Source organism: Salvia splendens, chromosome 13, assembly GCF_004379255.2.
Source record: "Salvia splendens isolate huo1 chromosome 13, SspV2, whole genome shotgun sequence".
NCBI classification, from domain to species: domain Eukaryota; kingdom Viridiplantae; phylum Streptophyta; class Magnoliopsida; order Lamiales; family Lamiaceae; genus Salvia; species Salvia splendens.
Window position 1 is genome coordinate 15,436,280 of NC_056044.1, and position 72,089 is coordinate 15,508,368.

Below are 72,089 nucleotides of genomic sequence, written 5' to 3' on the forward strand. Positions count from 1 at the left end.
AAAGCACCAATTAAATCAAATGAAAAAAATTCTTTCTCCTATAGGATATTTTCGAAAACTCCCAAGGAAAATAAAATGGAGTTCGAATTTCATGTAGTACCATCTAGGGGTCATTTGGTTTGGATTTAATTTGGATAAGTATCCCAAAACAATTAATTAAACCCACGAAATGAAATATTATCTCAATAATTAGGGAGGGCCGAAACTTTCAATGAATAGACTCGAAAAAGGATAAATGCATGATCCTATTAATTATTTCCCCGCATTGGAAACAAATATAAAATCTCAAGCTCATCATTCCAGATTAACCACGACAATTTATTTCACGCAAAACACTTAATCACATAGAAACAAAAGTTTCATAGTTCCAAAATTCAAAAATTCACAAGGCCAATAAAAGGGGTCACAAAAGTTTGGGATGTTACATCTTTCCCCTCTAAACAGAAATTCCGTCCCAAAATTTTAGTCGTCTTCCATAAACTATTCGGGGTACTTCTCTTCCATCCCATCAGTCCTTGTCGGTTTGTTGTTCCTGCCCTTCATTTCCTTTCAGCGCGTACGCTCTCGCTTGCTGTGGGGCCACCTGTCGAATGGGTTGTGGTTGTTGCTGTTGTTCCCCATGTCCCTGCCTATTCCACATTTCTCCTTTGTTGTTATTCGGGCACTCTCGAGACATATGTCCATTTCCACCACAAGTGAAGCATCGGATGCCTCCAGCTCTACACTCGCCAAAGTGGTACTTGGAGCACCGGTTGCAGTGGGGTGCCTTCTGTTGATTCCCTCTCGGCTGTGGCATGGCTTGCCGGTCATAGTCTTGTGTCTGGCGGAAAGTAGAACGGTGTCGCTTGTTGTCATAAGGAGCTCGGTTGTCTTCCCACTTCCTCTTGTCTCGATAGTTCGGTTGAGGTGTTGGTGGTGTAGGATTCGTCGTCGTCTCGTCCTTTGGTAGTGCTTCTTCCACATCTAAAGCGCAACTCAAAATTTCGGAGTACGAGATTCCTCTGCGGCTTGCCACGGCTACCTTTATCTCGTGTCTAAGGCCAGAACGGAATTTTGCAGCCATCTTCTCATTTCACAAAGAGCATGGTCGTACTCCGTCACCGTCATGTTTCCCTGTTTCAGGGTGTGGAACTCCACTATCTTCGCCCGTCTATAGCTCATGGGAATGTACTTGTCGTACACCTCTTCCTTGAATTCTTCCCATGTGAACGCCTCGTGGCGGGCAGGGTTCATAGTTCGTCGTTTAGTTTCCCACGAAAAATCGGCAGGTCCAGTCAGTTGATACATCACGCAAGCTAGACGTTCCCTATCGGTGCATCCCATGAAGTCCAATATACGCTCGAGGTCGCGTATCCAAGCCTCTGCCTTCGGGGGCTCTCCCAGTCCGTCAAACTTTGGAGGGTTTTCCTTTCGGAAGGCCTTAATGTATTCTCTCTCTTGAGGTTGAGGTGGGGGTGGTGGTGGAGGAGGGGGTTGATTCCCGACACTTCCCTCTGATTGTTCCTCCATGTCGTTCTCCACTTGTGGGCCACGTCTGCGTCTTGGTGGCATTCTGGTCCAAAAGACAAGTTAGTATCGTTGTTAGTATTCGTTGTTATCAAAATCGTAACTTCCTTGCATTCGTCGCACTCTGACGTTATATTGGGCGCCCTTATATGTGGGTTGTTTTATCCGTGCCATTTACGCGAAGACGAAGGTTTTCCAACATATATTTTATCTCGTTATTTGTGATAAATCTAGGGTTCGTCACGCATCACCAAATTTGAGGCCGCCCTAAGGCTTCCTATGTTCACATGCTTACGTCGTAGTACTTTCACACATAACACATACTTAAGTCATCATACCAATCTTGGTCATGTCTCACATAATCATACCATAACAATATTATATTCGCACACACAACACGTGCTTAGATCATCTTGCCAATCATGTTCATATTCCACATAATCACACTATCACAATATCATTTTCACACATATAACACGGGTTTAGATTATCATGCCAATCATGCTCATATATTCATTCCATTACAACTCATCCTTATGCATATCATTCATTCACATGCATAAACTTGTCAAACGTCATATCATATCGTCATCCATTTCATGCATCTATCTCACATGCCTTCAACAAATAAAACATACCTCACTTTCATTGGTTGAGCGTGATGCTGTGGATGTTGAGCCCTCATGACACTTCTAGTCAAAAAAGGGTTCACTAACTTAGACTCAAAGTAAAAGAAGACTATCGGACCAGAGCGAAAGAACAAAGCTCTGATACCACTCTGTCACGACCGCCCATACCAGGGGTATCACAAACGCGGCGATCGTGACCGACATGCATGGATAACAGTTTAAAAGAACAACTTAAGACTTAAAGAAAGAAAACAACTTAGTTTAAAGAAGGTTAAGGTCATTTTTTTTTAAAGTATGTTTCTTTACGTCTTTTCAAAAAAAAATGACCTTAACCTTCTTTAAACTAAGTTGTTTTCTTTCTTTAAGTCTTAAGTTGTTCTTTTAAACTGTTGTCCATGCATGTCGGTCACGATCGCCGCGTTTGTGATACCCCTGGTATGGGCGGTCGTGACACCAGAACTCACAAAACCATAACCCGAACCCTGTTTATATACCACCCCACCAGAGAAACTTTCAAAATTACCAGAATCAGCCTAATCAGGGTCCACAACATCAGCAGAACCAAAACCAGTTCCAAAACCAAAACCAGAACCAGAACCAATATCACCAAGACCAGTACAACCCTCCTGACCAGTATAACCAGTACCCGCCTAACCAGAACCAGCAAAACTTCCAAAATTTTCAGCCCAACCAAAATTCCCAGTATAACCAGCACCAAGGGCCAAATCAGTCCCAATATCCTAACAGGTCAAGACGATCTATGGAGGATTTGATGGGAGAATTCTTTGCTTCGCAGCAGGGCATCAAGGATGAGTTGCAGTCCAATAATGAAGTAGTACAGGGGATGCAGAATGCCCAGAAGGAACATAAAGCGAACATTGATATGATGAATAGACAGTTGGCCAAGCTGGCAAGTTCGATGGGTGAGTTAAAAGGAAATTCAGGGAAACTCCCGTCTACAGTCCATGTGCCTGAGAAAGCAAACTTGAGCAAGGTCACATTGCGGTCCGGTACCTCCTATGAGGGGCCCTGTCACGACCGCCCAAACTAGGGGTACTACAAACGAGGCGATCGTGACCACCGGATAATATTAAAGACAACATTTAAGGATAACATTTTATATGAAAACTTAATTAGCTTAAAGGAATAATATTTTTGTTCATTAAAAGTTTAGACAACAAATTTTTAGTTTAAAGAAACTTAATGTTATAAATTTATTATTAATTAGCAACGACTTATGGCAAAGGATTTTTCAAAAGAAGCAGCGGAGAAAATAAATATTAAAATCCAATTAACTTCCAAAAGAAAACATTTGGTTTAGTTCACGAAAAACCATTTCAGAGTAACAGGGTAAACATCAGATTAACGCCTAACACAATCAAACATGCTCAAACACAGTACGAAACAGAATAAAGTCTTGAGGCATAGTTCAAAAATATAGCAGCGGAAATAAGGTTTAAAGAGAGTCAAGGATGACGTCTATGTATGAAGACACAACGCATCCAAAGTTCCTAGGCAAACTCAACATCCACCGCAACATCTCGCTCAACCTGCACATAGGGAAAAACATATGCAGGGCTGAGTACTTGTTGTACTCAATGGGCTCATGCCGAAAACATTTATACAGTTATGTCATCCATACCAGTGATCTCGAGTTTTATACGTAGTAAAGAAATATCATCGAGAACACAAAAACGTTTCATAGACTGGCCAGTCAAATAATCTCCCCATTTTCTCAACAATCCATCAATCACAATCATCAACCCACAGTGCGGCGAAAGTGTGGCTACACTATTTGCCCACGAGACCGGCCGACTAGCAAGGACGGTTCCCGATCTCACCAGTGTACACAGCCTGATAGGGTTTGCGGCCCTACTCAGACCCGAATTCGTTTCACAACACAGCCATATAGCCTAACGAAGTAAACTCAGACGAACTAGGCATCAGGCACACAATCTCAATCAAAACAATCCATGGCATGACATAACAAGTTAAACCACCCTTATAACACCACATCATATTTTCGGAAAATAAAAAGATTTGTAAGGAAAGCCCACCTCGTTGGTTTAATCAATTCAATATCCATTTAAGGCAATCCTCATTCCTTGTGCTCACGTACACACAATAACCCTTGCCAATCATCACAACACAAATCAGCCTTCCATAAATTCACATTACCATGCATGTCCTATCGTTCCTTTTATCATTCCCTTAATTTACCCATCCCAACATTCATCAACCTAAGGAACAACATGCCATAATATTTCTCAACGTGTCACACATAATCACGTCACAGGATACATTACCAAATCATACATGCATCATATAATTCATTAGACCTCATATGAAGCTAAACTTTCCACATAACAACAAATCCGGCAGAACTGCGCGGTTTGTTTGTAAAAATCACCAAAAATCCATCCTACCTCATATGAAGCTAAAATTTGGTCACAACACAGTACACACATTCAAGTTCATCCAGTTAAAATTTCTCACTTAAATCATGTCGATTGGTCAGTCAAAACATTAATGCAACTCTCTGGTCGGAACATAAAAATTCTGGCAGCACTGCGCAGTTCATTTGAAAAATTCACCAAAACTTCATCCGATGCCCAATGAGGATGAAATTTTCACAAAACACAGAAGACACTTCGAATTTCATTCAGTTCAAAATTCACATCGAAATGAACTTTCTGGACGAGAATACAAGTTTCTGGCAGAATTGCGCAGTCGACTTCAAAAATTTATTAAATATTCATCTTTCGTCAAAAGGGGCTGAAATTTACACACCACACAGAAAACACCTTGAAGTTTACTCATTCAAAAATTCGAACCAAAATAAGATCCTTTGGTGAGTCAAACACACGTCGGAATCCACTGTCCGAACACCACAGTTTTCAGGTCTCAAAATTTCGAAATTAGGGTTTCTTCCTCATTCAACCAAACACAATTTTTCATGCTTCCCATACACAAACATGCTTCAAAAGGTTCTCACAATCATGTTCTCATATAACCACACATCATTCACCAATGAATCATTCAAACTTTACACATATTCATTCACAATCGCATATTCACAGTTTTTCTCATACAAACACAAATTCCCACCGATTAGTTTTGCGATCTATGATTCCTACACTCACTATATGCATGAAGGAATCAAGAACAAGGTTTCAATGGAGAAGATGAGGAAAATATTTAGTTATACCTTCTTGAATCAAAAACCAAACGGTAGAAGCAAAGATTGATGCGATTCGTCGGGAACTCTTGAAAATCAAATTTCAATGGATGCAAGAACAATGATGGAAGAAAATTTGGAGAGGATGAAGAGAGAGGAGAGGTGAGGCACGAAAATTATGAGGGAGAAAGGGGGCTAGGGTTTAGTTTAGGTGATTATATAATCCTAGGTTTAATCCCATAAATTAATTAATTAATTAATTGTGGAGGAATAAAATAGAGGCCAATAAATATAATCCCACAATTAAAAACAAGGCAAAATTTTGAAAATTAGGTTAATAAATTCAATAAGGAATTTATTTGGTATTTACTTGGAGAGCAATAGATTTACAATTTAGGAAATAAGTCAATGAATATTCCATAAACAAGGGAACAAAATAAATTAAATCTCCAAGTAGGAAATAATGAGGGAAGGGGCGAAAATCTTGATGGTGTGCACAAGGAAATTATTTAAATCCTCAATTAAATAGAATAGGATTTAAATTTGGTAATTTCTTTATAGGAAAAGACTCCCATAAAATAGGCAGCAATAAAATAGATTTCCCCCAAGGAAATTAAGCTAAAAAAAGTGTGGGATGGAGACACAATAGAAGGAAAATATTCACATCCCCAGTTAATTTGGCTTAGGTATTAATTTGGTATTGAATAAAGGGAATTCCACAAAATAGAAAACAAATATATTCTCCTCTACAAATAGGGGGGCCGAAAATTGGCTTAATTAGCCACAAGGAAATAATGCAACTCTTAATTTAATTGGGGTGAGGGAATAAAATGTGGCAAGATTTAATTGGATTTAAAATAAATGAAGGAATCAACAAGGTACCAATTTTATCAAAGAAACTAATTCATCCTCTTAATTCAAGTAGAGGATATCCGAAACTCACAAAAATAATAGGTTAGAGTTCGAGTTTCATGTAGCACAATTTAGGGATAATTTGATTTGGATTTAATTTTGATGAATATCCCAAAATAATTAATTAAATCCAAGAAAATTTCCAATAATTGGAGGGGCCGACAATAGCCACTTTATTTGGCTAGAACAAGATGCATGATCTTTATTTAAATTGATTTCCCACATTAAATATAACTAGCACTTCATTCCAATTTCCCCATGACGATTTATTCCACATAATCAAACTCAATCACGTAGCAACAATTTAAATTTCATAAATGAAATTTCCAATCGACATATCTTAAATAAATGTCACAAAATTTGGGATGTTACCGGCCCAAACCAAAGAAGTCCAGTGGGGAATCAAGTGGAGCAACATTACTGAGAGATGTTGTCTCGGAAGAGGAGCTACACAAACCTCTACCCTAAATGCAAGTTCTATTTTTCTTGAGTGAGGAACCGTCGAGGAACAGTGAAACCGGAAGCAGGCAGCCCAAGGTGGACTCATCTAAGGAAAATTAACTGACGAAGGAAACTCCAGCCCAGAATGTGCCCGAGAAAGACTCCGGGAAGGCTGTCGAGGAGCTGGTCGAAGAAGAGAAAGGGAAAAAGCCATTCCCTTATCGTTTCGTGACCAAGAGGAAGAAGGAAAACCCAGTGGATTACTTGTCAATTTTTGGGCAGCTGGATGTCACCATACCATTCCTCCAAGCCGTGAAGCTACCCCCGCTTGGAAAATTTATCAAAGAATTCATAGCCGGGAAAGCCCAGAAGGATGGGAAGATCATGGTGGAAGGGATAGCGTCAGCAATTGTGCAAGAAAAGATACCACCCAAGAGAGCAGACCCAGGTATGTTCACTTTTCCTATAACTATAGGAGATGTAAAAATCGAGCATGCAATGTGTGATCTGGGAGCTTCTATAAATGTTATGCCATTGTCAGTTTATAATCGACTGAAGGGAGTAACATTATCTAGCACTAGGGTATTAATCCAACTGGCTGATAGGTCGTGTACAAGTCCTGAGGGAGTGTTAGAGAATGTGTTGGTGAGAGTACATGATTTTACTTATCCTTCTGACTTTTACGTGATCAAGATGGATGAGTCTGGGGCTAGGGAGTCTAGCGGTATTTTGTTAGGAAGGCCATTTCTTAGGACAGCCAAGACGATTGTAGATATGGTTGAGGGAACAATTTGTATTGATTTTCATGGAGAAAAGTTTACCTTTGATATCAATGAGGCCATGAAAAAGCCTATCAATTCTGAAAATCTATGCTATGTGGATGTAATTGACCATCTAATCCAAGATTTTCTTGAGACTGAATTATTGCAGGAAAAGCTACAAGCATTTGATGTATATGGGCAAGCTGATGTAGAGGCAGCTGCATGGTGTGACCTGATCAGTAGCCAAGGGTTAACTGATGAAGAGATAGAAGGAGCTATTAAGGACTTCTGCCAGAAATCAGGATTTATTGGAGCCGCAGGGGCTAAGCTACCAGTCAGTACAGATGAACTCTCAGCGGGAAAATTAGAAAAGGAAGGGGGTGTTGCAAGAAACCCTCTCCCAGCAGACACACTTCCCCCACAAGTTGAATTGAAGAAGTTGCCAGCAACCCTGAAGTATGCCTTTCTCGGGGAGGAAAACTTATACAGTAGCCTGACAAAGGAGCAAGAAGCAAGGCTACCGACCGTTCTAGGCAGGAACATGAAAGCAATTGGATGGAGCCTTACAGATTTGGTGGGAATAAGCCCTGACGTCTACATGCATCATATTAGGCTAGAAGAAGGGGCGAAGGCACATCGAGATTCATAGATAAAGGTGAATCCCAACATGCGGAAGGAAATATTGAAGGAAATCTTGAAGTTGTTGTCAATAGGGATTATCTATTCGGTGCCCGATAGCGAGTGGGTCAGCCCTGTACACATGGTCCCCAAGAAGTCAGGGATTCAAGTGGTTCAAAATGAGAGGAATGAGCTGATACCGACAAGGCTAGTCACTGGTTGGCGGATGTGCATAGACTACCGCAAGCTGAACGCCGCGACCAGGAAAGACCACTTCCCCCTACCGTTCATCGATCAGATGTTGGAGCGACTGGCAGGGAAGAAGTACTTTTGTTTTTTGGATGGGTACAACGGGTATTTTCAGATTTACGTGAATCCTAAAGACCAGGATAAAACTACCTTCACCTGCCCGTTTGGAACCTATGCGTACAGACGCATGTCGTTCGGACTTTGCAACGCTCCGGGAACATTTCAGCGATGCATGATGAGCATATTTTCTGATCTAATTGAGGAGTGTATAGAAATATTCATGGATGACTTCACAGTCTACGGAGACTCTTTCGACTCATGCCTTCGTCATTTGGATGTAGTCTTGGAGAGGTGTCGAGCGAAGAGCCTAGTCTTGAATTTTGAGAAATGTCATTTCATGGTCACAGAGGGCATCGTCTTAGGGCATGTGGTGTCAGAGAGGGGTATCTAGGTGGATCAAGCCAAAGTGGACACCATTTCCAAACTACCTTTTCCTACTGACCAGAAGGAAATAAGGGGTTTTCTGGGGCACGTGGGATTTTATCACCGATTCATTAAAGACTTCGCCAAAATTGCCCAACCCCTCACCAGACTTCTCCAAAACGAAGTAGAATTCAATTTTGATGATCAATGCAAGGCTGCTTTCAACTTGCTCAAGGAAAAGCTGATATCCGCACCTATTATCCGGGCTCCTGACTGGGATCATCCGTTCGAAGTGATGTGTGATGCCAGCGATTATGCAGTAGGAGCGGTTCTGGGTCAGAAGATCGAGGGAAAAAGGTATGTGATCTTTTATGCATCTAAGACATTGAATCAAGCTCAAAGGAATAATGATACCACGGAGAAGGAGATGCTAGCCGTGGTTTATTCATTCGAGAAGTTTCGGCAGTACTTGTTGGGGTCAAGGGTCATCGTTTATACTGACCATGCAACCATTAAGTACCTGGTTACCAAGAAAGAATTCAAACCCCGCTTAATCCGATGGGTACTCTTGTTACAAGAGTTCGATTGGGAGGTGGAAGACAAGAAAGGGGTTGAGAATAAGGTTGCGGATCATTTGAGCAGGATAGTGCAGGATGGAAATAGCGAGGAGGTGAGAGATCGATTCCCGAAAGAACACTTGTGTGAAGTTATTTTCGCCGCCAAGAAAATTGACTGGGAAGAAGTGGTGAAGCTTACTAGCCAGGATGTGACAGAAAGAGGAAAAGAAAAAGTAGGGGAGGAGCCATGGTATGCGGACCTAGCCAACTACCTCGTTTCAGGGAAGCTTCCAGAAGTGCCGAACGTCACCAAAGCTCAAAGAATAAAGATCAAGAGTGAGTCGAAATACTACTTTTGGGATGACCCGTATCTTTGGAGGTTAGGATCCGATCAAGTGATAAGAGGATGCGTTCCTGACTGGGAGCAGAGGGACGTATTGACGCATTGCCACTCTCTGGCATGTGGAGGACATTTCGGTCCCAAGAAGACGTCGAGAAAGATTATGGATAGCGGATTTTATTGGCCAACCCTCAAAAAAGATACCTACGAGTTTTGTCGAAGTTTGAGCATTGTCAACTGACCGGTGGAATATCTGCGCGAGACGAAATGCCACAAGTCCCGATCATTGTTTGTGAGTTGTTCGACATATGGGGGATGAATTTCATGGGGCCTTTTCCCTCGTCGTATGGGAACTTATATATCTTAGTTGCAGTTGACTACGTCTCCAAATGGGTAGAGGCCAAGGCCACGAGCACGTGTGAAGCAAGGAAGGTAGCCAAGTTCCTCAAAAGTAACATTTTCAGTCGATTCGAAGTACCAAGGGCCATAATATCTGATCAAGGCACCCACTTCTGTAACCGCACCATCGAAGCCTTGATGAAGAAGTACGGTGTGCATCACAGACTATCAAGCCCCTACCACCCGCAAGCGAACGGGCAGGCAGAGATCTCTAACCGAGAGATAAAGATGATTCTGGAGAAGACCGTAAATCCTTCCAGGAAGGACTGGAGTATGAGGTTAGAGGATGCTCTATGGGCATATCGCACAGCCTACAAAACCCCCATAGGATTGTCCCCGTACCGAATCATTTTTTGAAAGATGTGCCACTTACCAGTGGGAATTGAGCACCGAGCATACTGGGCAGTACAGCAAGTGAATATGGATGCTACAGCCTGTGAAGAGGAAAGGAAGCTGCAGCTGCAGGAGTTAGAGGAACTCAGATTGGAGTCGTTTGATTCAGCCATGTGGTACAAAGAGCGAACCAAATTGTGGCACAACAGGAATCTGAGGACCAAGGAAAGTACTACTCTTCCAGTCGAGGTTGAAGCTCATGCCTAGAAAACTCAAGTCGAAATGGACAGGGCCTTATGTCATCACCGCACTCCGTTCTAATGGAGCAGTGGAGATTTTAGGGAGTCTTCCTAACTCTGAACCTTTTATTGTGAATGGGCATAGGCTGAAGGTATTTAGGGCCAATAGTGATGTGGCTGTAGTGGATGAGATCCCACTGCAACCACATACTTAGGTATCATACTAACCGGTAGGATAGGGATTGGGATTCTACTAAGCTAGCTCCTTTAGCGTAATGTACATATGCTGGCAAAGTAGAATTCCAATTTTCCTAAGGAAGATGTAAATATGGTACATATGTGGTAGTTAATTAATTTGAACCTTTGCATGCTAGTTAATTTAAGAAAACCCAAAAATATTTTTAGGACCTCAAATGTTAATTGGGAGTACGTACTGACCATCAGAATGCCATTTTGGTGAAACTCCCCAATTTATTTAAGTGTCCTTTTTACTTTGGTTCTACTCTAGGAAAATATAGGGGGAAATCATTATAGGGCAGAATTTGAATTTGGGGCTTGCTGCAGCTTTGCAGGCGGGCAGCGACTGAAAAGAGGCTCGTGGTGCAGTGAAAGGACGGGCGACATCCAATCAGGAGACCGCTAGCTAAACCGTCCCTCACATTAACCAAAGCCAACTTAGAACCACCTATCACCGGTTACAAACCCCAACTACCCTTTTTCTACCCCATAACTGAACCGTCTCTCCCATTTTTCATTTTACAAACCCTCAATTTTTTCATTTCTCTCTGCAATTTTCCACCATCACTCCACAAAAACCACCACCCACATTCGCCCATGAAATCACAGGTCTAAGCCATGGGAAAGAAAGCATGGGCAACAAAAATCAAACCCACTTCAACCCGCAGGGAAGAAACTCCAGAATCACCACGGCCGCGGGAAGAACGGCCGCCAAGCCCACAACCACCGGAGCCGACTCCTCAGGCGCCAACAATGGTTTCCTTGGATGCAATGGCGGAATTCCTTCGACTGCAGGACCCTAACAGAGATTGGGCGGCGGCGCTAGCCGGTTTTAGTCAAATGGGGAGAAAAGGGAGTATGACCGGAGGAGCCCCATCTGAACCGAATGTGCAATCCACGGTACAACCAACTGTTTCCATTCCGATTTCTACCGAAATTCCACTAGAAAGAAAATCTCCATCGGTAACCGTACCGCCAGAATCTTCGGAACCCTCCCAAACTCCACAACAAAGTGATTCGATGGAGGTTGACCCCATATCCGCCCATTACGATCCCGACTCAGATGAACGTGAAGCGAGGAAAAGCAGGGAACAGGGGAGCCTACAGGGAGACGATGAACCAGGGAAAACGCCGGCGGCGGGGACCGTTTCTCAAGGAACGGCGAGGGAAGAGATAGATTTAAATGAGACGGCCAATAAACAAGGCCTAATGACGGATGACGAATTTCAGGCGATTTTGGATGGAGTAAACCAGAGGGAAGATGATACTGCCACGATGGTTGAGGATCTGAACCTCACATCTAGGGCAGTAGGAGAAGATGAAGAAGGCAGGGCAGGAGAGAAAGAGCCAGAGTTAGTGAACCCCCAGACAGAGGCGGGGAAGAGTGATGTGCATGTGGAAGCAGAAGAAACAGAAGCAAGACCAGAAGTACCCAACCCAGTGGCACCTCCGGTGACGAAACCGAAGGCCGTCAAGAGGAAGTTGGTGTTGAAGGGCGAACTTGAGGCTAGTCGGCCAAAGCCGCAAAGGGTATCTCAACGATGCTTAGGAAAGTGGACAGCTAGTAAGGCGAAGCCGAACACGGAGGAAGATCCCGTGGAGATCTTAAGTGAAGAGGAGAGGACCACTCCCACAAAACCTGGGAAGGAGTCTTTACCTGCTACTGACCTAGAGGATACTGCAATGGTAACCGAAGCGGTCTCTCCAACACCGAGTGGCCAAAGTGAAGAGGCTGACGGGATGGCTGAGGGTCTGGATCTCGCATCCAAGTCAGTAGGCCACGAGGAGCAGAGAATTGACAATGCCCGTACCAGCGGAGAGACCGGCCCTACTACTAGGATCCACTTTCGACAAAAGCTGAGAAGGAACCCGAAGAAGAGAAAGACGAGGATGACGGAGAGGGAGTCAGATATCAAGTAGAAAGGAAACGGAAAGGGAAAGCCCCTGTCAAGAAGAAGCCCAGCAGCAAGAGGCAGCGCACATTCAATATTGGCGTAGTCATAACTGAAGCCACTCAGAGAACCCCCCAAACCGCCGAGAGTCGAGCAATAACGATTACACTGCCAGCGATGAATCCGAATCAGATAGCGATACATCCATGGAGGATGAGGAGTACAAGGAGCAATAACTCCCAGGCGATCATCGAGAGCTATTACATCCTCCTGCGGAGAGACTCCGATTCAGGAGATGGGCAGTGGTTGTTGGAGAATGGAGATCTGAGTGTCCCGGTTAGATTAGCGAAGGAGTTTTTCACGACCTTTAGGTTTAAGGTCACCACTGATGAGGAATGTATCAGTTTTAGGCTGTTTGGCGGAGATATACGGATGAGCTTGATTGAGTGGACCGTGCGTCTGGGAATGTGCAGTTTGGAGGAGGCCATAGGGCCTAAGTGGAGAAGTAGGGAGCGGGGAATTCCCCGCAGACATGTGGAATTTGAGCCCCAGGAAGCCTGGGAGGAACTTACTCACCCTGATACAGGGCTGCTCCAGTCCACTATCTCCCGCTCCATCCAGTTCAACAACCCGATTCTGCGTCTGGTACAGCTTTACCTGGATTTTAATTTGTTAGGGCAATCAAATTTCGCCGTCCGAACTTCAATGACCGAACTGTACCTCCTCTGGTGCGCTAAGCGCGGAAGGACAGTGCACCTGGGCTTCTGGACCGCGTACCAGTGTCACCTCATCGCCACCCACCCAGCGAGGAACCTCTCCCTCTGCCATATATTGGGAGTATTTGTCAGGAACAAAATAGCTATCTCGGAGGGAGACGACTTATCTCCCTTGACGATGGTCGACCCTCCTGACCTCTTTGATACACCTTTGTTCGTCCGAACGAACACCGTTTACATGAGGCAGGGCATACCACGTTTCTACGCGATGGGAGAAGAAGCTATACCGGCCGGGAGAGCGACAGCAGCCCAGGGAACACCAGCGCAGGAGCAGAGGCAGGAGAGGTTGGAAAAAGCAGTGGCAGAGTTAGCCGATGATAATAGGAAAGCAAGAGCCGAGTTAAGCCGTTTGGCAACTGTGCTGGAAGGAATCCTGAAAGAACTGGCCACCGGGAAGTTGGTCCGTGAAACTGGACCGAGTGGCCATGGAGGCCAGGATGATGAACCCATGGGGATCGAGACAGAAGAAGAGAAACAAGAGGAAGGAGATGCCGAAGAGTCGGCAGAATCTGGGAACAAGCATTCCGAGAATGAGGAGGAACAACCGAAAGAACCACCTGCACCACAACCTGCCCAGCGAAGGAGCAGGAGGAACAAGTGACCAGCCATACTGACCGGTTAGTTTTCTTTTTATTTTCTATTTTTAGTTTTTCGTAATTTAATTGTGTTTTGCTGTGTTTTCAGGTAGAATAATCTGTGTAGTATGTGAGCAAACCCCTTTCATAACACTTAGCCTACGCAATAGTCTAAGTGTGAGAAGTAAAGGGTTTGCCATTTTTGGCGCATGTGTTTGTGTTTTCTGTTTTCTTTTTCGTATGCATGTCAACTCACACTTAGCCTATTATATAGTCTAAGTGTGAGGAGTTTGTTGTATATATATGTTTAGGTTTGATGGTTTCTGTTTAGATTTTAAACTCTCCCACTTAGCCTATTATATAGTCTAAGTGTGAGAAGTTTTTAGTATAAGTATGTCTTGTTGTGTTTTGGTATGTCTGTGTGTCAGTCATACTGGCCATTACCTTTTTCCACTTCACAGCCTCATCTGAGGGCAGACACGTGTGAAGTGGGAGGGGGGAATGCACTGGCCAGTATGACATGTGTACATATGCGTTATCTGTGTTTAAGTGTTTGTGTAGTGTCTAGGTCTAGTTTTTTTATTTGATTGGGCTTAAAACTTAACTGTCTCAAACTGACGGAGAGGGGAATTGAGGGAGATAGGACATGCTGGAAAATGGAAACCACCTCCTCTTAGTATCTTCTAGTCAGTATAGATGATGCGAGTACGAGAGAAAAGGCCACACTTAGACCCAAAACACAAAAGCCCTCTTAAAATTTGAGTTAAAAGCCTAAAGTGGAACCACTTTCCACTAATTCAGAAAAGAAAATAGTGGCTGCCACAAGGTGCCTAGGGTAAAGTGACCGCGTGTAGCAACAGTGAAGGCAGTAGGAACCCCCCCTCCCAAAAAAATAAAAAATAAAAAATATTTTCCAACCCTTAGAACTCCACTTTCTAGCCATATATACCCAGATATAACCCCTAGCCCCTGTAATTGTGTGTGTGCAAGGCATAAGGCAAGGAGGCAACTGGCCAGAAGGACATACAATAAAGAAACCAACTGGAGCGAAAAGAATTGAGAAGCAGGGAGAAAATCGACCAGGAAGTCATTCCAGGCCCAAAAAATAATAAGAAGGAAAGAAGAAAAATGTGAAGAAAATGGTCGAAAACACTTGACCACAAAAAGAATGAGAATGAATAAGGGTGGCGAAGCCACAAGACGCTACTGACCAGTTGGGAAGCAACTTCGGAAAAAGCCCAGCCAAGCAGAAGTGGCAGCCAAAAGCCTGAGCGCACACAGTTCCCCTGCATCAGAATAAAGTGATGGTTTTTTAACCTTAGAGCCTTAGGAACAACCACCCCAAACACTATAACCCAATAGCCCCGTTATAAGCCTAAAAGACCTTCAGTAACCGCACGTGAGATCTAAGTCCGAAGCATCTGTGGTTCAGCGCTATGAGAGAATACAGTCCTAACATCCCCAGTGAGGAGTGAGTGACTGAGAGAATCTAGTGTTAAGCCACGAGTGTGGGTGATCTTGACAAGCGGACGTACTGACTGGGAAGGAAAAGGGGGCGGCGGAAATTCAAGGCTGTCTAAGGCCGGATTGCACCTGATCCCAAGGGGAGAGACGGTTGAAAATATAGCCCAATTGAGTTGTGTTAATGTGTTTAAGTGTCTTTAGTTCTGTTTATGTGTATGTGTCCGTGCTTATGTGTTTTTCTTTGCGCCATAGTTTAGGGTCTAGGTTAGGATAGAGTCGGTCAGGGGAGTAACCAAGCTAGAATTCGACTTACTTCTTTTGTTGTTCTTCACGCTTGATGACAAGCATGTGGTAAGTGTGAATAGTTTGATAAGTTGTATTCTAGGCCTTGGTTACTGGTCAGTATAATGTGCATAATTAGAATATATCTGCAAAACAGTTGCTAAAGTGTGCAGGGAAGTGTTCTAGCCAGTATGGAAATGTTAGGAGAATTCAGGTGAGAAGGGCGTCAGGATGTTGCAATCCTGACCAGTATGCATGCTAAAAAGGCTCGAGATGGAGAAGAAGGATAGCTTGGAAGATCAGCCGCAAGCAAGGGGGCAAAAGAATCATTTCATGTTTGAAGTCTACCCTAAAATTCAAGGGAGGCCTCCCTATAAAAGGAAGCCACTTGGAGAGAGAATGATCATCTATTAGTTCATCAACTCCTATGCTTAGTTAGCAATCTCTCTTCGGTAGATCAATCTTTCAGCATTATCCTTCATATTCTCATTCCTCGCCGACAGCCATGGTCACCTGAAGCTCATCAGTTCGCCGGAGTTCCACATCCTTTCGTTTCAGTCAGCGTGTTTCGTAGTGTTAACAGTTTCATCGCCCGGAGTGGCAAACAATCTTTATTTGCTTTCTTAGTTAATCGCACTTTGTTTTCTTACGTTGGATTTTTTGCACTTTCAATATTTGCTTACTTTGCAGTCTTAGTTGTGATCCAAACGTTTCTATGATATGAAGTTGTTTTTGTGCATCGGTTTTTGTTTGATCTCGTTCTTTTCTGCCTAGATAGCTTAAATCCAGTAGTTACGGTAATTTCTAGTTGTTGCGAGCATGTTTCCATTTCTGAATTGATAGATCTGAGTTCTTGAGTTCAGTTTGCTGGTAGATTTTAGATCTGAAATGGTTAAATGTGAAAACCTAGTTTACGTAGTTTCTGCCACCTTGCTTGTCACCAGTAAGTTTAGTTGCAGTTTCGGTATTTGATCTTTTGATTTAAGGTTTTAATTGTAGGTCTGTGTTCATGAAGTTGTTAATCTGTGTTTCTATGCTGAAAGTATCATTCTATCCGGAAAAAGTATCATTTTATCAGTTTTATGTCATTTTGTCACGTTAAAGTATCATTTTATCAGCTTATATGCAATTTCTCCAGCTAAACTATCATTTTTATAAGCTAACTATCATTTTATCAGCTTAGATTATCATTTTATAAGGTAAAAGTATCATTTTATTAAACAAAAATGTCATTTTATACACCAAAAATGCCTATCATTCTATCGGCTGAAAGTATCATTCTACCCGGCAAAACTATTATTCTATCGGCTGAAAGTATCATTCTATCGGGCAAAACTATCATTTTATCAGTTTTATGTCATTTTGTCACGTTAAAATATCATTTTATCAGCTTATATGCAATTTCTCCAGCTAAACTATCATTTTTATAAGATTACTGTCATTTTATCCGCTTAGATTATCATTTTATAAGGTAAAAGTATCATTTTATTAAACAAAAATGTCATTTTATACACCAAAAATACCTATCATTCTATCGGCTGAAAGTATCATTCTACCCGGAAAAACTATCATTCTACCTAGAAAAACTATCATTCTATCGGCTGAAAGTATCATTCTATCGGGCAAAACTATCATTTTATCAGTTTTATGTCATTTTGTCACGTTAAATTATCATTTTATCAGCTTATATGCAATTTCTCCAGCTAAACTATCATTTTTATAAGCTAACTGTCATTTTATCCGCTTAGATTATCATTTTATAAGGTAAAAGTATCATTTTAATAAACAAAAATGTCATTTTATACACCAAAAATACCTATCATTCTATCGGCTGAAAGTATCATTCTATCCGGCAAAAGTATCATTTTATCAGTTTTATGTCATTTTGTCACGTTAAAGTATCATTTTATCAGCTTATATGCAATTTCTCCAGCTAAACTATCATTTTTATAAGCTAACTGTCATTTTATCCGCTTAGATTATCATTTTATAATGTAAAAGTATCATTTTATTAAACAAAAATGTCATTTTATAAACCAAAAATACCTATCATTCTATCGGCTGAAAGTATCATTCTAACCGGCAAAACTATCATTCTATCGGCTGAAAGCATCATTCTATCGGCTGAAAGTATCATTTTATACACCAAAAACTATCAACTCAGAATATCATTGTATCCGGCAAAACTATCATTTTACAATGCAAACCTAAAATTTATAAGCCAAAACTATCATCTTAATACAAAAACGGCAATACATAATTTAATTAAATAAGAATTTCAGTACATCAGAAACATAAACCAATCGACAGCTAATATTCATCAAAAATCAAATTCAGTACATGAATCAAAACAATCAATAAATAAATTATGAACACAATCAATAAGCTAAATAATAGATAATGATTGTTACCTTCGTTATTTGCTACGTTCTCCATCGAAGCAAATTCTGACAGCTATTGAATAGATAATCAATGAAAATCTGGAGATTATTGAATAATGAACCAAATCGGAAGGAAATCTGGAGTCTATTGAAATAATCGGAAGGAAATCTGGAGTCTATTGAAATAATCGGAAGGAAATCTGGAGTCTATGGAAATAATCGGAAGGAAATCTGGAGTCTATGGAAATAATCGGAAGGAAATCTGGAGATTATGGAAATCTGAAACCAAATCGCGGAGAATAGGAGAGAATCGAACTGAGAAAGAGAGAAAGAATGGAGCGAAATTCAGAAATTTAAATGAGCGAAATGACGTATTTACCCCCGCGCCATTTTTTTTTATGAAGTAAATCTAAGTTTGAATCTAGACCGCGTGATTTTAAAAACGTGTGGTCCAGATTTGGTTATAGGGTTATTACGTGATTTAGGGGTTATCATATGATCACAACTATAGAGTTGTGATCATATGATAACCCCTAAATCACGTAATAACCCTATAACCAAATCTGAACCACACATATTTTCTAATCTTGTGGTTGAGATTCAAACTTAGATTTACTTCATAGAAAAAGCCCGGGAGTAAATATGTCATTTCCCTCATTCAATTTCTGAATTTCGTCAAATATCACGTAAAATGATAAAATGATATATGTTAGGTTTATTGCATAGAATGATAGTTTTGCCGGATAGAATGATACTCTGAGTTGATAAAATGATACTTTTGACTGATAAAATGATAAAATGATATATGTTAGGTTTATTGCATAGAATGATAGTTTTGTAGGATAGAATGATACTCTGAGTTGATAAAATGATACTTTTGACTGATAAAATTATATATGTTAGGTTTATTGCATAGAATGATAGTTTTGCCGGATAGAATGATACTTTTGACTGATAAAATGATACTTTTGACTGATAAAATGATATATGTTAGGTTTATTGCATTGAACGATAGTTTTGTCGGATAGAATGATACTCAGAGTTGATAAAATGATACTTTTGACTGATAAAATGATAAAATGATATATGTTAGGTTTATTGCATAGAATGATAGTTTTGCCGGATAGAATGATACTCTGAGTTGATAAAATGATACTTTTGACTGATAAAATGATAAAATGATAAATGATATATGTTAGGTTTATTGCATAGAATGATAGTTTTACCGGATAGAATGATATTCTGAGTTGATAAAATGATATTTTTGACTGATAAAATGATAAAATGATATATGTTAGGTTTATTGCATAGAATAATAGTTTTGTCGGATAGAATGATACTCTGAGTTGATAAAAAGATACTTTTGACTGATAAAATGATAAAATGATATATGTTAGGTTTATTGCATAGAATGATAGTTTTGCCGGATAGAATGATACTTTTGACTGATAAAATGATACTTTTTGACTGAATGATAAAATGATGAAATGATATATGATAGGTTTATTGCATAGAATGATAGTTTTGCCGGATAGAATGATACTCAGAGTTGATAAAATGATACTTTTGACTGATAAAATGATATATGTTAGGTTTATTGCATAGAATGATAGTTTTGTCGGATAGAATGATACTCTGAGTTGATAAAAAGATACTTTTGACTGATAAAATGATAAAATGATATATGTTAGGTTTATTGCATAGAATAATAGTTTTGCCGGATAGAATGATACTCTGAGTTGATAAAATGATACTTTTGACTGATAAAATGATAAAATGATATATGTTAGGTTTATTGCATAGAATGATAGTTTTGCCGCGAGAATGATACTCTGAGTTGATAAAATGATACTTTTGACTGATAAAATGATAACTGACAAGAATTTATTATGCATCCACACGATTATGCAGACTGTCAAAACATAATTCAATTTACTCTATCCATGTTGAATCTAGTCTACAACCAATCCACATCAATATAAAAGACTCGGATGCCATATACATACATACATACGTGTAACTGAACCTTATACATCTGTATATCATGGGAAATAAGATTTTACGTATTTAAATGAGCGAAATTTGGATACGTAAATTTTATCATGAGCGAAATTCAGAAATTAAATGAGCGAAATGACATATTTACCCTCTGCGCCTTTTTTATGAAGGAAAGCTAAGTTTGAATCTAGACCACGTGATTTAAAAAATGTGTGGTCCAGATTTAGTTATAGGGTTATTACGGAAATTAGGGTTATCATTAAAATGCACCCATATATATATATATATAGGGGAGCGTTATTCTCCTATTCATCCCTTAGATCTTTTATTCTTCTTAATATGGGCCGTTAGATCCCATTTATCAACGGTCCAGATGATCTGCATTATTACACTATAATGGTGCATTATTAGTCGGTGTGCATTATTCAACTGAACATCTGCATTATTACACTATAATGGTGCATTATTAGTCGGTGTGCATTATTCAACTGAAAATCTGCATTATTAAATGACACGTGGCACCAATCTAACCGTCGGATGATAAAATCGTGGGGCTGAGATTAAAAAGAACAAAAAACAAAAGATACAAAAAGGAAATGAATACATCCCTATATATATATATATATATATATATATTCTATTAATTTAATATATTATATTATATTTTATATAATATACATTCTTTTAATATATTCTACTATATAATATATATTATATATATTATTAATATTATATATATATATATATATATATATTAATACATAAATGTTTTTTTTTTGGTTTTTCTGGGTTTTTCAGTTTTTCGGGTTCGGTTCGGTTTGGGTTTTGAACTAAATTCAATTTTTCAGTTTTGGTTCGATTTTGGAAAAAAATCGAACCGAAACCCGAATACTCACCACTAGTTCAAAATCTTTATTTATTATTCTGGAATAAATCCGATCGGCCGGGTTTCTAAATAATAAAATCTTTTTCGAATACCTCGTGAGGATATTATCAAACTGGACTCACGCAACACACGATTAATTGCAATAACAATACTAGCACATCTAGACGTTGATCACCACTACCCAAGATATCAGGATTCTTGCATTGAGAAAAATCCACGTCATTTGATAAATTAAAGTGATGCATAATCAATATCATATGCTCAATGCTACGTCAACAATGATTAAGAAATTTCTCACTCATATTTTATTCTATCTTCGTTTAACAACTAAACACGACTCCCCTCGTTCCATGTTAAAAGAAACGCTTCTTTGTAGAATAGAGATTAAGAATAGTGTGTTAAGTGAATAATAAATAAAGTAAAAGAGAATAAAGTAATGATAGAGTTAACTCTCAGCAAAAATAAAAATGACTCAATTATCTTGAAACTTGCCAAAATAGAAAAATGACTTAATTAACATGGAACGGGGGAAGTATCACCTAATAATGTGCCCAAAAGAAATGTGTTATATGTAATGCGATGGATGGAGTATTAATTTTCACCGTGTCCGATCCTACGGGACACATTTCCTGAATTCCATTGTAAGAGGTGCTGTGGATTTGGATCCATATAGTTTGCATAAAGTGTATCAATATTAAAGTGATTAGTTTGGAAATCGGGTATGACTACTTACGCGGCATTTTCAGTTAATTCCGTTTTTTATTTTGTCCGTACATCTCCCTTCATTTGAAACATTCCACTCCGTCTCGCGATTTAGCCGCCTTAAATCAATCGCGTTTTGCTTCCGCTCCGACATTTTTCTGCTTCAATCTGTGAGAATGTCTCGCTGATCGGTTCATGTTAGGATGAATACAACTGGGTGGAAATTTCATGATGACGGATCCTGCGCAGAAGCTGTATGCCATAATGCGGCTGTGGGAATTCCTGGATCAGTACGTGGTGGAGCCGACTGACGGATCCTCCGCCTCCTTGCTCGCTGTTAGCCGCCTTGATGGCTCCATGAATCTTGTTGGTAATTTCATTCCTCAACATTTTTTTTCTTTTTGTAGTTTTACTGTATTTTTCTCATGTTGTGGGGAATGTGTTTTTAATATTCCCTCCTGGTGTATAGATGAAATACCTCAATGCACCAAGCTTCGAGTTCCTAAAATTCAGACAATCTATGGTGTGGTCGGGACGCTCAAGCTTTTGGCAGGCAAGTTTTGTGTTGCTGTTAATTTACCTGAGTATAGTTCGCAATCAGTTATCAGCTGCTTCAGTTTACCTTTTGATACTTACTGTATCGCTCTATATGTCATGCCTTTTATTTTTGTCATCTTGACTAACAACTGGTGCCGGATATAGTTCATATTCATGTTCTACTAACTTTTGGTTACTAGTGAATAGTGATCTTGGTCAAGGTACACGATTCACATTGTGACATTCAAATATTACTCCATCAAAGGTATAAAGAAACAAAGGAGCAAGTTTCAGTTTACCCTCATGATGTTGAGAAGAAAGTTCCTCTAATTGTGAATATAAAGAGTAGGAATCAACTTGTTGCTCAACAAGCGAGCTACATGTGCGTTTTTTCAAGTTTGCAAAGAAATTTAAGCTTCTAATTTCCATGCATTTATTTTGACAGTATGCTTTTGTTAAAAATAGCAACTAGTATTTTCATTTTGGTCTGACCCTTAAAATTATGCACTTTTTGTTCTAGGATTTTTGCTCTCTAAGAGGTGGGACTCATTCTCCACAAAATATATTTCAATCACTTTTTCTTTCTATCTTTCTTACTTTACCAATTGTGTGTTAAAACCTCTGCCGTTTCAAAAGTTGCTATTTTTATTGGACAGAGGTAGTGTAAAGCTATAAGCTTGAACCACTGGTCACCATAGAAAGTCATTCAAATCACTGTTCTCAGAAGTACTTGGGGTGAAAAATGTGGTCGAGGTTAGAGTTGGACTGTTGGGCTATTTTTGGATGGGAGCAGAGTTGGAGGCGAGTTCCTGAAAGCTCAATGCAAAACCTTGACATATGAGTAGGCTTTGTTTCAGTTAGGCCACATACTCATTGCCAATATATCATTTGTTATCATCACTCTGCAGGTACCTCCTTGGGGGGGGGGGGGGGGGGGGGGCTCGGAGCATGGCAGCCTCTAAACCTGGTATCTGCTACTTCAGCTTCCATTAGCTCTAAAATCCACTCTGCGACTCATGTATCTTCACAAAAGTCCATGTGAGAAGTGATATAGCTCCTGTCTGCACCTGGAAATGATTCTGTCTCGACTGAGAAGTTCTTTTATGTACTGGCTCTAACAAGTTAAAACAAAGAAACAAATACTGTGATAGGGAGAAATTCAATGCCCGGAAAGAGGACTTTTGGAAAGAAGATGGAATGCAGCCTGTATAGTAGAGATTAGGCACAGTCCAGTTGCTCATTCTTTTACGTTCAATTGACTCTCATTCTCTTGCTTGAAAAATATGTTTTCTATAGTTGAATAAGGATTGTCTAGTAATATGGTTGTCCGAGATTTCTTCTAAATCCTTAGTTTCGTCAAGGTTTCTTCACGATATTGATTTTTCATATTGTTCACTTTAGGGTCATATTTATTAGTGATAACTGGACGTGAATGCGTTGGATCTTATTTGGGCCACTCCATTTACAAAGTGACATCATTGAAGGTTTTTCCATGTGATCATTTACTCAAGAATTTTCCTGAAGAACAGGTAGTGACAAGGTCCATCATCTTACAATTGGAGTAAATTACTTCAATATAATATATACTTCTGTTCAACAGAAAAAGATGGAGAGTGAGTTTTCTCGCTTGCTAAATGTTGCAGAGAGGACTCCAGGTCTATATTTCTTCTATGATGTGAATATGACGCTAGGGTGAAGTTTTGTTACTCAAACTCTGTGTTTGTTTGTACTTTTGGTTCATTCTTGTAATTATTTTCTCTTGTTAGTGTGTTGTGCATTAGACTCATTGGCAGAGCTTCTTAATTGCACATATGTAACATGAAGTGCTCAGCATAATTCCAAAACTAGGACATCAATTAAAATTTAAATTGAAATAGCATTTATATGTACACTCTTTGCAAGTCCAAAAAGGTTTGGTACTTCTAGCAATTGCTGCAATCCAGACTTGTATATTTTCTTGCAGTGCTCAGAGGTTGCAAGATTTGGGTGATGAATCAAAATCGCTGCCCCTTTGGAGACAAGTGAGTTTTTCTAGATGATTAATGGTTGAGCTCTGATGAAACTAATAGATTTTAGATTGCATCTTCTACTTCTTTAACAGATTAATCTTGTTGCTATATAATCCTAACACTAATTGTCTGCACATTCTTCAGGCTGACCCTCAATTTCTTTGGAACAACTATATGCTGGAAGTGCTTATAGACAACAAGGTCAAGTTTCTGGATGAATCATATAAGTAATTCAAATTTTCCCTAGGAAGTTCCCCTTTTTATGTTGTAGTAACTGAGTTAGATATCATCCTCGTGCAGCTTGACCCATTCCTCCTCCATATCATTCAAGGCAGTATCCTTTTAATTGTCCTGATGTTTCAGTACCTCATGCCATGTTATGGTTGGCATAAGCATATCATAATTTTACATTAAGTGATGCCTAGATAAGTTATTAGGCTTTCAACACATTCAAGCAGCCATTGGGAAGGATATCCTTGATGTTACACTAATTGGACGAAGATGCACAAGAAGAACAGGTAATCTTGTTATTGTTAAAATCCTTATCCTACTACTTCTTCCATTTGTTTCTGCCTTCCATCATCATTTGTCTCAAGGATATAAGTTTCTTGTATATCTTTTTCAGAACCTTCGCTTATGTCTATGAACATTTTCGTAATTAATATCGATATTACATTATCCTTTTGGTTGGTGATAGAGCTAGTTATCTCAAAACTCAAAAGTCATTCACCGAGAAATACCACCAACCATTGATTTGCAGAAATATTGTATAACACACAAAACTTTCACTTTCTTTGTCGTCTTCTTCTTCCTCCTCTTCTTTTTTCTCTTAAAAGATAGGACTCTAATCAAGGATCTGCCCTCTTCTAGTTAGAACCATTTCTATGATGTGGGAGAACGAACAAATATCTTTTTATTCAACTTGTAATTTTATTTTAAGATTTTCTGTAGGCACACGAATGTGGAGACGAGGAGCTGATTCTAATGGTTTTGTAGCAAATTTCGTGGAGAGTGAACAAATCATACAAATTAATGGGCACACTGTGTCCTTTATTCAGGTAAAATACTCATAGGGTTACAATAAGACTTGTATGTGGTACTACAATGTTTTCTATGGTAATGCTGTGAAATAGAACTCTCTACTCCAATGAAATTGATAGAGTAAAGGTACCGGTCAGTAGGAAGAGCACAAGAGGTGCTCTGTAAATTTCGCAGAGGAAGAAATAAACTCCCAACAATCACTCAAAATAGAACAACTCTCGGCTTTATTGAGATGGAAACTGAAATGAACACCCAAAGGAAATCCTCACAAAGGAGGCCTACGATACTACGATCGTCCAATACTAAATTCCCATGATACTTCTCGTTATTTGGAACTTTAATATATAGACTTACAATAGAAAAAAATCAGCAACAATTAAACAGAATCTGCAACAACTTAAATTTGAATTTAAATCCCCTAACAACCTAACTGTAGCCGAGATTGGTGCGCGCCTTCTCTCCTTCATTCTTCCCCCTTTTCCTCTGACTCGGTTGGCCACAATACTTGGCGGTTCCCCCTTTTGTAGACCCGCCAACTCGTATCAACTGCCCGGGTCGGCGAAACAGCCTTGCCCGCAAGGCGGAGGTAAGGGAATTGACCTTGTAAATTCGCCGTATCCACCATGTGGCTTCGTCGACCGATTGTCCCGACCACTTGATTAGTAACTGGGGTATCTGACTCACGTCCCGTGTGACCATCCGCTCTCCCAGTACCTCCTCCGATAGAAGCGGTGGATCGACATCCATCAGAGCCTCTGGAAGTTCGTTGTCCGGCGCTGCAGAGCCAATCGCTCGTTTGAACAACGAGACGTGAAATATCGGGTGGATGCGAGAGCCATCAGGTAGTTTAAGGCGATAAGCCGCTTCGCCAATGCGAGCTTCCACTGGATAGGGCCCATGGTAACGAGGAGCCAGCTTTCGATTAGGAGCTGGGAAGATGACTGGCGGTAAGGACGGAACTTAAGATAGACTAGATCGCCCACTGCGTACTCAACGTCCCTACGGTGTTTGTTGGCCGATGCAGCCATTCGCTGTTGGGCTCGGAGCATCTGAGCAAGGTCAGCGCCTCGTCGCGAGACCGGAGGGAGTCCACTACTGCCTGCGCACGGATTTCACCGGGTAAAAAACTGTGCAGCGAAGGCGGGGGCCTGCCATAAACTACCTCAAAAGGGGTGGTTCCCGATGCGGAGTGGGCGCTCGTATTGTAGCAATATTCAGCCCACGCAAGCCATTTGTGCCATTGTTTGGGGCGCTCGGATGCAAAGCAACGCAGGTAAGTCTGCAGGCATCGATTCAACATTTCGGTTTGGCCATCCGTCTCCGGATGATAAGTGATAAACTCGTAGTTTAGCAAGTATTTTGGATGTTTAACGTGAATATTTCAGTGTTTTGTAGCATATTACTTGAGTTTGCATCCATTATCCACTATTTAGGTGTTTTGATGAGTTTGTCGAGTGTTTGTAGTTAAAACAGGTGAAAATGAGTTGAAAAGGAGTTCGGGGCTGGAGTACAGAGAATTCGCCCGACCGGGCGCTTTCTCTAGGAAGAATCGCCCGACCGGGCGTTTTTGAAGGAATCGGGAATCCAGAGAGTTCACCCGACCGGGCGTTATGGCGACTTAAAATCGCCCGACCGGGCGATGCGTGCGGGATGTATATTTCCACCCCGGGTATAAAAAGACCTAGGTTTTCGACACCAAGGGAGGAGGGACGCCCAGAAGCAATTTTGAGAGGTTTTGAGAGCGGATTTGAGAGACAAGGAGTCCCAATCCTCAACAAGGTTGAAGACGAAGATGAATTGCCGTTCAGTCCATCCTTGGGAGTATTTTCATTGGTTTTCTTGTTCAATTCAATGTTTATGGATTATTCTTGTGTTTTTTATTTGAATATGAGTGGCTAAATCTTTTGTGGAGTTTTGGTGAAGAATACAATGAACACTTGTGATTAATTCAATAGCTTTTGATTACCTATGCTCTTGAGATTATTTTATTTCATTCTTATGCCTTTTCAATTCAATTGCTTAGCTACCAATTGGACATGTTGACCTAGATTTGTGTAATCAAGAGATACCGGTTTAGGATTGATAAAAGAATGAACAACGCCTAGATAATTTGCATTCGAGAGAAGGAATTCTAGAGTGAGGACTTGGGCCTTTTGTTTAAAGGAGTTAATTGTGAAGTATTAGAAGGAAACTTTAATATTAATAGTTAATCAACGGGTTGAGTGCACTCGAGAGGGGGCTTAGCCCAGACTAGTAACTTTCCTACTAATCCTAGAGACTTCAATGGGTAATCAAAGTTGTTGAGTTGTTTACATTGTGGTTGTTGTAGTCGGATCCACGGCTCTACCTCGTTCTCTTATTTGAAACTTGCTCTTTTGTCTCTTTTTTTACTTTGTTTGTGTTTAATAGTCACATACCAAAACCAAACATTTGATTTGTCTAAATAGTAGTTAACATCGGTCCGTGGTACTTGAGTTTATACATTTTGTCTTTGTGGGATACGATACTCTTGCTTGCTTTATGCTACACTAGCCCCGTACACTTGCCGGAATTTCTTGTGTTAAAATAAGTTGAGTCAATGAGCCGAACTCATTCTTAGTTTTGTACTAGTAGCCCAGAATAATTCGCGCCAGAATGAACTCAAAAAGATAGGGTCGCGATCCGAAACTATGGAGTTTGGGATCCCATGCAGATGGACGATCTCTTTAGTGAAAAGATCAGCGACTTGCTTGGCAGAGAACGGGTGGCGAAGGGCGATGAAGTGGGCGTACTTAGAGAGACGATCCACGACGACAAAAATACAGTCGACGCCGCCGGACTTAGGAAGCCCCAATAGGAAGTCCATGCTCAAATCCTCCCAAACGCGATCTGGAATGGGAAGCGGAATGAGGAGGCCGGCGGGCGCTTGGGTATCAGATTTATTTTTTTGACAAATTGCACATGCAGCCACAAAGTGAGTAATATGCTTCATCATTCCAGGCCAATACACATTTGAGGCAAGGCGACGGTAAGTACGGTATTCCCCTGTATGACAGCCGGTGGGGGTGGCGTGGAACTCGGCAATTAGCTGCTGAATCCAAGGGGAGTTGGCCGTACAGCGATGCGCCCCTTATAGAAGAGTACGCCATGAATTAATTCATAGTGAGTTGGTCCCAGCTGGCCTAGTTCCAAATCAGCCTTGATTTGGACAGTACTGGGTCCGTGGCTAGGGAAGACTGGACCCTTGACCAACCAGGCCTTGTAGGTCGGGAAATAGCCGAGAATTCTACCGCTTCGTCGTCCCGCCGAGACATGGCATCTGCTGCCCGGTTCGTCTTGCCCTCTTTGTAGACGATAGAGAAATCATATCCGAGCAATTTCGCAACCCAATTCTGTTGCGCAGGTGTGGACAGAGGCTGCGCAAGGAGGTGCTTTAAACTCCTTTGGTCGGTGTGGACTATGAAACGACGGCCCAACAGATAAGGACGCCAGTGATGTATAGCGAGAACCAAGGCCATCAACTCCTTCTCATATGCCGACTTTGTAAGCCAACGCCCCGATAAAGTCTTGCTAAAGTAGGCCACTGGCTGCCGATCCTGCATAAGAACCGCCCCCAACCCGTGGCCCGATGCATCACATTCAATAACAAATTCCTTGGTGAAATCCGGCATCCTTAGCAACGGGGCAGATGTCAAGGCCGTTTTTAGGATGTGGAAAGCCTGCTCCGCTTCAGGGGTCCAGATCCATTTTGCCTTTCGGGCGGTGTCAATTGGCTTCTTGAGGAGCTGGGTGAGAGGCGCCGCGATTTTGCCATAGTCGCGAACGAAACGCCGATAGTAGATTGTCAACCAAAGGAAACCCCGAACTCCTTTTAGAGTGGTGGGTGTCGGCCAACGTAGCACTGTCGAGACCTTGGAGGGGTCCATGCTCACCCCTGCCACTGACACCACATGACCGAGATACTCAACTTGGCGCAGCCCAAGGAGCCACTTCTTTGGGTTAAATATCAAGGAGTGGACCTCAAGGACGGTGAAAACCAGCCGAAGATGAGATAAGTGTGCATCCCAGGAGTCGCTGTAGATCAAAATGTCGTCGAAGAAAACCAGGACGAACTTACGAAGGAAAGGTCGGAATATTTCATTCATTAGACTCTGGAAGGTGGCGGGGGCATTTGTTAGGCCAAATGGCATAACGAGGAATTCATAGTGGTCTAGGTGCGTACGGAAGGCGGTCTTGTGCACATCGGGGGCGGCCACTCGGATTTGATGATACCCGGCCTTTAGATCGAGCTTGCTGAACCAGCAGGACCCATGTAGCTCGCCAAGGAGCTCTTGGATAATTGGAATCGGGTGTTTATGTGCACTTGTTCAAAACACCACGACCCATCTTTCTTTTTCACAAGTAACACCGGGCTGGTGCTTGGTTGTATGACCCCCGAGTCGAGCATCTCTGCCACCAAACGCTCCATCTCATCTTTTTGAGCGTGATTGTAGCGGTAAGGCCTTACCGAGACCGGCTGTGAGCCTGGTTTCAGCGGGATCTGGTGGTCAGTGTGGCGATGAGGTGGCAGTGCCGTCGAGGGGTGGACCGCACGAGGGAACCCGTCAACCAGTGATAGCAGCCGATCACGCTCGGCAAGCAGTAGCGAAGGGTCTAACTCGAAATCTATCGTGTGACCCGAGGCCTCCAAGAAGCGCAGGACCCAGCACGAGTCGCCATCCTGCAGCCTATTAATGTCAGAAGAAGAGCATGCCCGACGAGTAAGGGACGGGTCTCCCTCAATCGTCACCCACCGATCACCGATGAAAAACTGCATAGACGAACGTTTCCAGTTCGCGACCACAGAGCCAAGTGTCTCTAACCAAGAAACTCCCAAAATAATATCAATATTCCTCAATGGAAATACATAACAGGACAAGGAAAATTTTTCGGATGCCAAAAGAAGAGGTACGGCATGCCAGATGCCAGAAGTTCTGACCGTCGACCCGTTACCCAGCGTGACGGAGTAAGGTGTTGTGGGCGTGATTGGGAGCTGCAGGCGACTGACCAGATGATCTGAGATGAAACAGTGACTTGCCACGCTGTCGACCATGACTAGGACTTTTTGGGTATCGATGCCGCCGAACAACTTCATAGTGCGGGAGGTATCCAAGCTGTTACAAGAGAGTTCCGATAGCTGGAGCTCCAGTTGGACCCCGTTATCAATCTGTTTCTCGCTCTCCGTATCGTCATACATAGGATTATCTTCGTCGATGACGAGAACGTTGAGAGTCTTTGGGGGACAGCGATGAGTGGGGCCAAACTTGAGGCCACATTTAAAGCAGGTGCCGGCGGCGATGTGCTTTTTATACTCCTCGGAAGATATATTCCGGAAGCACCTGGGGCGGTTATGTCCTGAAGAGGAGAACGACGTAGGCGTCAGGGAAAAAACCTTTGGATTCGGGCGGGACATTCCCTGTGGCGGCAGAACCGCGGATGAAGGGGGGTTGCTCATCGGCTGAGTACCGGAGAGCTGATCCAGTTGCAAGGCCATTTGCACCGCGTCTGAATAAGAAGTAATCTGCGCTACCTTCACGTGCATCCGAATCTCTGGGCGAAGAGCGATGAGCTGCCAAAAAGAACCCCAGATATTGGTGATCCGCCAGATCCTGGATTTGGGCAAGACGGGCCTCGAAAGCTGCTACGAAATCGACGAGGGAGTCCTCTTGTCGGGTTGAGGTAAAAGCCTCGTAGCCATCTAGAACCATTTTATCACCGAAACGTTTCATTAACTCCCATTGGAACTGTTCCCAACTGAGCGCCGGAAGACGGCGTCGCAGAAGTTGGAACCATGGCAAGGCTGGCCCAGCTAAAGCCACCATGGCAATGTCCAGTCGCTTTTCAGTGGAGGTTTTGGACACCAAGAAATATTGCTCCGCGCGCGCGAGCCACGCGATAGCATCTGTTCCGTCAAACGTAGGCATAGACAGGGTTGAATTGCCCCATGTTGTTGTCGTGCTCCCGGTTGGATCATCATTCGTAGTTGGATCTGTTGATTTGGAAGAAGATCCTGTGGCGAGAGCGGTTCGGACCTCTGCCATAAAGGTCTCGAGTTGAGCCCCAATCGCTGTAACTTGCTCACCCGTTTTCGAACACTGGATATTGAGTTCATCGACCATGGTGGTCAATGTCTCTGTTTTTTTTTTCAGATCTCCGGTGACCTTCTCTAATCCCTCCAGTCGCGTGTCCGTATTACGCGTGTTAACCATCGTCCCCGCACCAATTGATAGAGTAAAGGTACCGGTCAGTAGGAAGAGCACAAGAGGTGCTCTGTAAATTTCGCAGAGGAAGAAATAAACTCCCAACACTCACTCAAAGTAGAACAACTCTCGGCTTTATTAAGATGGAAATTGAAATGAACACCCAAAGGAAATCCTCACAAAGGAGGCCTACGATACTACGATCGTCCAATACTAAATTCCCAAGATACTTCTCGTTATTTTGGAACTCTAATATATAGACTTACAATAGAGAAAAATGAGCAACAATTAAACAGAATCTGCAATAACTTAAATTTGAATTTAAATCCCCTAACAACCTAACTATAGCCGAGATTGGTGCGCGCCTTCTCTCCTTCATTCTTCCCCCTTTTCCTCTGACTCGGTTGGCCACAATACTTGGCGGTTCCCCCTTTTGTAGACTCGCCAACTCGTATCAGAAATGCTTTAGAATCCTTCTTTCAAATGGATGTATACCATTTAATTTGATTTGGTAAACTGAAATTAACCATATCGTCCGTTTATATTGCATAATGTAACTTGTTACATGATATGTATCTATGTCTAATTGTCAGTTTACAGTGCCTCGCTGTTATTACACGACAAACTAATTTCCTTTTCCAGGTGGAGGGTCAATGCCATTTCTTTGGGATCAGATTGTTGATGACATATAAGCCAAAGTTTGAAATCGTGAGACCTGAGGAAGCAGTATGTCTGTTTGTTTGTTTTTTCTTTTTTATCAGATTATGTTCTGTCATAACATAGACATCTGGTTTGCTGACTTGTTCCCTCTACACATTTGTGCAGCATAGAGTGGCTGAAAGACATTTCTTAGATCTAAGAAACAAATATGGCAGCGTTCTTGCGGTTGATTTAGTGAACAAGGTACATGGAATCATTTTTTTTTTTGCAAAGGGTAGATTGCCATCTTCATCATGGTTGCACTTTACCTGTCTCTTTCTCAACAACTATGTACCTTATTTGAAACCTTTCATGACAAGTCTTCTTTTCATAGTTAAATCATTCTAGCATTAAAAGACATACATATTTTACTCTAAAGATGTATAATAAAATTTGGTCTTTGTAGAACAATAAAATAGACACATGTGGAAAGTATAGAGACATATGAGAGAAAAGTATCTTCATTACTTTACAAAACACATATATATATTACAACAGACTAACCTAGACAAGGACACATAACCAATATGGACACTTATTCTACAACACTCCCCCTCAAGTTGGAGTATATATATCGATCATGTTCAGCTTGGTACAAAGTCTTGAGAAACGTTTCACAGCAACAGTTTTGTGAGATATTAACAATCTGGTTGGATGCGAAAGAAATGAGTAGTAATAGTCTTATTCAAAACACACTCTCAAATAAAATGACAATCAACTTCAATATGTTTAGTCTTTTCATAGAAAACCGGATTATTTGCAATGTAGATAAATAGCTTGGTTATCACAATGCATAGGGTACAAGTTCAATGAAAGTGGACCCTAGTAGATTCTTAACTCTGGTAATCTTAGTAGCATAATGAGCCACAACTCTATACTGGTTTCGAAAGATGATCTCACAACAATATGTAGTTTCTTACTTCGTCAGTTTTCTTCCATGTAGTAGGTGCAATATCTAGAAGTATACTTTCTATCAGAATTAGATTATTTGCAATGTAGTAAACAGCTTGGTTATCACAATGCATAGGGTACAAGTTCAATGAAAGTGAATCCTCTTAACTCTGGTCATCTCAGTAGCATAATGAGCCACAACTCTATACTCGGTCTCGAAAGAACAACAATCTGTAGTTTCTTACTTCGTCAGTATTCTTTCATGTAGTAGATGCAATATCCAGAAGTAGACTTTCTATCATAATTAGATAAGTTTTCCAACTAAACGTCTAGACTTAGCTTTATCATCTGACTCTTCAATATTATCCCAAACACTTCGGTCAACCTTCATAGGAGTAACAACATGCTTTGCTCCAAGTAATCCTACTTCTTTCGGCATACTTTTGTTGAGATAGAGAAACAAACTCCAGATATGTTGTGTGCAATTTCAATTCCTAAGAAACACTCCCTCCTATCCTTGTTAATTGAGACACTTTTCTGTTTCAAGAAGTTCCAAGATAATTGAATCATTTCTATTTTTGGCAAAAAGGTACTCCTTCCATTCCATGTTAATTGAGTCATTTTTCTATTGTGGGAAGTTTCTAGAAAATTGAGTCATTTCTATTTTTGGCAAAAAGAAACTCTCTGTTTTACTTTATTCTCTATTACTTCATTCACCATCCATTTAAAATACTGTTCTTAATCTCTCTTTTACTTTGTTCTCCCACCAATTAACAAGGAACGGAGGGAGTAATACTTTCTTCTATTTTATTCTCTCTTCATCTCTCTTCATCTCTCTTTTACTTTGTTCTCCCACCAATTAACATACTAAACATCTATTTTCTAATCTTCGTGCCGAAAAGAAGTGCCTCAATTACCAAGGAACACAAGGAGTACTCAGGATGCTGAAAATCCTTAATAACAAAATGTGGCTGCAAGAATTTCTTAATCTCCTCAATTCCACAAACATCACTTCCGTATATCAACAATGTAGACAAAGAGAATGACAATACCTTACGCTTGATGTCGCACAAAAACCGAATGTCAGACTTGGTAATGCATAAATCTCAAAAACTAAAAGTTCCAAGAACACTGCTCAAAAACTAAAAGTTCCAAAAACACTGCTAAACTTATGAAACCACGCCTTCGGACTTTGTTTAACACCATAAATTGTCTTTTTGAGACAACAAACTTTTTTAGCATCCCCTGAGAAACATACCCTGAAAGGTTGCTCCATAAAAATTACCGTATATGAAAGCATTCTTTACATCAAGCTGAGGAAAGATTGACAGCTAAAGAAAACACGATTCAGATCGAGTTCATGTTCTACGAGCCGTGAATGAAAACGTCTCAAGGCAGAGAATATCATAAGTTTGTGAGTACCCTTTGGCCAAGAGATAATGTTTGGACAAGTAAAGGAGTAGGAACGAACTGGTTGATTAGTTTAGTTTGACAATAAGTAGTTAATGAAGAATTTGGCGCATTAGACGTCATGTTGGCCCATCAGGTTTGCCAAACTTCTCCCAACACTTATCAGACTCATGATTCGAACGACCTCAATAATCACAATGTCGTCATGAAACCGATGGTCTCGACCTCGGCCACGGACACGTCCACCATACAAACCCCGACCGCGAGTAGACATGGCTGAATTATCAAAAAAGAGAAAAAAAAATATACCATGGAGCAAACCCTAAGCAGATCAACATGAGTTGTAGAACGGGCAGCAGAATTGACCGGGAGTGACAGAAGTAAAATTAGAGACGGATTTGAATCCGCTCTGATACCATGTAGAACAATAAAATATAGATACATGTGGAAAAGTATAGAAACATATTAGAGAAAAGTAGTAGGTATCCTAAATACTTTACAAAGAACCTATATGTACAAAAGACTAAGCTAGACTAGGACACGTAACTATGTGGGATATAGTCTACAACAGTCTCTACTTAGAATTTTCTTTTATAAAAGAAAATTAGCAAAAGTGCTTTCTATTTTAGAAACCGAAGAGCCTGTAATTTGGGTGCTTAAAAAGGTTTATATTCACCTTTACATAGTTTGAAAAATAGTTCTCTATCATTTGAATGGATCAATCATATGAACCATATGTCTTTTACAAATATTAGAACTCTACGCTGAGGTCAAATTGGTATTAAATGATACTCCGTATAAGTGAATGAGGGTTGCCAAATTCAATATAGAACTTCTCTTTCAGTGAAACATATGTCTTTTGTCCTTTATTGCTAGTCAATTCTGGATCACTTTGCTTGTTTGAAATGACTAAGTGACTCCTGCTATCTTATATGTTATGCACAATCTCCTGTTGGTAGACTTGGCTTCCCACCCTATTTCTTTGAAATTTCTAACAGCATGGAGACGAGGGCTTAAAAGTTTTGCCAGGCAGTGGAACCTATTGTTAGTGATGATGTGAGGCAGGTCGTGTTTCAGTCTTATTATTTTGCAGCTATACATGAATCAGTTGGATGTGAACTTGCTATATCCTTACCTACACTATTTTCAGATATCTGCACTTTGATTTTCACAAGATTTGTGGGCATGTCCACTTTGAGCGCTTAGCCATTCTTTACGAACAACTTGAGGATTTTCTCATTAAAGTTTTCTTGCATGATTCTGTTTAGTTTCTACTTAGAACTGCTTGCTTTACGCATTTCATAGTTTGCTCTCAAAAGTTGAACGAATGGTACATAGATTGCGGGCTTCCAGATGGTTAATCTCCAAGAAGCATTAATAAAATTATGTAATGACCATGAAAAGAATTTGTAAAGAAAAAGATAGAGACAGCTTCTGGGACACTTAGCTTTGATTTGGAGACACAAGAAAATTTTATGTCAATAGCTTATAGTTATTCCTAATTTGCTTATCTTTTCCATATCTTGCTTAAGCGAGCTGGAAATCTGTTTTACATGTTTGTGATAAATTTTGGTTTGTATATGTTAACTTTGATTGACGTAGTATTTTAATTTTGTTTGGTACATCTGAACAAAATTCCTGTAATCTTAACACTTACCAATTTGATCTAAAAAATATTGTTTCTATCCTTTCGTTGATCTTAGTCTGAAGTGAGGTAAGCATAATTAGAGATATTGCATGGGTGTTTCTATCAATCTTGTCCAGATTTGATGAGTCTATCATTTAAAACTGCACTTCTCTCTGACTTTGGAATTTGAGTTTATTATTTAAATACGCAGCATGTCTTTTTTAGTCATAAACATTAGGGTCAACCCAATTATTTGACTATGTAGTTTGGAGCCTTTACTCTCTGATACAGAACAAGATTTGATATGTTGATATGCATATTGCAGGATAGGGGTGCATTATAATGATAATCCCAATTTCCGTAATAACCCTATAACTAAATCTGGACCACACATTTTTAAAATCACGTGGTCTAGATTCAAACTTAGCTTTCCTTCATAAAAAAGGCTCAGAGGGTAAATATGTCGTTTCGCTTATTTAATTTCTAAATTTCGCTCATGATAAAATTTACGTATCCAAATTTCACTCATTTAAATACGTAAAATCTTATTTCTCATGATATACAGATGTATGAGGTTCAGTTACACGTATGTATGAGGTTCAGTTATACGTAAAATCTTATTTCCCATGATATACAAATTTCGCTCATTTAAATACGTAAAATCTTATTTAAGTATCATTTTATCATTTTATCAGTCAAAAGTATCATTTTATCAACTCATAGTATCATTCTATCCGGCAAAACTATCATTCTATGCAATAAACCTAACATATATCATTTTATCATTTTATCAGTCAGTCAAAAGTATCATTTTATCAACTCAGAGTATCATTCTATCTGGCAAAACTATCATTCTATGCAATAAACCTAACATATATCATTTCATCATTTTATCATTCAGTCAAAAAGTATCATTTTATCAACTCAGAGTATCATTCTATCCGGCAAAACTATCATTCTATGCAATAAACCTAACATATATCATTTTATCAGTCAGTCAAAAAGTATCATTTTCTCAACTCAGAGTATCATTCTATTCGGCAAAACTATCATTCTATCCGGCAAAACTATCATTCTATGCAATAACCCTAACATATATCATTTTATCAGTCAGACAAAAAGTATCATTTTATAAACAAAAGTATCATTTTATCAATTCAAAGTATCATTCTATCAGTCAGAAATATCATTTTATCGGCTCAGAGTATCTTTTGTCATTTTATCCCGCAAAATTCAGAGTATCTTTCTATCGGCAAAAGTATCATTTTATCAACTCAGAGTATCATTTTATCAGTCAAAACTATCATTTTATGCAGTAAATCTAACATTTATAAACAAAAGTATCATTTTATCAACTCAAAGTATCATTCTATCAGTCAGAAATATCATTTTATCGGCTCAGAGTATCATTCTATCCGGCAAAACTATGATTTTGTCAACTCAGAGTATCATTCTATCGGCCAAAGCTTCATTTTATCAACTCAGAGTATCATTCTATCAGTCAAAACTATCATTTTATGCAATAAATCAAACATTTATAAACAAAAGTATCATTTTATCAACTCAGAGTATCATTCTATCAGTCAGAAATATCATTTTATCGGATGCAAGTATCATTTTGTTATTTTATCCGGCAAAACTATAATTTTGTCAACTCAGAATATCATTCTATCGGCAAAAGTATCATTTTATCAACTCAGAGTATCATTCTATCAGTCAAAACTATCATTTTATGCAGTAAATCTAACATTTATAAACAAAAGTATCATTTTATCAACTCAAAGTATCATTCTATCATAAAGAAATATCATTTTATCAGCTGCAAGTATCATTTTGTCATTTTATAGGTTAGAAATATGATTTTATCTACTGCGAGTAACATTTATCATTTTATAAACTCAGAGTATCATTCTATTCGGCAAAACTATCATTTTATATAGTAAACCTAACATTTATAAGCCAAAAGTATCATTTTATCAACTTTTAGTATCATTCTATCCGGCAAAACTATAATTTTATCATTTTTATGTCATTTTATCAGATTATATGCCATTTCTTCAGCTTATATATCATTTTATAAGGTTAGATTATCATTTTATCAGGTTAAAGTTTTATTTGATAACGAATGTATCATTTTATAAACAAAAGTATCATTTTATCAATTCAAAGTATCATTCTATAGTTAGAAATATCATTTTATCGGCTCAGAGTATCTTTTGTCATTTTATCCCTCAAAATTCAGAGTATCTTTTTATCGGCAAAAGTATCATTTTATCAACTCAGAGTATCATTCTATCTGTCAGAAATATCATTTTATCGGATGCAAGTATCATTTTGTTATTTTATCCGGCAAAACTATGATTTTGTCAACTCAGAGTATCATTCTATCGGCAAAAGTATCATTTTATCAACTCAGAGTATCATTCTATCAGTCAAAACTATCATTTTATGCAGTAAATCTAACATTTATAAACAAAAGTATCATTTTATCAACTCAAAGTATCATTCTATCAGTCAGAAATATCATTTTATCGGCTCAGAGTATCATTTTGTCATTTTATCCCGCAAAATTCAGAGTATCATTCTATCGGCAAAAGTATCATTTTATCAACTCAGAGTATCATTCTATCAGTCAAAACTATCATTTTATGCAGTAAATATAACATTTATAAACAAAAGTATCATTTTATCAACTCAAAGTATCATTCTATCAGTCAGAAATATCATTTTATCGGCTGCAAGTATCATATTGTCATTTTATAGGTTAGAAATATGATTTTATCTACTGCAAGTAATATTTATCATTTTATAAACTCAAAGTATCATTCTATTCGGTAAAACTATCATTTTATATAGTAAACCTAACATTTATAAGCCAAAAGTATCATTTTATCAACTTAAAGTATCATTCTATCCGGTAAAACTATCATTTGATCATTTTTTGTCATTTTATCAGCTTATATGCCATTTCTTCAGCTTATTTATCACTTTATAAAGTTAGATTATCATTTTATCAGGTTAAAGTTTCATTTTATGACGAATGTATCATTTTATAAACAAAAGTATCATTTTATCAACTCAGAGTATCATTCTATCTGGCAAAACTATCATTCTATGCAATAAACCTAACATATATCATTTCATCATTTTATCATTCAGTCAAAAAGTATCATTTTATCAACTCAGAGTATCATTCTATCCGGCAAAACTATCATTCTATGCAATAAACCTAACATATATCATTTTATCAGTCAGTCAAAAAGTATCATTTTATCAACTCAGAGTATCATTCTATTCGGCAAAACTATCATTCTATCCGGCAAAACTATCATTCTATGCAATAACCCTAACATATATCATTTTATCAGTCAGACAAAAAGTATCATTTTATAAACAAAAGTATCATTTTATCAATTCAAAGTATCATTCTATCAGTCAGAAATATCATTTTATCGGCTCAGAGTATCTTTTGTCATTTTATCCCGCAAAATTCAGAGTATCTTTCTATCGGCAAAAGTATCATTTTATCAACTCAGAGTATCATTTTATCAGTCAAAACTATCATTTTATGCAGTAAATCTAACATTTATAAACAAAAGTATCATTTTATCAACTCAAAGTATCATTCTATCAGTCAGAAATATCATTTTATCGGCTCAGAGTATCATTCTATCCGGCAAAACTATGATTTTGTCAACTCAGAGTATCATTCTATCGGCCAAAGCTTCATTTTATCAACTCAGAGTATCATTCTATCAGTCAAAACTATCATTTTATGCAATAAATCAAACATTTATAAACAAAAGTATCATTTTATCAACTCAGAGTATCATTCTATCAGTCAGAAATATCATTTTATCGGATGCAAGTATCATTTTGTTATTTTATCCGGCAAAACTATAATTTTGTCAACTCAGAATATCATTCTATCGGCAAAAGTATCATTTATCAACTCAGAGTATCATTCTATCAGTCAAAACTATCATTTTATGCAGTAAATCTAACATTTATAAACAAAAGTATCATTTTATCAACTCAAAGTATCATTCTATCATAAAGAAATATCATTTTATCAGCTGCAAGTATCATTTTGTCATTTTATAGGTTAGAAATATGATTTTATCTACTGCGAGTAACATTTATCATTTTATAAACTCAGAGTATCATTCTATTCGGCAAAACTATCATTTTATATAGTAAACCTAACATTTATAAGCCAAAAGTATCATTTTATCAACTTTTAGTATCATTCTATCCGGCAAAACTATAATTTTATCATTTTTATGTCATTTTATCAGATTATATGCCATTTCTTCAGCTTATATATCATTTTATAAGGTTAGATTATCATTTTATCAGGTTAAAGTTTCATTTGATAACGAATGTATCATTTTATAAACAAAAGTATCATTTTATCAATTCAAAGTATCATTCTATAGTTAGAAATATCATTTTATCGGCTCAGAGTATCTTTTGTCATTTTATCCCTCAAAATTCAGAGTATCTTTTTATCGGCAAAAGTATCATTTTATCAACTCAGAGTATCATTCTATCTGTCAGAAATATCATTTTATCGGATGCAAGTATCATTTTGTTATTTTATCCGGCAAAACTATGATCTTGTCAACTCAGAGTATCATTCTATCGGCAAAAGTATCATTTTATCAACTCAGAGTATCATTCTATCAGTCAAAACTATCATTTTATGCAGTAAATCTAACATTTATAAACAAAAGTATCATTTTATCAACTCAAAGTATCATTCTATCAGTCAGAAATATCATTTTATCGGCTCAGAGTATCATTTTGTCATTTTATCCCGCAAAATTCAGAGTATCATTCTATCGGCAAAAGTATCATTTTATCAACTCAGAGTATCATTCTATCAGTCAAAACTATCATTTTATGCAGTAAATATAACATTTATAAACAAAAGTATCATTTTATCAACTCAAAGTATCATTCTATCAGTCAGAAATATCATTTTATCGGCTGCAAGTATCATATTGTCATTTTATAGGTTAGAAATATGATTTTATCTACTGCAAGTAATATTTATCATTTTATAAACTCAAAGTATCATTCTATTCGGTAAAACTATCATTTTATATAGTAAACCTAACATTTATAAGCCAAAAGTATCATTTTATCAACTTAAAGTATCATTCTATCCGGTAAAACTATCATTTGATCATTTTTTGTCATTTTATCAGCTTATATGCCATTTCTTCAGCTTATTTATCACTTTATAAAGTTAGATTATCATTTTATCAGGTTAAAGTTTCATTTTATGACGAATGTATCATTTTATAAACAAAAGTATCATTTTATCAACTCAGAGTATCATTCTATCTGGCAAAACTATCATTCTATGCAATAAACCTAACATATATCATTTCATCATTTTATCATTCAGTCAAAAAGTATCATTTTATCAACTCAGAGTATCATTCTATCCGGCAAAACTATCATTCTATGCAATAAACCTAACATATATCATTTTATCAGTCAGTCAAAAAGTATCATTTTATCAACTCAGAGTATCATTCTATTCGGCAAAACTATCATTCTATCCGGCAAAACTATCATTCTATGCAATAACCCTAACATATATCATTTTATCAGTCAGACAAAAAGTATCATTTTATAAACAAAAGTATCATTTTATCAATTCAAAGTATCATTCTATCAGTCAGAAATATCATTTTATCGGCTCAGAGTATCTTTTGTCATTTTATCCCGCAAAATTCAGAGTATCTTTCTATCGGCAAAAGTATCATTTTATCAACTCAGAGTATCATTTTATCAGTCAAAACTATCATTTTATGCAGTAAATCTAACATTTATAAACAAAAGTATCATTTTATCAACTCAAAGTATCATTCTATCAGTCAGAAATATCATTTTATCGGCTCAGAGTATCATTCTATCCGGCAAAACTATGATTTTGTCAACTCAGAGTATCATTCTATCGGCCAAAGCTTCATTTTATCAACTCAGAGTATCATTCTATCAGTCAAAACTATCATTTTATGCAATAAATCAAACATTTATAAACAAAAGTATCATTTTATCAACTCAGAGTATCATTCTATCAGTCAGAAATATCATTTTATCGGATGCAAGTATCATTTTGTTATTTTATCCGGCAAAACTATAATTTTGTCAACTCAGAATATCATTCTATCGGCAAAAGTATCATTTTATCAACTCAGAGTATCATTCTATCAGTCAAAACTATCATTTTATGCAGTAAATCTAACATTTATAAACAAAAGTATCATTTTATCAACTCAAAGTATCATTCTATCATAAAGAAATATCATTTTATCAGCTGCAAGTATCATTTTGTCATTTTATAGGTTAGAAATATGATTTTATCTACTGCGAGTAACATTTATCATTTTATAAACTCAGAGTATCATTCTATTCGGCAAAACTATCATTTTATATAGTAAACCTAACATTTATAAGCCAAAGTATCATTTTATCAACTTTTAGTATCATTCTATCCGGCAAAACTATAATTTTATCATTTTTATGTCATTTTATCAGATTATATGCCATTTCTTCAGCTTATATATCATTTTATAAGGTTAGATTATCATTTTATCAGGTTAAAGTTTCATTTGATAACGAATGTATCATTTTATAAACAAAAGTATCATTTTATCAATTCAAAGTATCATTCTATAGTTAGAAATATCATTTTATCGGCTCAGAGTATCTTTTGTCATTTTATCCCTCAAAATTCAGAGTATCTTTTTATCGGCAAAAGTATCATTTTATCAACTCAGAGTATCATTCTATCTGTCAGAAATATCATTTTATCGGATGCAAGTATCATTTTGTTATTTTATCCGGCAAAACTATGATTTTGTCAACTCAGAGTATCATTCTATCGGCAAAAGTATCATTTTATCAACTCAGAGTATCATTCTATCAGTCAAAACTATCATTTTATGCAGTAAATCTAACATTTATAAACAAAAGTATCATTTTATCAACTCAGAGTATCATTCTATCAGTCAAAACTATCATTTTATGCAGTAAATCTAACATTTATAAACAAAAGTATCATTTTATCAACTCAAAGTATCATTCTATCATAAAGAAATATCATTTTATCAGCTGCAAGTATCATTTTGTCATTTTATAGGTTAGAAATATGATTTTATCTACTGCGAGTAACATTTATCATTTTATAAACTCAGAGTATCATTCTATTCGGCAAAACTATCATTTTATATAGTAAACCTAACATTTATAAGCCAAAAGTATCATTTTATCAACTTTTAGTATCATTCTATCCGGCTAAACTATAATTTTATCATTTTTATGTCATTTTATCAGATTATATGCCATTTCTTCAGCTTATATATTCATTTTATAAGGTTAGATTATCATTTTATCAGGTTAAAGTTTCATTTGATAACGAATGTATCATTTTATAAACAAAAGTATCATTTTATCAATTCAAAGTATCATTCTATAGTTAGAAATATCATTTTATCGGCTCAGAGTATCTTTTGTCATTTTATCCCTCAAAATTCAGAGTATCTTTTTATCGGCAAAAGTATCATTTTATCAACTCAGAGTATCATTCTATCTGTCAGAAATATCATTTTATCGGATGCAAGTATCATTTTGTTATTTTATCCGGCAAAACTATGATTTTGTCAACTCAGAGTATCATTCTATCGGCCAAAGCTTCATTTTATCAACTCAGAGTATCATTCTATCAGTCAAAACTATCATTTTATGCAATAAATCAAACATTTATAAGCAAAAGTATCATTTTATCAACTCAGAGTATCATTCTATCAGTCAGAAATATCATTTTATCGGATGCAAGTATCATTTTGTTATTTTATCCGGCAAAACTATAATTTTGTCAACTCAGAATATCATTCTATCGGCAAAAGTATCATTTTATCAACTCAGAGTATCATTCTATCAGTCAAAACTATCATTTTATGCAGTAAATCTAACATTTATAAACAAAAGTATCATTTTATCAACTCAAAGTATCATTCTATCATAAAGAAATATCATTTTATCAGCTGCAAGTATCATTTGTCATTTTATAGGTTAGAAATATGATTTTATCTACTGCGAGTAACATTTATCATTTTATAAACTCAGAGTATCATTCTATTCGGCAAAACTATCATTTTATATAGTAAACCTAACATTTATAAGCCAAAAGTATCATTTTATCAACTTTTAGTATCATTCTATCCGGCAAAACTATAATTTTATCATTTTTATGTCATTTTATCAGATTATATGCCATTTCTTCAGCTTATATATCATTTTATAAGGTTAGATTATCATTTTATCAGGTTAAAGTTTCATTTGATAACGAATGTATCATTTTATAAACAAAAGTATCATTTTATCAATTCAAAGTATCATTCTATAGTTAGAAATATCATTTTATCGGCTCAGAGTATCTTTTGTCATTTTATCCCTCAAAATTCAGAGTATCTTTTTATCGGCAAAAGTATCATTTTATCAACTCAGAGTATCATTCTATCTGTCAGAAATATCATTTTATCGGATGCAAGTATCATTTTGTTATTTTATCCGGCAAAACTATGATTTTGTCAACTCAGAGTATCATTCTATCGGCAAAAGTATCATTTTATCAACTCAGAGTATCATTCTATCAGTCAAAACTATCATTTTATGCAGTAAATCTAACATTTATAAACAAAAGTATCATTTTATCAACTCAGAGTATCATTCTATCAGTCAAAACTATCATTTTATGCAGTAAATCTAACATTTATAAACAAAAGTATCATTTTATCAACTCAAAGTATCATTCTATCATAAAGAAATATCATTTTATCAGCTGCAAGTATCATTTTGTCATTTTATAGGTTAGAAATATGATTTTATCTACTGCGAGTAGCATTTATCATTTTATAAACTCAGAGTATCATTCTATTCGGCAAAACTATCATTTTATATAGTAAACCTAACATTTATAAGCCAAAAGTATCATTTTATCAACTTTTAGTATCATTCTATCCGGCTAAACTATAATTTTATCATTTTTATGTCATTTTATCAGATTATATGCCATTTCTTCAGCTTATATATCATTTTATAAGGTTAGATTATCATTTTATCAGGTTAAAGTTTCATTTGATAACGAATGTATCATTTTATAAACAAAAGTATCATTTTATCAATTCAAAGTATCATTCTATAGTTAGAAATATCATTTTATCGGCTCAGAGTATCTATTGTCATTTTATCCCTCAAAATTCAGAGTATCTTTTTATCGGCAAAAGTATCATTTTATCAACTCAGAGTATCATTCTATCTGTCAGAAATATCATTTTATCGGATGCAAGTATCGTTTTGTTATTTTATCCGGCAAAACTATGATTTTGTCAACTCAGAGTATCATTCTATCGGCAAAAGTATCATTTTATCAACTCAGAGTATCATTCTATCAGTCAAAACTATCATTTTATGCAGTAAATCTAACATTTATAAACAAAAGTATCATTTTATCAACTCAAAGTATCATTCTATCAGTCAGAAATATCATTTTATCGGCTCAGAGTATCATTTTGTCATTTTATCCCGCAAAATTCAGAGTATCATTCTATCGGCAAAAGTATCATTTTATCAACTCAGAGTATCATTCTATCAGTCAAAACTATCATTTTATGCAGTAAATATAACATTTATAAACAAAAGTATCATTTTATCAACTCAAAGTATCATTCTATCAGTCAGAAATATCATTTTATCGGCTCAGAGTATCATTTTGTCATTTTATCCCGCAAAATTCATAGTATCATTCTATCGGCAAAAGTATCATTTTATCAACTCAGAGTATCATTCTATCAGTCAAAACTATCATTTTATGCAGTAAATATAACATTTATAAACAAAAGTATCATTTTATCAACTCAAAGTATCATTCTATAAGTCAGAAATATCATTTTATCGGCTGCAAGTATCATTTTGTCATTTTATAGGTTAGAAATATGATTTTATCTACTGCAAGTAATATTTATCATTTTATAAACTCAAAGTATCATTCTATTCGGTAAAACTATCATTTTATATAGTAAACCTAACATTTATAAGCCAAAAGTATCATTTTATTAACTTAAAGTATCATTCTATCCGGTAAAACTATCATTTGATCATTTTTTGTCATTTTATCTGCTTATATGCCATTTCTTCAGCTTATTTATCACTTTATAAAGTTAGATTATCATTTTATCAGGTTAAAGTTTCATTTTATGACGAATGTATCATTTTATAAACAAAAGTATCATTTTATCAATTCAAAGTATCATTCTATAGTCAGAAATATCATTTTATCGGCTCAGGGTATCTTTTGTCATTTTATCCCGCAAAATTCAGAGTATCTTTCTATCGGCAAAAGTATCATTTTATCAATTCAAAGTATCATTCTATCAGTCAGAAATATCATTTTATCGGCTCAGAGTATCATTTTGTCATTTTATCCCGCAAAATTCAGAGTATCATTCTATCGGCAAAAGTATCATTTTATCAACTCAGAGTATCATTCTATCAGTCAAAACTATCATTTTATGCAGTAAATATAACATTTATAAACAAAAGTATCATTTTATTAACTCAAAGTATCATTCTATCAGTCAGAAATATCATTTTATCGGATGCAAGTATCATTTTGTTATTTTATCCGGCAAAACTATGATTTTGTCAACTCAGAGTATCATTCTATCGGCAAAAGTATCATTTTATTAACTCAGAGTATCATTCTATCAGTCTAAACTATCATTTTATGCATTAAATCTAACATTTATAAACAAAAGTATCATTTTATCAACTCAAAGTATCATTCTATAAGTCAGAAATATCATTTTATTGGCTGCAAGTATCATTTTGTCATTTTATAGGTTAGAAATATGATTTTGTCTACTGCGAGTAACATTTATCATTTTATAAACTCATAATAATGAACCAAATCGGAAGGAAATCTGGAGTCTATTAAAATAATCGGAAGGAAATCTAGAGTCTATTGAAATAATCGGAAGGAAATCTCTATGGAAATAATCAGAAGGAAATCTGGAGTCTATGGAAATAATCGGAAGGAAATCTGGAGATTATGGAAATCTGGAGATTATGGAAATCTAGAGATTTTGGAAATCTGAAACCAAATCGCGGAGAATAGGAAAGAATCGAACTGAGAAAGAGATAAAGAATGGAGCGAAATTCAGAAATTTAAATGAGGGAAATGACATATTTACCACCGCGCCTTTTTTTATGAAGTAAATCTAAGTTTGAATCTCAACCACAAGATTAGAAAATATGTGTGATTCAGATTTGGTTATAGGGTTATTACGATATTTAGGGGTTATCATATGATCACAACTCATATGTATACTTATCTAGTTATTTTTAGGATTTGATTAGATTTTATTTATTAATTTACTATTTAGTTAGGATTTGATTTCATTTTATCTTATCTGCTTCAAATATTATTAATTGTTTTTATTAGGATTAGGATTACTGATCGATTCATCACAATTTCCTATTTAAGGATAAGTCTTGTTATTAAGAAGCCTCTTGGGAAAAGATCTGAGATAGAACAGTATTTAGACGGTGGCTCGTGTGTGAGGAGCAAGTGTGGTATCTGTCGGATAATTGACCATCGTTCACCCCATCAAATTGCTAGGAGTAAAGGTTGGAGACTGACGAACAAGAACATAAACTGGAAATAAAAGATTGAAATAACACAAACTGGAAATAACTGAATGGAATTAACCTATGAAATACAAGAAAATAATCCTCACTTAGGAGGCCAATCCTCACGCACGAGGCCATGGTCTAAATACCGTTCTATGTGTGATCTTTTTGTTGAGAAAAGGGGAAGTATCAATAAGCATTAAAGAAGAATAGAGTTCCAAGAATAGAGTTCCAAGAAGCATTGAAGATGTGCATGCCTTGTTCCAATAATAGTGTAGTTCCATGAATATACATTTATTGTAGGATCTCAAAGGTCACCAACATCCCTATAAATATATGGGTGTTGAGTACCATTTCATCATTCAATCAAATACAATTATCTTCTCCCATTGCTTTCTTCTCTAAATATGTTGTCTATACCATTTAACATGGTATCAGAGCGGGTTTGGACTCAGATAAGGTATCATCATCGTCCTTGATACCTTTCTCGGCCCCTTTTCATTTTTTTTTGTTTTTTCCTTTTTCCGCTGTACCTGTAACCATAAGCCAAAATGTCAAATGACAACTATATAGTAACCGAAACCTCAGATTCATCTATGGCAGATGAATTTGCCCGGCAGTTTGCCAATTTTATGCGCAATAGTTTTGCGATGAACCAACCAAATCCACCAGAAACAACTGTCGTGCCATTCAGAATCGACACGCAGCCCCTCCACATTGGTGGGAACAAGTTAAATGGAGAAAACTACGCCCTTTGGTCCGTATTGATAAAGACGGCAATAAGTGGTCTGGGAATGGTCTCTCACGTCACCGGAGTGCCTACTTCCCCACCGCGAACTGATCCAGCCTTCATACAGTGGCAACAAGCCGATCACTGTGTGATCACTTGGTTAATACAAAACATCGAGCCTCGACTGGTTAGTCGAGTTTCACAACATCCGACGGCGAAGCATATCTGGGATGCGTTGGTCGTCACATATGGGAGTGGAAGAGATAAAATCCAGGTGTATGATCTTCAGTTCAAAGCAACCACACTAAGACAAGGAAGCAGTTCATTAGAAGAAATATGGAACCGCTTGAGAGAGATCTGGATTTCAATCGACCAAAAACAGACGAACCCAATGAAATGTCCAGAGGATATGGAGATTCATAACAAATTCATACAAGATCAGAGAGTATGTCAGTTTCTATATGCAATTGATAGCAAATATGAAACAACCAAGAGGGAAATACTGAAAATGGACCCGCTTCCCTCCGTCGACTATGCGTACAACCTGATTCAGCAGGAGGAGACACGACTCCGAGTGTTACAACAGGCAAACACCGGCGGAGCAGCTGCCACGGATGGAATCGGAACCGGCCTCGCCATCCGAGGGTGGCAGAACCCTACCAGCGGCTCTCAGGGTGGCGGTCGCGGCAGCAACGGTGGTGGTCGCGGCAGCCACGGTGGTGGTCGCGGCGGCGGCAATGGCAGAAATCGGCCAAGTGATGAAGAAGACAAGTCAAAATTGGTGTGTTCCTACTGCAAACGGAAAAGACACACAAAAGATTCATGCTTTGAACTAATTGGGTATCCAGATTGGTGGGAAGAGAAGCACGGCAAGGCTCCGCAACCGTAAACTCCCTGGTATTGTGGCGGGCACGCCGCCGCAGCAGTTGGAGGCGACGGAGGCAACGTCGTGCAAGGGGTCGCGCAAACCGCCGGTGCTGTCCAGCCAGGAGGAAGGACCGGAAATGAAGCTGCTCAGCCGGCGAACACAACCGGGGTAGCAAACTTCGTCGCCGGCGGAAGTGGGAGTGTTATTTGTGATTGGAGTGGAGAATTGATGAGGGAAGAGGTGGCGCCCGATTCAGGTAGATTAGGGTTAGAGGGCTCTTTTATTGGAAGCCCCCAAATCTATGGGAAATTGTAGGTTTTACACCACCAAAATTCTCAGTCACAATTAGCCCCCAAATCTCCTGAAAATTTCATAATTTCCCAAACTACTTGCCAAAATCGATTTCAGCCTCTCGAGAAGCTTGGAGTTGTGTGTGCAGTATCTAATGGCCATGAGAAAAATGATAAATGGATTTTTGACTGTGGGGCAACTGATACCATAACATATGATGCCTCAGACCTTACCAACCTTCAGAAACCTCTAAAATCTCATATCCAAGCTGCCAATGGGGAATTTACAGTGGTTGAGGGAGCTGGAACTGTTAACATTTCCCCAACTTTGCAGTTATCGAATTGTCTATATATTCCTTCGATGTCTCATAAGTTATTATCCATTAGTCATGTCACAAAGGAATTGAATTGTACGTTACTAATGCAACCACAATTTTGTCTGTTGCAGGATATCCGAACCGGGGAGATAATTGGGCGTGGCACTGAACGTGATGGGCTTTACTATGTGGATGAGATAGCTCAAAAAGGGACTGCCATGTTAACTCACGGATCAGCTGACTGGAAAGCTTGGCTTTGGCATCGGCGCTTGGGTCATCCATCTATCGGTTACTTAAAATTGTTATTTCCTAGTATTATTCCTAAGCATGACATGTACTGTGAAACTTGTCTTTTATCCAAAAGTCATCGGAACTCTTACCCATTAAGTAATACTCGTGTTGAAACCCCGTTTTCCTTAGTACACTCGAATGTTTGGGGGCCCGCACCAGTTATTGGGGGGCAAGGTTTTCGATATTTCTTAGTTTTTGTGGATGATTGCACTCGCATGACCTGGATATATTTCATGAAACAAAAATCTGAAGTTTTGTCACACTTTACCCATTTCTATAACCTTATCCAAACTCAGTTTCACAAAACCATCCAGGTCCTTCGGTCAGATAATGGGGGGAAGTTCGTTAATTCTACCATGAAACAATTCTTCCAAAACAAAGGCCTTATACACCAAACCACATGTGCTCATACTCCCGAACAAAACGGTGTGGCAGAAAGGAAAAATCGATCTCTCCTCGAAATGACTCGTTCTATGCTTATAGAGTCAAAAGCCCCGAAACACTTCTGGCCAGAAGCCATTGCCACCTCAGCCTATCTCTTAAACCGATTGCCCACAAGTATTCTCAAACACAAAACTCCTCTACAAGTCTTGTCCACCTTCACAAAAATTCCTCCGCCCTTGACTCTTGAACCTCGCGTCTTCGGATGCTCTGTTTTTGTCCACATTCCTAAACATGAAAGAACTAAACTATCCCCATGCGCTATCAAATGCATTTTTGTAGGATATAGGGTAAATCAAAAGGGGTATAGGTGTTTCGATCCAAAGTCCAACCAGATGTTTGTTACAATGAACTGCAACTTTCTTGAAACTGAGTACTTCTTTACCCATCTTAGCGGTTAGGGGGAGAGTAATGTTAGGGATAACAATGATACGGACCCGCTAAGTTGGATCTCAATGCCACTGCCAACGCCAAGCAATCCTGATGCGGATCTATCAGAGAAAACAGTAAGCAATTCCACTAAGCAAGTCTCTGATGTGGTAGAGTCCATCGTAGAAGGTGGCATCGCCTCAAATATTTCTCCGTTAAGGTTATCCAATATAAGTAATCCTGTGGATACAGATAATTGTTTGGCTAACACTGTAAGTGCAGAAGAAAATTCAATTGAGACCGAAGAAAGAGAAATTGAGGAAGTCGAGGTCGAAGGAGTTGACCCTGACACTGGGAGGTACATACTTCCACCAAGGTCAAACAGAGGAGTTCCACCCAAAAGGTATACACCAGAGAGGATTGACAGGAAAAAGCGGTACTCTGTTGTGAACCTAGCCAAAGGCCATTTATCAGAGATGGCTCGGGCTTTCGAGAATGCACTATATGAGGAAGAAGAAATACCACAGACATGGGAAGAAGCTATGAAATACAAGCATTGGAGGGAAGCAATGAAGAAAGAGATTGATGCACTGATTCGAAACCACACATGGGAGAAATGTGCTCTACCAGAAGGGAAGCGACCAGTGGGTTGTCGATGGGTCTTCACTATCAAAAGAAGACCTGATGGCTCGATAGAAAGGTACAAGGCACGACTTGTCGCAAAAGGCTATACTCAGACATATGGAGTTGACTATTCTGAGACCTTCTCTCCAGTAGCTAAGATGAACACTATTCGGGTGTTGTTATCCATTGCTGCTAATAGGGACTGGCCATTACACCAGTTTGATGTGACGAATGCCTTCCTACATGGAGAGTTGAAGAAGGAAGAAGAAGTTTACATGGAGGCACCCCCAGGTTTTGCAACAGATTTTAAAGCAGGTGAAGGGTGCCGATTGAGGAAGACCTTGTATGGATTGAAGCAATCTCCAAGAGTATGGTTTGGGAAGTTTGTTGGGGCAATGATTAGCTATGGATATACACAGAGCAATTCAGACCATACGCTATTTTTTAAGAAGCAGGGTGATAAGATCACATGTTTAATCATATATGTTGATGACATGATTATTACAGGTGACGACCTAGAAGAGATTGAGGAATTAAAGAAAAATCTTTTTCAGGAATTTGAGATGAAGGACTTGGGGAATCTCAAGTACTTTCTTGGGATTGAAGTGCTAAGGTCAACCAAAGGAATTTTTCTGCGACAAAGGAAGTATATCTTGGACATCCTAGCAGAGACTGGCCTACTGGAATGTAAACCAGCAGACACTCCTCTGGCGGTTAATCACGGATTACAAATCAGAGAAGGAGCCATGGCTGACCGTAGTCGATATCAGCGACTGGTCGGAAAACTCATATATCTCTCGCACACTAGGCCAGATATTGCCTATGCAGTTGGGGTCGTAAGTTAGTTCATGCATAAGCCGCAGACAGATCACATGGAAGCAGCACTTAGGATTTGTCGGTATTTGAAGAGAACTCCAGGGCATGGAGTGTTGTTCGCCAAAAATGGGCATCTTGAGATTCATGGTTATACAGATGCTGACTGGGCAGGGAACCCAAACGATAGAAAGTCTACAGCAGGCTACTTTACCTTTGTTGGAGGTAATTTGGTAACATGGAGAAGCAAGAAGCAGAAGGTGGTGCCTCTTTCGAGTACTGAAGCAGAATTTCGTGAGATTAAAAGTGGGTTGACCGAGATTTTATGGTTAAGGAGATTGATGAAAGAGATTAATATCTCTCCAAAGCAAGTGACAGTTGTATTGTGATAACAAAGTCGCTATAAGCATCTCACAAAATCCAGTACAACATGATCGAACGAAGCATGTGGAGGTTGACAGACACTTCATCAAAGAAAACATTGAGAATGGGATTGTCGAACTCCCTTTTGTTCGCTCTGAGGATCAACTTGCCGACATCCTAACTAAAGCAGTCAACTCAAGGAGCTTTGAAGATGTGCTTTCCAAATTGAGTTTTGGAGATCCCACCACTCAATTTGAGGGTGAGTGTTGAGAAAAGGGGAAGTATCAATAAGCATTAAAGAAAAATAGAGTTCCAAGAATGGAGTTCCAAGAAGCATTGAAGATGTGCATGCCTTTATCCAATAATAGTGTAGTTCCATGAATATACATTTATTGTAGGATCTCAAAGGACACCAACATCCCTATAAATATATGGGTATTGAGTACCATTTCATCATTCAATCAAATACAATTATCTTCTCCCATTGCTTTCTTCTCTAAATATGTTGTCTATATCATTTAACACTTTTCCCAAGATGCCTCTTAATAATAAGACTCATCACCGTTCCCCAAGATGCCTCTTAAAAGTATATTTATAAATAAAATCTAATCAAAACCTAAAAATAACTAGATAAGTATGCATATCCTGCTATATGCATATCAACCATATCAAATCTTGTTCTGTATCACTCTGTGTGTTTGTGAAACTATCAGTTCACATCCCAATTTTGATGAGAGCTTTAAAATTTGTAATGCTCCACCTTTTAACCAACAATATTCTTATGTTCTGATCTACCTATTTTCTACAATCTTGGTTTGGTCAGAATATGATGTATTAACTTTGAAATGTTTCCATCTCTCTACTTTTTGTTTCCAGTATTCTGGTACTCCTGCTTTAAAGGGGGATTTCGTCAGGTATATCTTTTGATAAACTAGCATCCATTCCTGAGTGATCCTTTAGGAGAAAATGATTTGAGGGGAAATAAAAGTTCCAATACAACAAAATTATGTCATATTATTCGTGTTCTTAATTTCACCAAAAATAATTCACCTATCGAAATCATGTAATAATAATCTATCAAAGAACTCCAGATTTTAACAAAAAGAGTGCCCCTACTTTTTTTTATTTTTCCATATCAATTATCTGTGAACTTCATCTCCTTGACTTGTTGGAGGTGAATACTAATGCAATGTGACCAGAACTTATAAAGCATTCAACTATGTTATCGATTGTAGGTGCTACAGCCAGTATTCATGCATCAAAGATATTTTGAGATTGTTGACTTTTTTTTTGGCAGCATGACATTATTTTGATGCATCCAGTGTTTGTTTTCCTGCTGTTACTGGAGCTTCTTATGTTACCAGTCTCCTCTGGTTATGCTTCTAATTAATTTAATCATCATACTAAATGTAATTTTCTCCTTGGCTGAATAAAGATACAAGTTAACTTGGATAAACTCACAAGATTTGATATTTTTGTAATTTTAATTTTTTTTCTCTTTATAAACAGATGTGGCAAGAGAACGATTCAAGGTATTCTGAACGATGGCTTTAATGCTGTCATGCGATACTACTTGAACAACTTCGTTGATGGTACAAAACAGGTTTGCATGCTTTCCCTCATTTTAACTGGCTTGCATAGTTTGTTGAATACAGAAGTTCTAAAACATATCTTCATAGAATTTTGAATCAGCATCAGCTGATCTAGCGTTGTCTACTTAGGATCATAGCTCTGATAGATCTAATTTTTTTTGTCACTTCATTGTGTAGGAGCACACATGTAGGAGTTTATCCCACAACAATTCCTCCATTAGCACTAAATTTTTGCAAATTCAGCAATGAGCAAACTCTTATCACCTATAAATATTTTGTAGCATATGTATGCCTGTGTTTATGTCTGTAGCAAATTGGCTTCATATTTTCTCTCGGTTTCTCTATGTGATGGACGTAAACAAAATCTGCTTATCTTGTTTAATATATTAGCTGCATAATTTAACCTTTGATTCCATTTTGAAGGATGCTGTTGATCTAGTACAAGGACATTATATTGTTTCTGTTTTTCGAAGCACAGAAAGGCGGTATTGAGGCAGTGGCAGTAAGTAATCCGTAAATACCTGCTTTCTCGAAGCACGACTTATATTGTATTTTTTGCACTTCTTCAGTCCTTTCCATTGGCTTTAGGAGTGATTCTGATAGGCTTGTTCTTCGCGTTGTTGTCACTTAGACGAGGTAAGGATGCACGTCTTGTCAATTGCTGTTGCTTCTAGTTCTGTACTAAAATTATTCCACTCGTTCTCTTTGCCATAGTTGTAGTAAACTTACAAACTTGTTAGGCCATGCTTGTTATTGGGACTTTCAGTATATGATATTATTGGATCGAATTCGAATGCGTATTACTCTGTATAAAAACTCTTCTGAACCTAACTAGATTAGGACTCACAATCTATGGAATTTATTAGCATTGAGTTCTACTGATTAATACCTTGTTGTTTTGTAGTTCGACACGATCTATGGAATTTACTATTTACCTTCATGTGGGCAAGCATGAGTTTGACTATAGCAGTGTTTCTAAAGGCCAACGGCCGCATCTTCTGCAACCGCCCTCGTCTGCACCAACCTAGACGTTGATTCTGGGATTTTAGCTACATTAGCCATACTGCTACTATTGTTAATTTATGACCTACATGTATGCTTTCATTGTTACACATTTTATTTAGCTGATCAATATACATACAATTAACCTGTATTGTAAACTGGCAATTCGAATGAAAATGCTTATTAGTGAGTAGAAAGATATAGGTGGAGGTAAAGACGGCCACAACGCCTCAGGCAAATACAGCAGCTCATATGATAAGAAAAGAAGAAAAAGGAAAATGATGAGAGTCACAGAAGCTTCTTCTTCGCTGCCCTCTGAAAATTCAGCACGAGCCACAGCGCCTTGGGTGAAGACAGCAGGGAGCCACAGTAGGAAGTTACTAAGACGCGTCTCCCCTGAAGTCCTCACCAGTATCTCAGGATCAGGCGCCACCCCCATATCCACATCAGACAGCCTTATCACACCTCACTCTTGTCAAGGCACGACTGATGAGCAGCGTGGGCGATTTCATCAGTCGAAGTGTATGCAACAGCAATGAGAAGAATGGCTCTGCTATTGTGAGCAGTGACTCACTCTCATCGCAGCATTCCTCACAGGTTCACTCAAGAGCTTCAAATTCCCAACAAACTCCACCCTCACTCCGTACTGATTCACAATGCTCTCCTCCTTGACCAGCCCTTCAATCTTCTCCAGCATGAGGTCCATCACGCCTTGCACCTCGTCCGGCTTCCTCTTGAAGTTGTCTGTGCTGAACGCGTACACAGTGATGTACTTCACTCCAAGCTCGTAGCAGTACTTCATCAGGGTCAACCCCCACTTCCTCGCGTACCTCCTGTTTCCATCCAGGATGTGGCTTGGGACCGGCCCCACTGACAACACTTGGAAAAGGCATCTTCTCATGTAGCTCACCCAACTCCCAAATGTTGTTGCTGTTGGTGTTCCTCTCCATCTCTAATTAATTGTTATTGTTGTCAACCTACATATCAAGAATATTTATAAGAATTATAAAGCTGATATATTCAAAAATACCTTTTTCAAGTGAAAGGAAACACAAGAGAGAAAACCTGCAGCAAACAGATTATCATAACAAAATGTAAAATCAAAATATTTTGAGCAACATCTAGTTGCGTACCACGTTTATGAAAAATTCCTTTGTCAATTTTGAAATCAACAACTATGTATGTATATATACATAAACGTGCATATATTTAGACAAGAGTTTATTTGTATATACTCGTTCCGTCCCATAAAAATGTGAGCACTTTCCATTTTCGTCCGTCCCATAAAAAATGGTCATTTTCATTTATGGAAAGTTGTCCCCCAACTCATTACTCATATATATCAATTTATTTACAACTTATATAACTATGGTCCATCATCACAACTCATTAAACACTAATAATAATATGGGTCTCACTATCCACTAATACTATTTTAACTATCATTCTCCTCTTCTCTCTTACTTTACTAATTGTGGATTAATTCTCGTGCCATTTCAAATGCCTATATTTTTATGTGGGGAAGGGATTATAAAATTAATTTAGTTAAATTTAGTCTCTCAATATTGTTCGTCCACATTTTTATTGATGTATATATATATAGATAAAAAGAAGTTAAGATGAAGAACGTATACATGTGTCAAACACCAATAAAAATATATTATTAAGAGATAAAGGAGGAACTCGATCAACCACTAACGTAACATCCTTTGTGTTTGATTTTGATAATATATATTTCATATTTATATTGTGTGTGTAAATAAATGATGTGCAATAAAAATCATACGATCAACACAATTTTGTTGGCCTAGCAAGTTGAAAAGTTGGTGTATCCATCATAATGAAAATTGTAGTTGGGAAGAGGTAGGTCACAAAATTTTCCACGTTTTGATGAAGTATTCATTTTAAAGAATCTGGGTGTGTCGTTACTCTCCCTCTAGAAGCAACCACTCGCTGTCGTTTATATTGAATGTTTGTTTTTTAAATTTAAATAGCATTAAAAAAATTACTATAATGAAAATATAATATAATTAATTCAAGGAAGACAATTTTGGGATATAGTATGATAGGGGAGTGATCAATTGCTAACTTATTATTTAATTGCTAACTACAATTAATTTAAATTGCCACGTGTAATTTCATTTTATTAATATTTAAATTTAAAAAGATTAGAAAATTAGCAAAATTAGGGTTTTGGACCAAAATGTCAATATAGTGTATTAAACATATCAACGTGATTCCTTGAATATGTCAACACAATTTTACATTGACATTTTATATATATTATATTGACATATTTTGATACCTACATTTACATTTATCTGTAAAAATGTGAAAATTTCAAAAAAAAATTCAAATTTTAACATCGGAACATATGCAAGTGAGATCTAGTTAAAATCCTTATAAAGTTATCTTTAATTTGATATATTTTGTGTAAAAATAATATAAATTGAGATAGTTATAATCATTTAAAGTTTTGGGATATTTTTTAAAAGTTGGTTATATCTAACTTTTTGTTAATTTACATTAATACCCCTAATTGACATTTTTTGTGCATCGTATTGATATTCGTGGATGAATGATCTTGTACCTTGATTTAATGATATAATGCATATCATTTAGTAGTAGTTAGCAATTTAAGAGGAAGTTAGCAATATAACACAACCCCGATATATTTCATCTTCCATTTCAATCAATTATTGCAGCCACATAAATTTCGTGCGCTTAATATTATTTTGATTTTTAAAATATTTATTACTACTACTAAAAATATTTAAGATGATGTTTTGGTTAAATTTGGCCACGTCTTTTTTATTTGGTCGGAAACCGGCATGATCGGAAGTTCTCACAAATACCTGAATAGATGATTTTTAGACTCAAAATATTCAATATCAGCCAAAAACTTCATGATATTTTCGACAAAAAATTACTACAGCCAAATCTAAACTGCTCCAGAAAAACATTTAATATATTTTCGTCAATAAGTAACTGGAGGATTAAAAACACTACAACAAAAAAATCTTTTAGGACATATTTTAACGCAATTAACAAAGCTAATTTGCGTTTTTAAATATATCACCAACACATCAAAAAACATTCTTATTGTCGGTGCTCCAACTAAAATTAAGGACACAAATGAAAGCGTCGTAAATAACAAAAGATTAAGTTAATTTCTCCTTAAGCTAGGAACGTTTTCTTTTACGTCCTATATTATTATTTAAAAAAAATTCAACGCAAATAATTGCATCTCAATTTTTGTGTCGTTTACAAATAATTTTTTTATAGCGAAAGAAACATAAGCCATATGTTCCCATCACCGTGGTTGTAACATGAGAAATAGGCACTAACCCAAAATCTGATATTCTTGCATTGAAACTCTGTATCATTATTTCATTTGAAATAGTTGAACAGAATAAAGAAATGAATGGAAAGGAAAAACTCCATTTTTGGTAATGCATGTTAATAGAATTCCATTTTAATGAAGGGCTTTAGTTGTATTCCGACTCAGGGAGTGACGCATAATCGTTATGCGTCTTTATTAATGAAACGCACAACTCTTATGCGTCTTCGGGTAATGACGCACAAAGCTTATGCGTCTTTGTGTAATGACGCACAAACATTTGGCGTTTTCTAATGATGCACAACTCTTATGCGTCTTTCCTTAATGACGCATAAGTGTTATGCGTCGTTGTGGAATGACGCATAAGGGTTATGCGTCTTCTAGTCGGGTTTTAAGGGGGCAGAACGCTCACATTGACAGAAGCAGCGGAGAGCAAAATTCAGCGGCGATTTTCACCGTTTCCGACAGTTTTCCGACGGATTTCAACCGTTTCTAAACATATTTCGGTAATTGTCCTTCAATTTGGCTACGTTCATCCGTTTTTGCTTAATTTGTGCAGGTTTTTCCTATTTTAGCAAAGTTAGGGTTTATGACGAAATTGATGAATTGATGGTCGATTTTTGTTGTTTTGTTGCCTATTTGTGTGTTTCACATGTATATAATTCAATGGGTAGAAGTAAGTGATTCAATTTTTGTAATTGCGCCCCTTTTTACTAAGATAAAATTTGAATCTTGATTATGTTTTCAAATTGGAATATAGCTTGATGTTTTTCAAATGAAGTTGCAATTGAAGTTGGATTGTTGAGTTTTTATGATAAAAATTGAATCTTGGTTATGTTTTACAATATTTTTCAAAAGAATTTTGGGTGAATGTTGTGAAGCAGATGGCATCTTCAAGTTCCGAAGAACAGTTATGTTATGGCCCTGAGGATCCATCATTACTCTTTCATCAAAACGAACACATTTCAGCCTCATTGTTGGCAAATGGCACATCAAATGTGTTTAGAGTTCGTCGGACGAAAAATAAGGTTTGGGCAGTGCAAATACATGAAAATGTGAAGTATTGGCTTGATGTATGGGGTTTCAAAGGCGTATTGGAATGTGAAAGGCAGATGAGGATGGACAACGAGCTTATCACTGCCTTGATCGAGCATTGGAGGCCTGAGACACACTGTTTCCACCTACCAGTTGGAGAAGTTACCGTAACCTTACAGGATGTGCAAAGCCTGTGAGGTCTGAGAGCATACGGTCGTGTTTTCACTGGCCGTGACTACCCTAACGGATATGAAGATTGGCCCAACAAGTGTCGAGATATGCTGGGATGGATACCTGACGGAGAAACAGAAACGAAGCAGGGCGGTTTGTTAATGACATCTCTTATCCACCAAGCGACGATACCTTTGGGTGATGGGCTGCATGATTAAGCATACATCCAAAGGGCACGTATACATGCCTTGATCTTGTTAGGGGGGCTTATTATATCGGACACCACAGGGTGCAAGGTCCCCTTTATGTGGTTAAATGCCTTTGACGATCCGACCGAAGTGTCTACTATCAGTTGGGGTAGTGCTGCTTTAGCATTTCTGTATCATTATTTATGCGAGGCTTCTGTAGGCAAGCAGAAAAGAGATGTGGGTGGACCTATGGTTCTTTTGCAGCTATGGGCGTGGGAAAGAATGGCCACATTGAGGCCATCCTTTGTGATATCACCTATGCACACGCCGTATACCCCGTGTGGAGCCAAGTAATGCATTTTTTACATTAGCTCACTTAATTATGTTTCTTTGGTAACTTTAGACATTAATTTTATGTATAGGTGGCACGGAATTACTGAAATTGGAAATGCTCCCCGATATTCAGTAGCTCATTATCGTGATCAATTATCACTGCTTCGTCCCGGCCAGGTGAAATTTATTTTTGTTGTATTAGTTAATGAATTTACTATACTATGAAATTAATTTTGATTTTTATATTATTTTTTTGTAGTTTCTGTGGAGACCGTATGCAAATTGTATCATGCCTGATTACTGCATTGATTCGACTGCATCCTTCTTGTGCGACACTTACCTGGTGTGCTAGTCATTTGTCGAGGCACACGAGGCTGGATGAGTTTGCCGACAATTTAACCGCTACCAGCGTATTCCTGAGTATTGTGATAGGATGCTACGTAATGTCGGACATTTGTGTAAAAGTCACCGCCGTGGGAGGAAGGGCGCTTATTGGGCAAAGATACATAAATTCTTCATTAATGAATGAGATTTGAGACACGACAGGTTCCAATCAACTTTTGTCCATGCAACGGCGACCATGGATGGTCGCATTAATCCGGGCTATATGGCGTGGTACAATAGGATCACAGTGTCGTACCTAGTTCAACCTGGGACACAGTCAACTGATGGGATGAACGAGTCAGCCTCTTCTATGAAAAAAATGGTATGTTATGTTTTTGTATATAAAAATGTATGTAGTTTGAAGTTTGTATAGATTGATTGTAATGATATTGTATTTGTGTTATCTAGGTTGAGACCCTTCAGGGGATATGGCATTTGACCTCTGAACATGACATAGACCCTCGGTTACGGCAGATTCGAGAAATGACTGCTGAGACCCTTCGTGCGACGAACCATAATGATGTGAAAGAGTATCCAACTTCGGGCGAGTGCGGCGAGGAAATACGGGAGGGGACGGGAACTCCTATGCATCCTCGGGAAGGTCGTGGGAACCGCCGCTGCTGCCGCCGCTGTAATCCCCGGTATAGTTCAGGCGCTGCTTCTTCGGCCAGCCAGCGTCGACACCTGCCCGAAACTTCTCGGAGTCCATCAGCACCTCGTAGCAGTTCCAGTAGGTGAACTCCTTGTAAAGCCCGGGCACGGGAAACTCTTTCTCCGCCATCCTCTTGCAGTCCTCGTTAGTTTGGCCACTGGTCTGCATTCGGAGGGCGTTGGTGTACAAGCCCGAAAATCGGGAGACCCCAGCCCGGATTCGGTCCCACCCCTTCCGGCACTCCTCCCCGCTGCGTGGCCTCCCCTTTGGGCAAAATGTCTGGTAGGCTGCTGCTATTTTAGCCCACAAGTTGATGATCCTTTGATTGTTCGAGGCGAGGGGATCATCGCAAACACTCACCCACGCCTTGGACAGCGCGACGTTTTCCACGTCCGTCCACTTCCTCCGTGCCGGGCTGTCGTCACCAGCCGGTTGCGACGACTCGCCGACCACCGTCTTCCCCTTCTTCTTCTTTGGCGCGCCGGACCCCGCCCTACTCCCCCCGTTTGAACGGGAGTCTCTGCATCCCCGAGTTCTATCTCCAACTCCTCTAAGGAGAAAGTATCACACCCAGTGAACTGCGTCTCTAGTGAACTGCGTCTCCACTGGGGTCGATGTGTGAGAAGAAGCAGTCACAAAATCAAAACTGGGGCGATAGATGTTGCCCCCCCCGGCGTCCCCTGCATCCCCGGGTACCCCGGCATCATCTGCATCCCAGGTACCCCCTGCCCGCCCGGCATCGCTGGCCCGCTTTGCATCGCCGGCCCCCCGGCATCCCCTGCCATCCCGGCACACCACCCCCGGGCATCATCTGCTGCCAAGGGTACATGTTGTAGTACCCGGCCATCGGACCCCATCCACCTCCCACGGGTACCGTGGGGGTTTGAGACCCGCTCGTCCCTGGAGTAGGCTCGTTGTTGTGCTTCATTTCGTTTTGTTGCTCTTATACAGATATTAAGATAGAGAGAGTACTCGTTATAACAAGTGGTGCAAATGAAAATGACGTGCAAGTTGCGTATATATAGTGTTTCGAAAATTAAATTAAAAAAATCCGCTTGTCGATCGCTCGCCGATCGGGAGCCTGCAATGGCGGCCAGCCGATTGGCCAGCGCGAGGGAATCGGCTTGCGCTCGCCGTTTTTCTCGCCGGCTGCAATGGTTCGGCGAGCGGACCGGCTAGCGCCAGGGATCGGCTAGCCGGTGGGCTCGCCGCCATTGCGGATGCTCTAATAGTTTAGTCATTTCCTTTTTTAGTAAAAGTCAACACATTTCTTCTCACGTACTGTACTCTCTCTTACTACTTTATTCTCTCTTCATCTATCTAAATTTTTCATTTCATATTTTATTCTTCATTTACTTAACCCACTTAATAAAAAAATTTCTTAATCTTCATGCTGGAAATAATTGTCTCCATTACTATGGAACGGATGAAGTATATGCGAAGGAAAGAAGAAAGTGGATAAGTATCATCCTCCTTGATTAGACCCTCAAACACGCAGGGAAAATCATAAAGACTAGCTCCTACTATTGGCCCAACTTCAAACGTGACCCCCTCAAGAACATGGACAGATAAAATGGCGCCACATAATGACGCCATAAATGAGTATGATTGGTCTCAATGCTAACATACAATTTTGCAATAAAATTGTATACAAACATGCATTAATAATATACAGTTTTTGAAGGTCAATTCCGTGATTTTTTCCAATTAAACATGTTCAACTCAATTTACCATAAGATAGCTTGAATGTCTTCCTCCAATAATATATGGCATAATGAGGAATGATAAGCTGCATACCTTATGTGAGCACCAGTCTCGTTTGACGTACATTTAACGTTGTTTATTTTGATTTATATATTTAGTTTGATTCTAATATATTAAAAAATATTATTGAAATTTTCAAATTCACAAAATTCATCAAAATCAAAGCTTGATTTGCTCATTTTCTATATAATTTCAAACAAATTAATAAAATAATAAATCAAGCTTTGATTTTTATGAAATGTGTGAAATTAAAAAATTTCAATAACATTTCAAACTAAATATATAAATCAAAATGAAAAACGTTAAACATGCGTCAAACGAGAGTGATGCTCATATAAAGAGCTCATATAAGGTATATAGCATATCATTGCTCATGGTATAATATATCTATTTAGGTAAAAAAAATTAGCCTACAAGCCCATTTTAAAGTAAAATTTATGAAGTATGAATTTTCTATGTATCAAATGAATTGGGTATGCAAATGTTTAATTTAGTTTGTGCAAATGAGTAATGAATCCACAAATGAAAGTGATATGTGGTCGAAAATGGCAAATTAAGTGTGAGGAAGAATGTTAGTGACGTTGATTAGAGTTTATAAATTTTGAGTTAATGCTGTAGGGAAAATCACACGTTATTGCCTTATATGAATATCCAATAATCACATTTAATCAGCTAGAATTTGAAACAACTTTTTGCAGTCGTTATGAAAATGGTCAGGAATTTGACAAATCACTAGAATCATTATTGACCTCGTTTTATATGTTAATGAATCGAGGAGTCGAACCAAACCCTTTCCTTTACCTGCAAATTTTCTCATACTCCCCATGAAATGGTCTAATTTTGTCTGTCCGTAAAATATTATCCACTTTACTTTTTACTATTTTTAGTAAATAAAACTCCATTTTCATTAACTCATTACACTCACATTCTATATAAAACTAATATATAAATGTTGAACTCATATTCCACTAGCTCTTCCAGCTCAATTTTTCTTCACATTTCTTAAAACCCACGTTGAGTAAAATGAGGACAATATTTCATAGACAATGGGAGTTTTATGATGATTAAGTAGTACCTCGTAACCAAAACACAGTGCTCATTTCCCTCAAACCTTGTCAGATTGCCAAAAAGAATTCCAGATATACTGTTTCGTCTAGTTCTTCTAAATTACTCGTTTAGCTAATATGATCAAAACTTGTAAGCGTCACTTTTATGCTAAATAAATAAGAAGAAACAAAAAACGAAAACTAAACATGAAAAAATTAACACTTAATTTGGAATAAAGTAGCAAATGCATTCAGCTTTGGTTTCCCCAATGACCACATATCCAGCATCGCATACATCCCCTCAATTTCACCACTTAAGTACTTTCGGGTCATCACTGCACCGTTGACAGTATACCCACTTCAGGCAAGGGACAAGATTTAGAACATCGGTGATTGACTTCAGACACGGGGTATTTCATTCTGGACCGGGCTTGGCAGCATGTAAGTTCACCCTTCACTGTCAAGCGGTTTTAATGATAACACTCCTTTAAGTTTTTAAGTATATTTCTCTATGGATCCAACTCAGTGTTCCCATCATCAAGACGCTCCTCAGATTCGCTTGTCACTGTGAAAAAGTCTTCGTTCGGAAATAATTCTTTAAAGAGCTGCAAAAGGAACAGCCAAATGGCCATAGCTAGTTAACTGGCAAGAATTAAAGAGAAATGCAAGGTAACAAAAATTATTGGTTTGCTACTCAAGGGACTTGTTTTTAACAACAGACAACAGTGAACTACATTTCACAAGTTACAAACCTTGGCAGTTATTGAGCTCTAGAACAAATTACCTTTTCTGTTGCGTCTAGGATATCATCATAATGCAGATGCTCATCTGGCATCGGAGTGAACCTGATGGAGTCATAAACACCGTGAAACTGCAACCAATGATGATCATATTAGATGAAGATTAAATGAACATAGTTCTCAAAGTTTGCGTACTCAATGTCTCAATCTGAAAGTGTCATAGATCACCTACCAGAAAGGTGACCTTACATGCGATTCATTACATTATATGTTGCCATATGTTTGACGGAACAAATATTTACACTCAACAAAAGTGATGACATTACATGGGATGATCATTTTAATGGAAGTGCTTCTTTGCCTAAAGACTACACTTTGTCCCATTGTTCACTACTTGTAACAATTGACGACCTATCCACACTCATAATACATATCATAAAAGTCAATTATCCTGAAATTTAGAGCACCGTGTAGGAAACTCAAAAGCCTACTACTTCAAAATGCTCACCGGGAGCAAATGCAGACAATTGTAGACATGGAATTAAACTTTACGAAGAAAAAAAAGTGAAGTACAAGAGACGAAACCTTAGTCAGATCTTGAATGTACAAGGCGCTCCAAAGCAAACAAGGTTTTTCTTCTGTGTGCTCACATAAATTATCTATGCCATTGTTCTCAGGTGATGAAGATACAGCCATAGAGAACAGAGCATTTATGGCTGCATTTAGTAATTTCTTCCCTTCCACAGCATCATCACATACAGCTGACAGGTACGTCACAAACCTGGAATTCAGACACAATAACACGTGGAAGATGCTCTAGTTTTCAGTTTAAACAAATTTATTTAAGTAAAAAAAAAAACAAATGCAGCACTAAAAAATCTGATCTCAGAAGACCGTCGTAAATTAAGATTTTCATGACTAAGTGAGGAGAAAGTAACTCTGAGTCAATCGAGAACAACAGTATATTATGTTTGGGACTTTGGGTCATTTTTTTAAATCTTCACAGATACTTACGTCTTAGGGGGGCAAACTCCCACATTACTGCTCAGCTGCAATACACGGACTGATGTTATCTGTTCTGGGTACAGAGCTATATAAAAAAAATTAGCGCATGACATGTTTCGTTTGACAATGACAATTGTCAGCACAACTGAATATAATAAGCTCACATCTTGGAGGAAAGAACACCAGGCAATTAGCAGCTTCTGGCTTTATAGAATTCTTGGCAATGCAAATTCCCCGGGCAACCTTCCCTTCGGCATCTGAGGGGCTTTTATCATTAGAAATTTTCACCTCTACAGCACGAGGTGAAGTTGTTGGAATCGCGAAAGAAGGAGCAAGAATCAGCTGAGGACTGGTTAGCTCCTGGCCAGATGCTAATCTAACACCTTGATAGGTACGCCCATCCTGTTAAAGAATCACATTACTAAAAGGGAATAAATATACATGTGCTCATAATATCATAATATGGAATTGCCCATCAGTGAAAATTCTGATTTTGATATATTAAACCAAACAGATATCAATCGAACCTTATCCATGAGCAGAGCAATTACAGGCATCCTTAAAACCTGTATTATAAATTAAAGAGATGGAAAAAAAATTAGGGATTATCTAAAAAGTGCAAAATAAATAAAAGGTCTAACATTGGTCGCTGACTCAATAGTGTAAGAAAATAAAGGAATTGTTCATGAATTGCAATTTTACTTCAACTTCAACATAAATCCTGATAAAAGTAAAATGGGGTTCTTGAAAATAAAACAACAAAACCTTCTGAAGATTAAGGGACATATGCCAAAAAAGAAAATGGCAATATACAGATAGCTGTTTTAGTAAAATTTGAGTAAATAGCAGCATCTCAGAACTCACTTGATTTAGAAAATTCAAACTACACTGCAGTGAACGAAGAATCTCATGGAAACATGGCTCATAAATTGGCAATCAGAGGACCTAAAATTAGCTTGAGGACAGCTATAGCTGAGAATAACAGATGTGTGGAGAAAAAATAGCAAGACTTCTAAAAGCCAAAAACTGTGCCATTGTTTGTCAAGCCTTTGAAGGAAACTTAGAATACAAAATAACTTTATAGGGATAAATGATAAATCACATGTAACTTAGATTAACTTTTACCGCTCCATCAATACTATCCAACATTACCAATTCGACAAACTCTTATGCGTGTCAGTCTTCTACCTCAAGTCTTCTACCTTTGTACATGTTAAGGACTCGCTCCTCAACGATGATCGGCGGCTCGATGGCTCGGAGATCCAAGATTTTTCCGGCGTCCCGTGGAGAGGGATCGGCGGTGATGCTAGCGGCGGCTGTGCGCGGAGGCTCTCCGTCGGGCAGCGGCAAGCTAGAGTTTATAGGAAGAACTCGTTCCTTGTGGGCAAATAGATGTAATTTTTATTGATGAATGAATTAATGAACATAGCCCTATTTATAGACTAAGGACCCTAGGGCGGTTCGACTCCTAATCCTAACGCATCTCGGGAAAGAACCACAAAGAAAACCCGAAATAAATAATTAACCAAAAATAAACTAATTACCAAAAATAAAAGGATAAGATAAAAAAAGGAAATTAATACTCCTAACTACTTCGGGACGTAATCCCCGAACAAATCGGGCGGACGCCGGTTCCTCTTCGCCTTGGTCGTCGCGATCGACGTGTGCATGTCTTTCTCCCCCGACGACGCGGTGCTCGGCGTTGGTTCCACCGCTGTCGCCGTCGGTGTTTGCCTTCCCGCGGCCGGCTCTGACGTGGGGTTCGTATCAACTCCCCCCTCCATAGCAACCTCCTTGTCCTCAAGGAGCACATTTGGAAATTTCCGCTGCACCAGTTCAAGAGGCTCCCACGTAGGAGAATCGGTTCCATCGGACCAGCGAACCAACACATGCTCCATGGGTCTTTCGTCGTGCCATAAAACCTGTTTATCCAATACCCGAACCGGATAAACCACCGGCATGTCCCCACAGAACTCCGTCGGCAGCGCTAACCCTGCGTTGCCGCGAGCCACGAATTCGCAAAGGAGGCTTACGTGGAAGACGTTGTGAATCCTACTCCCCTCCGGTAGCCGCAAGCGATACGCGACCGGTCCAATCCGTTCCAGCACCTCAAATGGCCCGTAGTAACGTCGCGCTAGTTTGGCGGACTGAGGGCGAGCCACCGAATGCTGCCTATAAGGTTGGAGTTTCAAAAGAACCAAGTCACCCACTTCGAACTCCACATGGCGACGGTGTTTGTTGGCTGACTCGCGCATACGCTGCTGGGCGCGCTCTAAATTCTGCCGTAACTCCACCAACAGCTCCCCTCGTTGGCGGATCAAATCCGCCGCTTCTGGAGGCGTTGCCCGTGAAGGGGCCGCATAAATCAAGTTTGGCGGCTCCCGTCCATAGAGCGCTTTATAGGGAGACATTCCCAAGCCTGTATGATGAAAACAATTGAGAGCAAGCTCAGCCCAAGGAAGAAAATTCGCCCATTTGGATGGCCGATCGGCCGTGAACGCGCGCAAGTACTGTTCCAATCCTCTTTTTCGCACTTCCGTCTGACCATCCGACTGGGGGTGGTAAGCCGTTGAGAAATTCAACTTCGTGCCACTAAGCCGCATTAATTCCTTCCAACACAGGTTTAAGAATACTGAGTCCCTGTCGGAGACCAAGGTTTTTGGAAAACCGTGGTGGCGCACGACCGTATTGATGAATAATTGAGCCACGCGTAACGCATCAAACCTCGTTGGCAACGGAGCAAAATGTGCGTACTTTGACAAGCGGTCTACAACCACCATTATTACCGTGTAGCCCCGCGAGTGAGGTAAGCCCGTAATAAAGTCCATGGACACGTCTTCCCACACTTGGGATGGAATTGGCAGGGGCTGTAGCAATCCGGCCGGCTTTTGGGTCGAGTATTTCGTCGTCTGGCACACGATGCACGCTTCCACAAACCTCTTAACTTCTTTCTTCATGTTGGGCCAGTAAAAATCGGCAGTCACGCGGCGCAACGTACGCTCGAACCCTGGGTGACCCGCCGATTGCGAGCAATGATATTCCGTCAAAATCGGCGTCCTTGCTGACGACCGTGAGCTCACAAATAAGCGCCGGTTGTAGTACACCAGGCCGTCTACTAAGGTCAAATGAGGTGGGGCCCGACCTTCCTTGATGTCGCCCATGATCTCTCGCATTTCTGGGGACGTCGCGGTTTCCCGCCGAAGTAACTCTAGCAGCTGCGGGATAGGGTGTGCCGCGGCTGCCAGGAGTTCGCCGTTGCGCGCTGCCCCTGGCTCGTCGTCGGCGTCCGGGGGCGCTACTGCGTGCGCGCCGTCGGAAGGTTCGTCTGCCTCGCGCCGTGACAGTGCGTCGGCTGCGCGGTTCGTGATTCCCTTTTTATACTCGATGACGAACTTATATCCCATGAGCTTACGCACATATAGCTGTTGCTCCGGCGTCTGCACTATCTGCTGGAGCAGTTCTTTTAAACTCTTTTGATCACTCCTAATAATGAACTCTCTTCCCAGGAGATACTGACGCCATTTTTGTACCGCCTCGACAATCGCGTACAATTCTTTGTGATAAGTAGAAGCGACTCGGCGGCGAGGCCCAAGTTTCTTGCTAAAGAAGGCAATTGGGTGAGTTTCCTGTAGTAATACTGCGCCAATGCCCGTATCCGAGGCGTCCGTCTCGACGCAGAAGGTCTTCTCAAAATCAGGTAGGCGAAGTACCGGGGCTGTCGTCATGGCTCCCTTCAGATCCACGAAACTAGAGTCTGCCTCCGGGGTCCATACAAAGGCGTCCTTCTTCAACATATCGGTCAATGGTGATGCAATCAGTGCGTATCCTGCCACGAATCGACGGTAATACCCGGTGAGCCCCAAGAACCCCCGGAGTTGCTTAACATTCTTCGGCTTCGGCCAAGCTGTCATCGCACTAATTTTATTGGGGTCGGCCATAAGAGAACCGTTACTGATCAAGTGTCCCAAATATTCCACGGTGGAACTGCAGAAAGAGCACTTGGGCAATTTGACGAAGAAACTATTTTGTTGTAAAACTTTCAATACGGCGGACAAATGCTCCCCATGCTCTGCCGGTGTCGGGCTATAGACCAGTATGTCATCGAAGAAAACAATGACGAACCTTCTTAACATCGGCTGAAAAATTGCGTTCATTGCTGCCTGAAAGGTCGATGGGGCATTTGTTAACCCAAAAGGCATTACCAAGAACTCAAAATGGCCGTCATGTGTTCGAAAGGCCGTTTTGAATACATCTTCCTCCTGACCGCAAATCTAGTTTCGTAAACACCCTGGCCTTTCCCAATTCATCAAAAAGCTCATCCGCCGTGGGTATTGGAAAATGGTCCGGTACAGTGGCCGTGTTCAGCGCACGATAATCAATGCAGAAGCGAAAAGATCCATCTTTCTTACGAATCAGCAGTACTGGGGAAGAGAATGGACTGTTGCTTCTCTGAATAATCCCTTGATCTAACATATCCTTGACCTGGCGCTCTATCTCGTTCTTTTGAAAATAGGGGTAGCGGTACGGCCTGACATTGATCGGTTTCGTGCCCGGCAGCAGATGTATGCGGTGATCATAAGGGCGTGATGGTGGCATCCCGGCCGGCATGCTAAAAACCGGCCTGTAAGATTCTAGAACCGCAGCTATGGGTGGCGCCAGATCCGCCGGGAATTCCTCTCGGTTCTCGGGCAGGGTAGTGGTTGGTTCTGGATCCAAGAGCATGATCTCATATACCTCCAAACCTCCTGAAGGGGACATCAAAGCTGCCAGTGAGGCGCCATCTATCTTGCGGGCGGGTGGCGTAACCCCCGTCAACTTAATACGGTTCTCCCCGTGCACGAATTCCAATGTCTTGCCCGCAAAATCTGCGGTCACTTTCCCCAACGATTCCAGCCAGTCCATTCCTAGAATCACATCTGGCCCGTGAATAGGTAGAATATGGAGATCCACCATAAAAACCGTGCCCTGCACCTCCAATTTAGTCTGTCTGGAGACGTGTGTGCAAAGAAGGGCCGCCCCGTTACCCACAATCACCTTGAATGGTCGAATAGGCGATAGCGGCAAGTGCAATGATTCTGCAATCTTCGGGTGGAGAAAATCCCGGTCGCTCCCTGTGTCAATTAAGACACACACCTCACGATCGTGTATGACCCCCACGACTTTAATCGGCCGAGATCGACGACCCCCATCCATTGCGTGAACATGCGACACGTCTGTTGGTACCGTCTCCTCACCCGAAAATCCATCCGCCTCCTCATCCTCCTCTGCTTCGTCCTCGGCGTAGCATAGTAGTCTTTGTTTGCACACATGTCCGACGATCCACTTTTCGGGGCAATAATAACACAAACCCAAACGGGCGCGCTCCGTCTTTTCGGCTTGGGATACCCGAATGGCGCCGGGTCGCAGCCTTTCCCCACCGCGGCTGACTGGGCCCGCTGTCTGGCCCCCCGTGGCTGGGCCCGCTCCTGACGTTGGGCCTGCCGAGGTAATAGGTTGGCCTCGGCCCTCACGGTTCTGCCAAGGCCGACGTTGTGTCGCTGAAAGGGCCGGTTGAGGCCCGCGCTCATACGGAGCATCTGTCCACTCCAAAACCAAGGCCATTGCGGCGGTGATGTTAAGGACTCGCTCCTCAACGATGATCGGCAGCTCGATGGCTCGGCGATCCAAGATTTTTCCGGCGTCCCGTGGAGAGGGATCGGCGGTGATGCTAGCGGTGGCTGTGCGAGGAGGCTCTCCGTCGGGCAGCGGCAAGCTAGAGTTTATAGGAAGAACTCGTTCCTTGTGGGCAAATAGATGTAATTTTTATTGATGA

General features: G+C 39.0%; 2 protein-coding genes, 1 long non-coding RNA gene and 1 pseudogene across 4 annotated transcripts; 2 read left to right on the top strand and 2 right to left on the bottom strand.

Annotated features, from left to right (window-relative positions):
- Window positions 1-508: 508 nt before the first annotated feature.
- On the bottom strand, window positions 509-1,509 carry LOC121760580. Its single transcript, XM_042156224.1, has 2 exons — window positions 1,077-1,509; window positions 509-963 (listed from the first exon to the last, which is right to left on the bottom strand). The coding sequence occupies exons 1-2, from the start codon at window positions 1,507-1,509 to the stop codon at window positions 509-511; spliced, it is 888 nt and encodes a 295-aa protein (XP_042012158.1).
- A 20,186-nt stretch (window positions 1,510-21,695) lies between these two features.
- Window positions 21,696-22,670, top strand: LOC121761616 (phosphoinositide phosphatase SAC6-like). 2 transcript variants are annotated; one of them, XR_006042052.1, is made up of 3 exons: window positions 21,696-21,795; window positions 21,981-22,148; window positions 22,248-22,670. XR_006042052.1 is itself a non-coding variant. In XM_042157242.1 (2 exons), the coding sequence occupies exons 1-2, from the start codon at window positions 22,007-22,009 to the stop codon at window positions 22,478-22,480; spliced, it is 375 nt and encodes a 124-aa protein (XP_042013176.1). In that variant the 5' UTR covers window positions 21,828-22,006; the 3' UTR covers window positions 22,481-22,670. The 2 variants fall into 2 exon arrangements, 1 of the variants encoding a protein (XP_042013176.1); XM_042157242.1 differs by lacking the exon at window positions 21,696-21,795 and having other exon boundaries at window positions 21,828-22,148.
- A 604-nt stretch (window positions 22,671-23,274) lies between these two features.
- Window positions 23,275-32,524, top strand: LOC121761617. Its single transcript, XR_006042053.1, has 8 exons — window positions 23,275-23,844; window positions 23,916-23,970; window positions 24,279-24,336; window positions 24,469-24,525; window positions 24,625-24,842; window positions 25,276-25,382; window positions 32,226-32,309; window positions 32,409-32,524. It is a non-coding gene; the product is annotated as an uncharacterized LOC121761617 (long non-coding RNA).
- Window positions 32,525-55,736: 23,212 nt separating this feature from the next.
- LOC121761615 lies at window positions 55,737-56,752 on the bottom strand (annotated as a pseudogene).
- Between the last annotated feature and the right edge of the window lie 15,337 nt (window positions 56,753-72,089).

Excerpts from the sequence above, each read along its gene's own strand:
- LOC121761616 (XM_042157242.1), top strand. The coding sequence starts at position 22,007 with ATGATGACGGATCCTGCGCAGAAGCTGTATGCCATAATGCGGCTGTGG. Across the intron at positions 22,149-22,247 it reads TGGCTCCATGAATCTTGTTG|ATGAAATACCTCAATGCACC; the intron begins GTAATTTCATTC and ends CCTGGTGTATAG.
- LOC121760580 (XM_042156224.1), bottom strand. The coding sequence starts at position 1,509 with ATGGAGGAACAATCAGAGGGAAGTGTCGGGAATCAACCCCCTCCTCCA. Across the intron at positions 964-1,076 it reads GGAGTACGACCATGCTCTTT|ATGTGGAAGAAGCACTACCA; the intron begins GTGAAATGAGAA and ends GTTGCGCTTTAG.